General features: G+C 40.4%; 2 protein-coding genes across 2 annotated transcripts; both read left to right on the top strand.

The window, feature by feature from the left end:
• The first annotated feature begins 15,432 nt into the window (after positions 1-15,432).
• On the top strand, positions 15,433-59,194 carry ACTR2 (actin related protein 2). The gene is given in 9 exon segments (NM_001133479.1): positions 15,433-15,549; positions 27,759-27,869; positions 34,435-34,650; positions 38,934-39,006; positions 41,652-41,788; positions 43,466-43,615; positions 49,166-49,311; positions 52,982-53,114; positions 56,509-59,194. Coding segments are annotated over 9 exon segments (1,185 nt in total). The 5' UTR covers positions 15,433-15,501; the 3' UTR covers positions 56,680-59,194.
• On the top strand, positions 21,530-22,758 carry LOC100443580 (large ribosomal subunit protein uL13-like). The gene has a single exon (XM_054548132.2). It carries the CDS (start codon positions 22,115-22,117, stop codon positions 22,724-22,726), a length of 612 nt encoding a protein of 203 aa, XP_054404107.1. The 5' UTR covers positions 21,530-22,114; the 3' UTR covers positions 22,727-22,758.
• Positions 59,195-72,089: the final 12,895 nt, after the last annotated feature.

The following is a 72,089-nucleotide window of genomic DNA, read 5'->3' as shown; positions in this document are numbered from 1 at the left end:
GCTATGTGACCTTTGGCAAGTAAGCTAACTTCTCGGTTTTCTCACCAATCACAGTAATATTACAGTCAGTGCTCAGGAAATATTGACAGCTAGTATTTTTATTACTTCTAGGTCTAGGAAATACTACACTAGAAAAACTTGTATGTGCACAAGTCACATACAAGGATATTCATTGCAGCAAGCTTCATAACAGTAAAAAAAACCGAAATGTTCGTAAGTTGGGGAAGGGATAAATAAAATGTGACATATTAATATAATAGAATCCCATGCAGTATTAGAGGAACTAGTTCTCTATGTATTAGTTTGGATGGATCTCAAAATTGGAATGTTGAGTGATCAGGCAAGTTTGCAGAATGACACTTTCGGGATGATACTACCTATGGAAAAGACACATACAGCAATCAACAGTATGAATTTTATATAGGAACATATATGCATGTAGTAGATACTTTTCAATTTGGCTTTTCAACTTTTTAATAATTATAAATAAACAGAAATTGCAAAAAATAGTACAGGGAGGTCCCACATCCCCTTCATTCAGTTTCCCCCAGTGATAATATATTACATAAGCACAGTTCAATATCAAAACTATTAAATTGACATTGATATAATCGACAACCTCATTCAAATTTCACGTTTTATATGCACTCATTTGTGAGTGTACTTCTATGCAATTTTATCATATATGTAGATTTGTGTAACCACCACCACAGTCAAGATACAGAACTGCTTCATCATCACAAAGATCTCTCATACTACCTGTTTATAGTCACATCCATCCCACTCCCTGCCTCCCACATCCTAATGCCTGGCAACCACTAATTTGTTCTCCATCTCTATAATTTTGTCACTTCAAGAATGTTATAGAAATGGAAGTATACAGTATGTCAGTATGTAACTTTTTAAGAATGAGTTTTTAAAAACTTAGCATACTTACTTTGGGATCTATTCAAGTTGTGTGTATCAATAGTTTCTTTCTTTTTAATTGCTGTATAGTACTCCATGGGATGAGTGTATCACATTTTTTTAACCATTCATTCACTGAGGGACAAAAACTGGTTGTTTCCAGTTTTTGGTTATTGCAAATAGAACTGTTATGAACATTCATGCATACATTTCCATGTGAATAAATGTTTTCATTTCTCTGGGGTAAATGCCCAATTGTACAGTTGCTGGGTTGTATGGTAAGTGCACATCAGTTGTACAGTTGCTGAGTTGTATGGTAAGTGCATGTTTAGTTTTATAAGAAATGGTATTTTCCACCCTGAGTGTATCATTTCACAGGCTGACCAGAAATATATGAGAAATACAGTTTCTGTATTTGGTATTTCAATAGTATTTGGCATTATTTTTAAAAATTTTAGTTCTTCTAATATTTTAATAGGTATGTCATGGTATATCGTTGTGGTTTTGTTCATTTTTTTGTTTGTTTTGGAGACAGAGTCTTGCTCCATTGTCCAGGCTGGAGTGTAGCTTATAGCTCACTGCAGCCTCAATCTCCTGTGCTCAAGTGATCCTCCCACCTCAGCCTCCCGAGAAGCTGGGACTACAGGTGCATACTACCACGTCCAACTAATATTTAAATTTTTTGTAGAGATGAGGTCTCACTGTGTTGCCCAGGTTGGTTTCAAACTCCTGGGCTCAAATGATCCTCCCACCTCAGCCCCCCCAAGTAGCTGGGATCACAGGTGTGAGCCACCATTCCTGGCTAATTTTTTATTTTTTGTAGAGACGGGGGCCTCACTACATTGCCCAGGCTGGTCTCCAACTCCTGAGCTCAAATGGTTTTTCTGCCTTGGCCTCCTGAAGTGCTGGGATTAAAGGTGTGAGCCACCATGCCCGGCCTCATTGTGGTTTTAATTTGCATTTCAGTAATGGCTCATGGTGTTGAATATCTTTTCATGTGCATCTAATGAGTGTTTTTTTAAATGGTCTCTAAGATCTCATCACTACTTAAGGCAATACTACTTTTTGGGAAAGTGAGAGGAAACTGGGAGTGATACTGGGAAGAAAAGGGGACTCATGGTACATCTAAAATGCTCTATATGTTAAAAAGAGAACAAACTTGGCCAGGCGTGGTTGCTCACACCTGTAATCCCAGCACTTTGGGAGGCCGAGGCAGGCAGATCACCTGAGGTCAGGAGTTGGAGACCAGCTTGCACAACGTGGTGAAACCCTGTCTCTACTAAGAATACAAAAATTAGCCGGGCGTGGTGGTGGATGCCTGTAATCCCAGCTATTCAGGAGATTGAGGCAGGAGAATATCTTGAACCCGGGAGGCAGAAGTTGCAGTGAGCTGAGATGAAGCCATTGCACTCCAGCCTGGGCAACAAAAGCAAAACTCCATCTCCAAAAAAAAAAAAAACAGAACTGATAAATGTTTGAGGTGATGGATATCCCAATTACCCTGATGTCATCATTACGTATTGCATGTATGCATCAAAATATCACCTGTATCCATGACTATGTACAATTATTACGTATCAATTAAAGAAAAAGAAGTAATCCCCCAGGGAGGTTGACAACATAGACCTTAGGCTTCCAGGCCAATGAAAGAGGCAGGATCTAGGCTTAGTTTTACTAGGCTCTATTCTTATTTCCATAAATTCACATATTTTTTATTTTAGACTTGTTTGTTAAGCTTCAAGGCCTGAAACAGCTTGTGAAAAAAAGCTCATTCTGTTCCAGGCACACTGCCTTTGGGGGACTTGGCCATGGAATATATTCCTTTTTAATTTTTCATTAGAGATGTAAATTTATCACTGAACACACAAGTCTTCTGTTTGTTCTCTTTCTTTTTTTTTTTTTTTTTTGAGATAGAGTCTCACCGTGTCGCCCAGGATGGAGTGCAGTGGTGTGAGCTCGGCTCACTGCAACCTCCACCTCCCAGGCTCAAGCGATTCTCGCGCCTCAGCCACCTAAGTAGCTGACACCACAGGTGTGCACCATTATGCCTAGCTAATCTTTGTATTTTTAATAGAGACAGCATTTTGCCATGTTGGCCAGGGTGGTCTCAAGCTCCTGGGCTCAAGTGATCTGCCCACCTCGACCTCCTAAAGTACTGGGATTACAGGTGTGAGCCACCATGCCTGGTCTGTTCTCTTTTCATTTTTTTTTTTCTTAAACGGTGTCTTGATATATTGCCCAGGCAGGTCTTGAACTCCTGGGCTTAAGCTATCCTCCCACCTCTGCCTCCCTAAGAGCTGGGATTACAGGTATGAGCCACCGCACCCAGACTGTTCTCTTTTCAATTGCAAACTATTATATCAGATTTTAATCACAAAGTTGAGAGTATAGCATATCTTATTTAGGTTAAAGATTTATAAATTCTGAATTTAATCACATTTTATACATCTTATCTAGATAGTCCAAATGATTCTTAAGTTTAAACATTTGCAATTGCTGTGATCATTTACTTTTCTTTGGGTGATGACAGATCATGTGGAGGTCAGAAGTTCACATTTTGATGTTGAATACTGTTGTCAAGCTTTTTTTTTCCTTAAAATCACATGAAAAGAGAAACTCAAATTTATTTATTTTTAAAACTAGGGGCATTGGACATTTATTGAAAAGTCAGCTACTAGAAGTCAAATTCTGAGAGCAATAAAAATGATACATCATTGTGTAATAGATCCTATAGGCATAAGTTTTATCATCTATGTGTTTTATTGCATATATGTTTACATTTATAGGAGTGATAGACATTTAATTACAGTGTAGACCTATTATACAACTTACAATAAAACTTAAACAACAGGAGCATCATTGTTCACTTGTTGGACAGCACATTGGGTCAGCAGGTCTCAAGGACAAAAAAATTAAACTTGGAAACAAAAGCCTAAAAGAATCAACAGTAAGTGGCTGAGTTTTGGTAGCAACATGTATTAAAATGTTGCAAAGGTTTGTAAAAGTGCTGTTGATGAATTTACAGTAGAGTGTCTTCCATATTTTATCCAGAAGCCCAAGGGAGCTCTAGGCTTAACATTTAGCTAAACAGGATACACTATCATCTTGCAATTTATAGTGTGCAAGGTAATGGAGCCTTGACAAAAGGAGAAACAAAAAGCAAAAAATCTGCCATTGTTTATTTAATACTGAGTATTCCATCCACAACCTACCTACCTACCTACAAATACGTACGCATACGCGTGCGCGCGCTCACACACACACACGCGCGTTAGAAAGTTAAATGGTTTAACAAGCTTTAGAAAGATGAGCATCAGACCCCTGCCTTATTCTCTCTACTCCTAATTTCTTATTCTCTCTACTCCTAATTTCTGCTCCCATAAGGCAACAACTTTAACTCCTTTAGTTGTTTCTTCTGATATTTAATCCTCTATTTCTAAACATCCTTATTTGACTATTTCTTGATCTTTTTCAGTGTATACACCATCTATTAACCATCTACTGTGGAAGATCATTTAATTATCTTAGGACACCTCCCCAACACACATTTCCTTTCCCCTTATCATCCTAAAACCAATATATCATATTGGATTAGACCAGTATTCAATATTTACATTCATACTGAGTCATATAGTCCATAAGATGACATTTCCTTGGTATTACAATTTTATTTACTTATTTATTTATTTTTGACACAGAATCTCACTCTGTCACCCAGACTGGAATGCAGTGGTGGGATCTTGGCTCACTGCAACCTCTGCTTCCCGGGTTCAAGCGCTTCTCCTGCCTCAGCCTCCTGAGTAGCTGGGATTACAAGCACGTGCCACCATGCCCAGCTAATTTTTGTATTTTTAGTAGAGACAGGGTTTCACCATCTTGGCTTCTCTCGAACTCCTGACCTCCAGTGATCTGCCTGCCTCGGCCTCCCAATGTGCTGGGATTACAGGTGTGAGCCACACGCGCGGCCTACAGTTTTAAATTTTTTTCCTAGACTTAATCATTTCATAGACTTAATCATTTTTCCCTTAGTTTTTCTTTTCTTTCTTTTTTTTTTTTTTTTTTTTGAGATGGAGTTTCACTCTTGTTGCCTGAGCTTGAGTGCAGTGGCACGATCTCAGCTCACTGCAACCTCTGCCTCCCGGGTTCAAGAGATTCTCCTGTCTCAGCCTCCCGACTAGCTGGGATTATAGGTGTGCACTACCATGCTCAGCTAATATTTTGTATTTTCTTTTTTAGTAGAAACAAGGTTTCACCATGTTTGCCAGGCTGGTCTTGAACTCCTGACATCAGGTGATCTGCCTGCCTCGGCCTCCCAAAGTGCTGGGATTATAGGCGTGAGCCACTGTGCCCGGCCCTTAGTTTTTCTTTGTTCTTGCTATCACTAATTCATCACCAAACTGCAAGTATATATTTCTCAAAGTTTTAAAATACATCAGAAAATCTATTGTGTGTGTGTGTGAGAGTGAATGAGAGAGAGAAAGAGAGAGACAGAGAGAGGTTGATTTCCTTCCTTGGGATTTTTGTTCCATCAGCATTCATGGCATTCTTGTCTCCCTTCTGTATTGGATCCCTGGCCTCCTAGTTCTTCTGATTTCATATTTCTTGAGCAACTCCCCCACTTCCCTTCAGTAACTATCTGAGGAAGGGAGCATATCTAGAAAATTGTTTCTAGACTCTTGAAAATAATATTTTATTTTTCTCAAATAATTTTTTATCTCTGCTTTCTGCTCTTTCTTTCTAGAAATAATATTCTGGTATTGGTCTGATGAGTTTAGGCTGTCATGCCCGTAATCCCAGCACATTGGGAGACTGAGGTGGGAGGATTACTTGAGGCCAGGAGTTCAAAACTGCAGTGAGGTCTGATTGAGCCACTGCACTCCAGCCTGGCTGACAGATCAAGATTCTGTCTCTAAAGAAGGAAAGAAAGAAAAGAAAAGAAAGAAAGAAAAAGAAAGAAAGAAAAGAAAGAAAAAGAGAAAGAAAAAGGAGAAAGAAAGAAAAAGAAAGAAAGAGAAAGAAAGAATAAAAGAAAGAAAAAAAAGAAAATAAATAAAACACTAAAAAGAAAACAAAACCAAAAAAGCCCCACTGATTGGAAGCTGTGTGTTGAATGCTGAGTCTTGCTGACTAGTGGGTTTCACTGTCAGCAGGGGTTTGACTACTTTTGCTAGGGGACCACCAGCTGTCAGTATCTGCTGATGTTGTCTCTGAATAGGTTTTTTTTTTTCTTTTTTTTTTCACCAAAAGAGAAAGATGAATGAGGTAGGGTGGAAGTGGAAAATTGACTACCAACTTACTGGGAAGGAGATTAGGTTTTTCACCCTTTGGATATAGATTTCTCATTACCTCCCTGTTTTTAATAAGGCTCTCATCCTCAGATATGCTTGTCCCTGAGAACAGACTGCCTTTTTCTTCAACTAACCTGAGAGTAAAACTGCTCTATTCCATTACAGAGGAGTGGGTCATTGGCTGCAAGGGCTGAAGGAGGTTATTTAAGAGTCCAACTGATTTGGACATCTTTTCAACCAGGTCCTTTTTGGGATTCTGCTTCATGAACAGGCTTGCTTTTTTTTCCCTCCATTTTCACCTCAGGCATTAAGTTTTGAGCCTTCTAAAGTTTTCTTAGTTAATTATCATTCCTTCATCTGCTCTCCAGTTTATATTTGCTGATCATCTTCTTTTCTCTCTTTTCCATGTCTTTTTGTCTTCTTGTGGGTTTTGTTTTTTTAAAAAAACCCAAAACCTTAGCTGTCATTTTGTTGGAATCAAGGAAAGAGTGGAGAAAATGTGTCATGCTTGACCAGATGTCATTATTTCTCAAAGTCTAGTTTTAAAACAAAACCTGCCAAAGGTATGCCACTCTTAGTGGACTAGAAGCTAATCTTACTATGGTTTACAAAGCCCCTGCATCTACCACTCTTCCCTTTACTTAGTATATTCCAGACCCAAGGACCTTCTTCTATTCCTTGAATGAACACGCTAAACTAATTTTTTTTTTATTTCGCTCTTTCTTTTCTTCAAAGCAAAGATCACTAGTTGTCCCCCAATATCCATCCTTCCCTCTTTCTTGGAAATAAAACTTCTAATTATTATCTCGGCACATGGCTATCCAGAGCAAAGATTACATTTTCCAGCCTCTCTGACAGGTAAATAGGACTAGCAAAGCTCTAGCTAGTGAGATGGAACCAGAAACACTATAAAATATGGAGCTTGCAGAAACAGTCCTTAAAAGGAGGAAACTTGCACTTCATCATCTCCATGTCCCAAACCCCACCCTTTCCTCTTTCTTACTGGCTGAGATGTAAAAATGATAACGGTAGCACAAACAACCATTATATATTATGAAGCAGAAGCTGTATGATGAAGATGGCAAAGCCACAAGGACAAGAGGCCAGATCCCTGTTACTGTGGAGTGTCATTTGGCCCTAGAATGTTTAACCACCAGCTTCATTTAGGTGGCAGAGAAATAAACATTGATGTTCTAAGACACTGTTACCAAGGTCTTCTGTGGCTCACAGCTGAATCTAACAATGACGAAAGGTTCAGGTTGTGTGCTACCTCCTTAGAGCGGTGTTCCCCATTCTAAGTCACTTTTAATTATTTTTCCTTATAGCACTTCTCATTATCTGAATTTATCACATTTTTTAAGTTTGCTTGTTCAATATGTCTCTCCCAACAAGAATGTAAGCTTCATAAAGGCAAAAACCATGCCCAGGTCCTAGAATGGAGCCTGGCATACCATGAGTATTCTGTACATATTTGTTGACTAATAACACCTGGTTGGGTCAGAACCCTACTAGTGTTAGGAGGAGAGGGAGATTCTCTAAGCTCTCTCTGCATGGAATAGTTCCAGCCTCTCTGTTCAGATACCATACTTGCCTATCAATTTTCTGATTACGAATTCAACTCTTCAAGTGTTTTAAAACCAGAAAATGAGGCTTCTGAAGAGATGGCTCACATCTGTTGGTTAATAAAAGGTATGGGCCAGGTGTGGTGGCTCACATCTGTAATCCCAGCACTTTGGGAGGCCGAGGACGGAGGATTGCTTGAGCTTAGGAGTTCAAGACCAGCCTGGCCAACATGGAGAAACCCTGTATCTACCAAAAAAAAAAAAAAAAAAATGAAAATTAGCTGGGCCCTGGTGGTGCCTGCCTGTAGTCCCAGCTACTGGCTGAAGCGGAAGGATTGTCTCAGCCTAGGAGGCAGAGGTTGCAGTGAGCCGAGATTGCACCACTGTACTCCAGCCTGGGTGACAGAGCCAGACCCTGTCTGAAATAAATAAATAAATAAATAAATGGAATGTCTTCCACTCTAAATTGATAAACTGGGATGATTATGGTTTATAATTGATTAGGATGCATAGTTTTGGAGGTAAGTAGACAAAGCTATGAACAGCAGTTTTACTGTTTATGGAAGTGTGAACTTGACCAGTTACTTAAATTTGCTGAGCTTTAGTTTTCTCATTTGTTTAAAAAAATAAAATAAAAAAACACAAACAAACAAAAAAACCACAGGGGAATAGTAATATCTGCATTTCAGGACCAATGGGAGTATCAAATGAGACAATCCATGTAAGAGATTAAGCAATTTCCTCAAGGAGAGAGCTAAGAAGTAGGGGGTCCAGGTTTTAAATTCAAGTCTTCGACATGATGCTGGATTCTTAGCTCTTAGCCTCTATACTGTGCCACCACTAAAAAGGCCTCTGTGACTCTCCTTGTCAGAGTTGGATCATCACTTCAACTGGCTTAAAGAGAATATTTTTTTCTCTCTAAAAATCTCAGCTTTATTTGGTGAAGCAAGCCTCAGCATTTAGGATTTGGAGTTAGTTCAGTCACAGAATCAGAGTATTTGGTAGGAAAGATAACTTTTGGATGGGAAAAAGTACTGACAAAATCAATGAATCAAGTTCTAGTCCTAACAGCGGAGCAGCGTATCCCTGAATGAAGTGCTTTAACTTTCATCCCCAAATTTCTTTTCCTGAAATAATATTAATAGCTTTATTGAGATACAATTAACATATCATATAATTCACTCATTTGAAGTGTATAATTCAATGGTAAATTTGTGCAATCATCACCACAATCAATTTTAGAACATTTTCATTATCGCAAAATGAAATTTCATACCCGTTAGCAGTCACTCCCCATTTCTCTGCCACCTGCTCCTCCACCTCCCACTCAGTTCAAGCAACCACTAGTCTATTTTCTGTCTTTATAGATTTGCCTATTCTGGAAACTTAATATAAATGGAATCATACAATATGTGGCCTCTTGTGACCAGCTTCTTTCCCTCAGCAGATGTTGTTTTGGAGCTTCATCCATGCTGTGGCATGTATCGATACTTCATTCCCTTTTATGGCCGAAGATAGTCTATTATACGGATATATGAGCACCACATTTTGTCCCCTCACCACGTAATGGACATTTGGGTTGTTTCCACTTTTTGGGTATTATGATGAATGTTGCTATGAATCTTTGTGTACAAGTTTTCGTATGGACACATGTTTTCATCTACCTTGGGTATATACCTAGGAGTAAAATTATTGAGTCATATGGTAAATCTATGTTAAACCTTTTGGGGAACTGCCAGACTGCTTTCCAAAGTGGCTGCACCATTTTGCATTTCCACCAGCAATGCATGAGGGTTCCAGTTTCTCCACACCCTCATTAACATTTACTGTCCTTTGGCTGGGCGCGGTGGCTCACGCCTGTAATCCCAGCACTTTGGGAGGCCGAGGCGGGCGGATCACGAGGTCAGGAGATCGAGACCATACTGGCTAACATGGTGAAACTCCGTCTCTACCAAAAATACAAAAAAAGAAATTAGCCAGGCGTGGTGGCGGGCGCCTGTAGTCCCAGCTACTCGGGAGGCTGAGGCAGGAGGATGGAGGATGGCATGAACCAGGGAGGCAGAGTTTGCAGTGAGCTGAGATCACACCACTGCACTCCAGCCTGGGCGACAGAGCAAGACTCCGTCTCAAAAAAACAAAAAACAAAAAACAAAAAACATTTACTGTCCTTTTGATGACAGCCAACCTAGTGGGTATGAAATGTAATCTTGCTATTTTGATTTGCATTTACCTGATGGCTAATGATTCGTGTACTTACCGGCCATTTTTACATCTTCTTTGGCCAAATGTCTGCTCAAATTGTTCGGCCCATTTTAAAATTTTGGTTGTTTCTTTGTTTTTTTTATTTTTAGAGTTGGGATGTCGCTCTGTCACCCAGACTGGAGTACAGCAGTGGTGTGATAATGGCTCATTGCAGCCTCAAACTCCTGGGCTCAAGTGATGCTCCCAACTTAGCCTCCCGAGTAGCTAGGATTATAGATGCCAGCCACTGTGCCTGGCTATTTTGTTTTGTTTTTTGGCTGTTTTGTTCACTGAGTTGTAAAAGTTCTTTGTATATTCTACATACACGTCCCTTATAGGATATATGATTTGCTGATATTTTCTACCTTTCTGTGAGTTGTCTTTTCACTGTCTTGATGGAGTCATTTGTAGTGCATACATTTTAAATCTTGATGAAGTCCAATTTATCTATTTTTTCTTTTGTTGTTGTACCCTTGGTGTTATATCTAAAAATCTATTGCCTAATCTGAAGTCATAAACATTTATACCTATCCCTTCTACGTTTATGATTTTAGCTCTTATATTTAGGTCTTTGATCCATTTTGAGTTAGTTTCTGTAGATGATGTGAGGTGAGAGAGAGATAAAAGAATGAGGGGCTAGGCGCAGTGGCTCACACCTATAATCCTAGCACTTTGGGAAGCTGAGGCAGGAGTATCCCTTGAGACCAGGAGTTTGAGACCAGCCTGGCCAACATGGTGAAATCCCATCTCTACTAAAAATACAAAAATTAGCTGTATGTGGTGGCACACACCTGTAGTCCCAGCTACTTGGAAGGCTGAGGCAGGAAAACTGCTTGAGCCCAGGAGGTGGAGGTTGCAGTCAGCTGAGATCAGGCTGCTGCACTCCAGCCTGGCTGACAGAGCGAGACTCAATCTCATTAACAAACAAACAAACAAACAAGGCTGGGCGCAGTGGCTCATGCCTGTAATCCCAGCACTTTGGGAGGCCAAGGCGGGTGGATTACGAGGTCAGGAGATCGAGACCAGCCTGGCTAACACGGTGAAACCCATCTCTACTAAAAATACAAAAAATTAGCTGGGCATGGTAGCACATGCCTGTAATCCCAGCTACTCAGGAGGCTGAGCAGGAGAATCGCTTGAACCCAGGAGGTGGAGATTGCAGTGAGCTGAGATGATGCCACTGCACTCCAGCCTGGGTAACAGGGCAAGACTCCATCTCAAAAAAAAAAAAAAAAAAGAATAAGAAGAATAAGGAAAATCACAACTAAAATGTCTACTAAAATTATAGTTTATATTGTACACATGAAGTGCCTAAGAGTTTTATTTTAAAAAATTATTAGCTAAACTAGCTTCAAAACTATAATTCTTCTATTTGAAAGCAACTGGAATGGCTAATAAGGTCTTTTATTTTTGGAAATAAAAAGTTATGAGTTAGGCAAACTGCACTTAATCATGTTATCTGGTCCAATAAGGCAATAATTATTAATGGCTGCTAAAACTATTAAGTGACAGGTTCAGTGGGAACTCTGTGATAGACCATGTGATAACACCAGAACCCACTGAATAATTTTAACATCACTAAATGTGGGACACCCAGACATCACATTCCTCCAAATGTGATGCAATGAGAAGTACATGCTGCTGCCTATGAATAATCTTGCCAAAATAATTGAACCTAAACCTAATCAAGTTTCTAGATCTAACTACTAGTTTATAAAAAATATGGAGGCTAGAGGAACAAGAACAATACACTATGGATACAGTCAGCCAAATCCAGAACGTGAGAAATCCTACAGGGCAAATGACCCAGGCTTCAGCCAAAAAAAATGGCATACAAAAAGAGAGGGGCTAGGTGTGGTGGCTCATGCTTGTAATCCCAACATTTTGGGAGGCTGAGTGAGGAGATCACTTGAGGCCAGGAGTTAAGACCAGCCTGGGCAATACAGCAAGACCCCATCTCTCCAAAATAATTTTTTAAAATTAGCTGGGTATGGTGGTACATGCCGGTAGTCCTAGTAATCAGGAGGCTGAGGCGGGAGGATTGCTTGAGTCTAGTTCAAGGTTACAGTGAGTTATGATCATGCCACTGCACTCCCACCCAAGCAACAGAGAGAGATCCTGTCTCAGGAAGAGACAGAGAGAGAGAGAAGAAAGTGTTATAAACTAAAATAGAAATATCAAGCAAATGCAATTTGTGAACCTTGTTTAGAATATGATTAAAAAAAACTTTTTTCATTTATCTTGGGTGTATACCTAGGAGTAAAATTACTGAGTCATATGGTAGCTCTATATTAAACCTTTTGGGGAACTGCAAGACCTTTTCAAAGTGGCCGCACCATTTTGTAAACTAAAATAGACATATCAGTCGGGAGCAGTGGCTCATGCCTATAATCCCAGCACTTTGGGAGGCCAAGGCAGGTGGATCACCTGAGGTCAAGAGTTTGAGACCAGCCTGGCCAACGTGGTGAAAACCCATTTCTACTAAAAATATAGAAATTAGCTGAGTGTGGTGGCACGCGCCTGTACACTCAGCTATTGAGGAGGCTGACGCAGCAGAATCGCTTGAACCTGTGAGGTGGAGATTGTAGTGAGCCAAGATAGCGCCACTGCACTCTAGCCTGGGTGACAGAGCAAGACTCTATCTCAAAAATAAAATAAAATAAGATAAAATAAAATACACATATCAAACAAATGTAATTTTTGGACATTGTTTAGAATATTTTTGAGACAATTAGGAAAAACTGGATATGGGCTGAGTATTAGCCAATAAGAAATTACTGTAAATTTTGTTAGTTATAATAAAGGCATTGTAATTGTTTTATTATCTCTCTTTTTTTTTGGAGGCAGAGTCTCACTCTGTCACCCAGACTGGAGTGCAGTGGCACCATCTCAGCTCACTACAACGTCTGTCTCCTGGTTCAAGCAATTCTCCTGCCTCAGCCTCTGGAGTAGCTGGGATTACAGGCACGTGCCACCACACCCAGCTAATTTTTGTATTTTTAGCAGAGATGGAGTTTCACCATGTTGACCAGGCTGGTCTCGTACTCCTGACCTCAGGTGACCCACCTGCCTTGGCCTCCCAAAGTGCTGGGATTACAGGCATGAGCCATTGCGCCTGGAAGGTATTGAAATTGTTTTAAAAGTGTCTTTATCTGTAGAACTACCATATGATACAGCAATCCCCACTGCGAGGTATACATCCCTAGAAAGGAGTCAGTATATTGGAGAGATATCTGCACTCTATTCATGTTTACTGCAGCACTATTCACAATAGCCAAGATAGGGAATCAACTTAAGTGTCCATCAATGGACGAATGGATAAAGAAAATGCAGTACACATACACAATCGAGTACTATTCAGCCATAAAGAAGAATGAGATCCTGTCATGTGCAACAACATAGATGGAGCTGGAGGACATTATGCTAAGTGAAATGATCCAGGGACAGAAAGACAAATATTACATATTCTCACTTATATGTGGGAGGTAAAATAGTAGATCTCATGGAGATAGAGAATAGAATGGTCGTTATCAGAGGCTGGGAAGGGAAACTGGGGAGGGTGAAGACAAAGAGAAATTAGTTAATTGTCAAAAAAAATACAGCTAGATAGAAGTTCCAGTATTTGAAAATACCTGTAATCCTAGATCCAAGTGAGATGATCGAATCCCTCCCAAAAAGACCTTCCTGGCCAGGTGCAGTGGCTTACACCTGTAATCCTAACACGTTGGGATTGGGAGGAGGATCCCAATGAGATGGGAGGATCACTTGAAGCCAGGAGTTGGGGACCAGCCTGGTTAACAAAGAGGAAAAGTAAAAGAACACAGAAATGCTTGAGTTCAATTTGCTGAGACCAATAAAATGCACTTTCAAGAAAACTGCACAGCTCTAGCATTGGAGGCCACAAAAATAAGATACGGACTCTATACTCAAGGAATTTATGAACAGATAAATTTTTCTGCTGGCTGAGGTACTTCTCTGACTGTTAAAGCAGGTAAAAGGAAGAAATGTTCCTCCGAGACTTCCTACCTATTCTAACCTCTCAAACTTCCAATTGCAACAATGGCAGCTTTATTTTTATCTTAATATTTATGTGTTGAGGGTTCCATATAAGATTAAATTTGAATAAAGCACTGTATGCCTTTAAAAAGGTTTGAAAATCACTGGTCTAATAAAAGAACAGTGAAAACTGACAGGCAGCTATATTCTAAAAAGAATACTGGATTGAGGGTTCATGATGCCTGTTTTATCCTAGTTGTTGAACATGTACAGCCATGTCGAAGGAAAAGTTCTGGTTCTCACCTCTCATAAAGGATGGCATTTTAAAGGTGAATTTTAATGTCATTCATCTAATAAATATTTGTTGCATGTAATAAGCACAATGTTATTCATATATTCATAGTAAAGTAATAGGGAGAAAGGAAGTAAGGAACATCCTGAGGATATCAAATGTCATCAGAGATGTGACAAGCTAGGTCTCAGAGCACAAGTTTGCCAATTGATTAAAAAGGAAAGAAAAGAGGCATCGTAGATAGAATCATAGGTCCAGAAGAACAGAATTAGAAATAGCTACCACTGAATGAACATTTCCTCTATGCATAGACTTTTATCCTCACCATACCTATGGAGATAGAAGTTATTATCCCCATGCAGACAGGGGTATGCCAAAATCACAAAACTCGTGAGTGGCAGCGCCACGTTTGAAACTGGGGTTGTCTGATTTCAAAGCCAAGGCTCTGGGTTCACAGAAGTACATGTACTGAAGAGGTGTGAAGCAACATGGGACTACTGGAAGAAGGAGGCGGTGAGCCACGAGGCTGGAAATGCAGTCACCTGCTCTCGCTCACTTAACCATAGAGCAACTTGGGCAAAGAAGGGGTGGGCTGACATTGGAGTATGATTTCAAATAAGCATGTGTGTATCCATCCCAGTTCTGTCCGCTGAAAAGGCCTAGAAGCAATGACACACCAAGCCCTGTCGAATGGTGGGGTCCGCCAGGACCTCCAGGCTTGCTCCCCGCCCTACCCGCCAGCTTCTCCGCCACATTCCACTGCCGCAGCAGAACCGGTGTCTTTCACCTGCCTGCGTCTTCCGCAGTTCGTTAAGCGGCGCCCTTAGCTCCTGTGACACTTTAGGGAGAAAGCCGAAGCACCCGCGATGTTGGCCGCCATTAACGCCCGGCAAAGCGCCGCGAACTAGAAGCCCCGAAGAACCCGGGTAGGCAGCGACCGTGACGGCCGAGCCGGAAGCGGAGCTGCGGGAGGGGCCTCGACGCTCCTCCATCTTTTATTGGAGCTCACCGCTGCCAGTCGCGCTGCCCGCCCGTCTCACCCTTTTCGTGCAGGCATTCAGCTAAATGACGGGCGGAGCCCGGCGGCGGCTTCCGGTCGGGGGAAAAAAGTTGGGCCGAAGGAGGGGCCGGGAAGACGCAGGAGGAAGAAGAGAAAACGGCCGGGCGGCGGTGGCTGTAGGTTGTGCGGCTGCAGCGGCTCTTCCCTGGGCGGACGATGGACAGCCAGGGCAGGAAGGTGGTGGTGTGCGACAACGGCACCGGGGTAAGCGCCGGGCGAGGAGGCCTTGGCGGCCCCAGACGCGGGCGGGGACGAGCAGCGGGCGCACCGGCCCTCGGCCCCCTGGGCTGCACCTCCGGGCCCTCGGGGCGAAGGGGCGCGGGGCTGTGCCTCCCACCTCCGCGGGCGTGGGAGCGAGCCGGCCATTCCCTGGTCTCCCCTGAGCCTGCTACCCATTTAGCCTGCCACCCCCTCAACCTTCCGGGTCGGGGCTGCGGGCGAGACCGGCATTGGACACGGAGCCTACTGGCCGCCCGGCAGGGACCTGCCCCGCGCTTATGCGGGGGCAACTGGGCTAAAGCGGACGGAGGGGTAAAAGGCTCAGTTTGTGTGTTCCGAGAAGGGCTCTTTTCTCCAGGGCCGCCGGTTTGTAAAAAGGAGAAAGACCTAGAGGCCTTCTTCTTCCTGTACAGTTGAAGATACACCAAACGAGAAGCAGGAAGCGGGTTTACTTAAAAAAAAAAAAAAAAAAAAAAAAAAAGGGAAGTGCTGTCATGGAGTGTGGACCTCAGCCCTTTCGCTATGTTTGTTGGGCTTTTTATTAGTTTTTTCGAGGAAAGGGGTCCAGATCGGCAGCGCATCGTTCACTTTTTGTTCTACATACTGGTGATTTGGCCCAGGAGCAGGCCCGCAGAGACCAGCATGTTCCATTGAGTGGTTTTGGGTGACCTAGGACCCCGCAAGACTCAAGTGTTAATTCCACTGGCCTTAGGGGAAGTTAGTGTTGGTTATCCCACCCCCAGCCCCTTTTTTCCCCTTCGTTTCAGAATACAGGTAATGTTAGCCTTTAAGATTCAAAAATTGTAAAATCTGACTAAAGCACTGATTTAGAAACTATTTGAAAATTGTTTCTGTAATCCTAGCACTTTGGGAGGCACAGGCGGGCGAATCACCTGAACTTAGGAGTTCGAGACCAGCCTAGCCCACGTGGTGAAACCCCGGTCTCTACTAAAAATACAAAAATTAGCCGGCCGTGGTGGCGCATGCCTGTAATCCCAGCTACTTGGGAGGCTGAGGCAGGAGAATCGCTTGAAGCCAGGAAGCGGAGGTTGCAGTGAGCCGAGATAGCGCCACTGCACTCCAGCCTGGGCGACAAGAGTGAAACTCCGTCTCAATTAAAAAAAAAAAAGGTTGTTTCATTCAGACCTCCCTCTTGCCAGATTAAAAAAAAAAATGTATTTTGGGTAGCAAAGTCAGCAAATTAGAAGATGGAAATATTATTTATTTTGGATGACTTCTATAGTGATTTCTAACCATTTTGATGTTGCAACATTTTTGTGACTTTTCTCCCCTCCCTCCCATAAATATATGAATTAAAGTACCTTTTACTTGAACAAAACACTTTGGAATCTGAATTGTTGAGGGGGAAAAGAGTTGGTATTTACTGCCATAATACTGCCCTTGATTAGATTTGTTACAAAATTTTACAAGCAATAATTGTGGTAGCTTCATCTGAACTGTGTTAAAAATGGACTAGAGTAAAAAGAGTGTTAACATGCAATGAGGCCAGGCGCGGTGGCTCAGGCCTGTAATCCCAGCACTTTGGGAGGTCGAGGCGGGCGGATCACCTGAGGTCAGGAGTTCGAGACCAGGCTGGCCAACATGGTGAAACCCCGTCTCTCTACTAAAAATACAAAAATTAGCCGGGCATGGTGGTGGGCGTCTGTAATCCCAGCTACTCATGAGGCTGAGGCAGGAGAATCGCTTGAACCCGGTAGGCGGAGGTTGCAGTGAGCCAAGGTCGCTCCACTCCAGCCTGGGCAACAGAGCAAGACTCCGTTTCAAAAAAAAAAAAGAAAGAAAACCAAAACATATTAATGGGACGGTTTTTAAGAATGTAATACTTTTAAAAAGGCAGATCCACTGCTATGGAAACATGTCTAAGATTTTAAGTTGAAAAAGGTTTTAGAATGATTCAGTTTAAGTGTGTGTGCCTTATTAAAGATGTATGTCCACAAACTCGTATCTGCATATGAAAGTTTTGGAGGGATACATAAGAAATGTTCATAATGTTTACCTATGAGACAGAGGATAAAGGAGTGAGGGAAGGTGGAGAGGACTTCATGACCTTTCTGAATTATTGGAAAAATGTTCTTTATTTGAACAAAGCAAATATTATTAAACTATATTTAAACTAAATTAACCATAAACGCATGTTACAAGTGTGGTTAAAATTCAGTTAAATGTGCTTTTTAAAAAAGTATTAGCCTGATTTCCACTATAGTTTCAAATTGTCCTCTAAATAAATTCAAAACTTTAAAAATTGAATTTAAAATTTTTTGTTTTGTGATTGTGTCAGATACTCTTTTTAGAAAGTCAAGCCAGTTATATTTTAATGAATTCTTCTCTTTTAGGGGTTCAAGGTAATGAGCCCTGTATTTGTAGTATATATGAGTTTTTAAATATTAAATTAGAATGGGAATGTTAACCGTAAGCTGATTTTTTTTTTTTTTGGACACAGGATCTAGCTCTGTTGCCCAAGCTGGAGAGCAATGGCGTGATCTTGGCTCTCTGCAACCTCTGCCTCCTGGGCTCAAGCGGTTCTCCTGCTTCAGCCTCCCGAGTAACTGGGACTACAGGCTTGTGCCACCACACCCAGCTAATTTTTTTATTTTTGTAGAGACTGGGTCTCCCTGTTACCCAGGCTGGTCTTGAACTCCTGGGCTTAAGAGATCTGCCCACCTCGGCCTCCTAAAGTGCAAGGATTACAGGCTTGAGCCACTGCACCCTGCTGTCAGAAGCTAATGTTATGTTACTATTCCATTAGTTAGCTAATATTAGCTGATTTTAGGCCGGGCATTGTGGCTCATGCCTGTAATCCCAGCACTTTGGGAGGCCGACGTAGGAGGTTCACTTGAGGTCAGGAGTTTGAGATCAGCATGGCCATCATGGTGAAACCCCATGTCTACTAAAAATACAAAAATTAGCCGGGCATGGTGGCTGAAGCCTGTAATCCCAGCTACTTGGGAGGCTGAGGCAGGAGAACTGCTTGAGCCTGGGAGGCGGAGGTTGCAGTGAGCCGAGATCACGCCACTGCACTCCAGCCTGGGTGACAGAGTGAGACTGTGTCACAAAAAAAAAAAAAAAGCTGATTATAATATGTTATGGGTTAGTCTTGTGTCTAATCCATATTTTTAAGATTCTTTTCCTTAAGACAAATGATCAATTCCTGTCATAAATGAAAAAAGTGAGTGTAATTAATTCAAATAAAATTTATTTGTTCTTATGCTTCTAGTTATTTTAAAATTTTATGCAGATTTTCTATGGACATGATTGGTTTCAAATGAAGAAACAGTGCTGATAAAATACATGAATCATATAACAGGAATGCTGTAATAGTTCTGAGTATGTAGAGGACTAGGAACCGGCTTAGATTGTGTATTCTGTTTCTTACCATTTGTAGACATGAATAATCATCTTGATTTTATTTAGATACCTGAAGTTATAATGATTCCTTTATAATTAAAGAAGATATTCAGATGTAATTTTGAAAATTTATGGAAATAGTTGTTATCCTAAGGTGTTTTCATTTGCTCCTTACATGCCTTAGGTTTTAAAATTGTAGGCTGGCTGGGTGTGGTTGCTCATGCCTGTATTTCCAGCATTTTGGGAGGCCGAGGTGAGAGGATTTCTTGAGGCCAAGAGTTTGAGACCAGCCTGGGTTAGTATGACAAGACCCCATATCTAGTAAAAATAAAAATAAAAATAAAATTATAGGCTTTTTAAAAAGTTGATGATTCTTTTAACCTCTCTGGCAGACCCAAATTAAATATTCTAGGACAGGAGTGTCCAGTCTTTTGGCTTCCCTGGGCCACACTGGTAGAAGAATTGTCTTGGGCCACACATAAAATACACTAACAATAGCTGATGAACTAAAAAAATCGCCAAAAAAATTTCATAATGTTTTAAGAAAGTTTATGAATTTGTGTTGGGCCTCATGCAGCCCGTGGGCAGTGGGTTGGACAAGCTTGCCTGGAAACAAGTTTGTTCTTAACGATCACATGCCCAGTGTTGGTCCCGCTCGATTTTCTATCTCCCAGCTTGACAAGTGTCTCAGTAGGGTTGCCCAGAGGAGGAAAACTCATTTGATCCAATAATTTATGTGGATTTTAACCATTCAAACCTCCTTCTGAAATCAAGCCACTTAAAGTGGCCCAGATAGGTGAAAATCTGGAGGTCTGTGAAACTCTAGGTTTAGGTCCTCTTCACGAGCTAGGCCCAGGCCCCTGGTGTTATGTGTCTTGTTACCAGACTAGGGTGATTTCATCAGCATTGAGTTAGATTACCAACAAAATGAAGGTTTCCCCAGTGCTTGCTATGTTGCTGGCACAGTGCGTAATAAGGTCCAGTCGTACAGAGAAGCTTATAGTGCTAGAATAATTGCATTTGCATTTATGTAATTGACATTTGTAGTTGATTGTGGCCTGCTTTATCAGGCTTATGCTACTTTATATGTTGAATTTAGGAGTGTTTGAAACAGAAACAAACCAAAACCAAATTTGGTTTCATCTTGCAAAATGCTTTGGGATAAGTAGAATAAATATTTTGGTGGCCTAAGATCAGAACAGTCACTGTGCAGTTAACTTACTAAATAACATCAGTACCATGAGATAAAATTAGTAAGGGGAAAATAAATATTAAATAAGCCCAAATGGGGCTTTATAAATCTCAGGTTATTATTTTTTTGAAGAGAAAAAAATGTACTTTTAGAGCAGATGTAGATAGAATTTTTCATTTTTGCTTGAAAGAACATTATACTGTTCATATTCTTACCATTTGATGACTCAGTGGGAAGTAAGGGAACTAGTTTAAACCACACTGCTATGAAGAGGAAACTATATATGGTAAAATCTATTTCTTAAACACAGCCTTACTGCACACAATGAAAGAACGAAGTCACCACGTCTTAAAATGATTGACATGGGGGAGGAATTTCAAGGATTAAGATGATACCGATGATACCAAATGATAGTTTAGAAAAGAATGTTTTCTTTGTATTTTATCACATCATGGTTTAGATTTTTTTTTTTTTTTTTTAGACGGAGTCTTGCTCCGTTGCCTAGGCTGGAGTGCAGTGGCGTGATCTTGGCTTACTGCAGCCTCCATCTCCCGGGTTCAAGCAATTCTCCTGCCTCAGCCTCCCCAGTAGCTGGGATCACAGGTGCGCACCACCATGCCTGGCTAATTTTTGTATTTTTGGTAGAGATGGGGTTTCTCCATGTTGGTCAGGCTGGTCTCCAACTCCTGACATCAGGTGATCTGCCCCCCTCAGCCTCCCAAAGTGCTGGGATTATAGACGTGAGCACTGTGCCCGGCCTAGATTTTTTTTTAATACTGATTATTATTATTATCTGCAGAAGTAATCAGATTGTCAGTTTTATATTATTGAAAAATTGGGGCCAGGCACAGTGGCTGATGCCTATAATCCCAGCACTTTGGGAGGTAAAGGTGGGAGGATTGCTTGAGGCTGGGAGTTCAAGACCAGCCTGAGCAACAGCGAGACCCCTGTCTCTACAAAAAATAATATAGTTTTAAAATTATAATTTTTATTTTTACTGCTTCTTGCAGAGCAGGACTACCTCATAGGCAGTGTGCCCAGAGTAGCCAGTATAATTTTTTTTAAAAATTATTTTATTTTATTATTGTTTTTGAGACAGAGTCTCACTCTGTCACCCAGGCTGGAGTGTATTCAGCCGAGTGTAATCTCGGCTCACTGCTACCTCCGCCTCCCAGGTTCAAGTGATTCTTCTGCCCCAGCCTCCTGAGGAGCTGGGATTACAGGCGTGTACCACCATGCCCAGCCAATTTTGTAGTTGTAGTAGAGATTGGGTTTCACCATATTGGCCAGGCTGGTTTCGAACTCCTGACCTCAAATGATCCTCCTGCCTTGGCCTCCTAAAGTGCTGGGATTACAGGTGTGAGCCCCCACACTCAGCCTTTTTTTTTTTTTTTTTTTTTTTCTGACAGGGTCTCACTCTGTTGCCTAGGCTGGAGTGCAGTGGTACAATCGTGGCTCAAGGCTCAATGTAGCCTCGACCTCCCTGGGCTCAGGTGATCCTCCCACCTCAGCCTCCCGAGTTTCTGGGGCTACAGGTGTGTGTCACCATGCCTGGCTAATTTTTGTATTTTTTGTAGAAACGGGGTTTTGCTCTGTAGCTTCAGGCTGGTCTCGAACTTCTAGGCCCAAGCAGTCCACCCACTTTGGCTTGCTACAGTGCCGAGATTACAGGTGTGAGCCACCATTCCCAGCCAATTATTTTAGTTCTTGTTATTGTAACTGTTAATGTTTTCACATTTGAAGTAATGTGAAATAGTGCAATTTTTGCTATCTTGATGGATTAATATATACCCTGTATGAAGGCTGGTGCTGAATTCTAATAAGTGATTAACAATCTTTAATTTGAATAAAAAGCCTTTTTTTTTGTTAAACAATAATAGTAGGTTTACAGTTGTTTTTATAGTTTCAGGGATTTCAGTTTTTGTCTTCTAACTTGGGAAATGTTTGTTGCTTAAAATATACTCACAAGATTTTCCCAAGCGGCTGCCGAAGATGGCGGAGGTGCAGGTCCTGGTGCTTGATGGTCGAGGCCATCTCCTGGGCCGCCTGGCGGCCATCGTGGCTAAACAGGTACTGCTGGGCCGGAAGGTGGTGATCGTACGCTGCGAAGGCATCAACATTTCTGGCAATTTCTACAGAAACAAGCTGAAGTACCTGGCTTTCCTCCGCAAGCGGATGAACACCAACCCTTCCCGAGGTCCCTACCACTTCCGGACCCCCAGCCGCATCTTCTGGCGGACCGTGCGAGGTATGCTGCCCCACAAGACCAAGCGAGGCCAGGCCGCTCTGGACCGTCTCAGGGTGTTTGACGGCATCCCACCGCCCTACCACAAGAAAAAGCGGATGGTGGTTCCTGCTGCCCTCAAGGTTGTGCGTCTTAAGCCTACCAGAAAGTTTGCCTATCTGGGGCGCCTGGCTCATGAGGTTGGCTGGAAGTACCAGGCAGTGACAGCCACCCTGGAGGAGAAGAGGAAAGAGAAAGCCAAGATCCACTACCGGAAGAAGAAACAGCTCATGAGGCTACGGAAACAGGCCGAGAAGAACGTGGAGAAGAAAATTGACAAATACACAGAGGTCCTCAAGACCCACGGACTCCTGGTCTGAGCCCAATAAAGACTGTTAATTCCTCAAAAAAATATATATATATACTCACAGGAATGTTAAGATACAAACTACCCATCTGAACGATTATAATCGGAAGACTTTGAGTGATGTGATTATTTGCCACTTTGCCATGTTGTGTGTCCAGTGTGTAGCTCTGAAGGAGATGGGAGACGTGTCAACCTTAGCAGCCTCTTCCCTGCACTAGGATTAGACCTAGGCTCCATCCCAGGCTCCTCCTGCCACCTCCAGCTTCTCTTACGATTTCTCACTTAGTAAACTTATTTATTTACATTCAGCATGCCAAAAACGAACCTTACAAACTGGTAGATTCTCTTTTCGTTCATTCAATTATTTTTTTGAGATAATTTTTACCCATATAAGTGAGCATTTTCATCCTGATAAATGGATACTTTTGACTATATCTGTTTATTACTTGGAGGTAGGCATAATAATTTAATATCAAAATAGTATTTAATTCCCATATTTGAGATATTTGTGTAAATTATGACTGACATTAGGCTGGTGATCATGACAGATGTTATACAGAAATGTGGGAACAATTGGGATAATGATGAGAACAGATTCTCTTCCATATCATTTAAGTTTGTATCAAGTAAACTGGAGTTTGACTTAAAAGAGAGTTTGTGATTTGGGAGAGAAGAGTGTGTGAGAGGTGTGTGTGTGTGTGTGTGTGTGTGTGTGTGTGTGTGTGTGTGTGTGTATGTTTTAGTTTGAAAACACTAAAAAATACCAGATGTTATTATTTTCCTCTGAAGTAATTTTTCCTCCAAGTCTTAGGTCACATTATTTAAGAAGACATTGAGAAAAAATGAACTAGTACTCCTGAATTCTGTTCATTTTAAGGGTGGGAAGTGTATTCCAGTTCATCACTATCAACCACTGCCAAGGGGAAGTAGCTGTAAGCAAGTGGGTTATCTATTGCATATGCTATCATATCATGCTAACTTCTGCCTTAAAAAGTAATCCAGCCTGGGTGCCATGGCTCACGCCTGTAATCCCAGCACTTTGGGAGGCTGAGGCGAGCGGATCACGAGGTCAGGAGATTGAGACCATCCTGACCAACTTGGTGAAACCCCTTCTCTACTAAAAATACAAAAATTAGCCAGGTGCAGTGGCAAGCGCCTGTAATCCCAGCTACTCAGGAGGCTGAGGCAGGAGAATCGCTTGAACCCGGGAGGCAGAGGTTGCAATGAGCCGAGATCACGCCACTGCACTCCAGCCTGGACGACTGAGTGAAACTCAGTCTCAATAAAATAAAATAGAATAAAATAATCCAAAAGAATTGTATAATACTTTTAGAAATGGATAGCTGTACCTGAAAAATGCCCTTACCTTGGTGGCAAAAACTAAGACTAGGTTTTGTGGGCTTGTAAGAAGACATCTACATAGTATGTTTTATGTAGTTTCTATTAATAAAATGTAAACGAGGTGAAAGGATAGGAATTGAGGTGGCATTGGGAGTGTGAACTTTCCTCATTTCAGACAAATTTTTCATAAAAGCTTTAATCTGATTGTCATGACTCTAACATACTTGAAAAAACTCTGTTTTGAAAAGACTAAGTGGGGCCAGGTGCGGTGGCTCATGCCTGTAAGCCCCAGGCTGGTGGATTACATGAGGTCAGGAGTTAGAGACCAGCCTGGCCAACATGGTGAAACCCCCTCTCTACTAAAAATGCAAAAATTAGCTGGGCATGGTGGCAGGCGCCTGTAGTCCCAGCTACTTGGGAGGCTGAGGCAGAATTGCTGGAACCTAGGAGGCAGAGGTTGCAGTGAGCTGCGATGATGTCACTGCACTCCAGCCTGGGTGACAGAGCGAGACTCCATCTCAAAAAAAAAAAAGACAAGTGAAATTCTGGATGGCAGAATGTCCTAGGCTATTTATAATTAAATGTGGTTCATCAACGTCATCTCCAACAGGACTGCTGTAGAGATCTTTGAAAATATCAAATTTTTGTTTTGGAGAGCTACATAAGATCTTGCTAAGTTTTACCGCATTAAACAAAAGAGTTTCTTGTAGATAGTAGCTTTCTTTTGTTGTTGGTTTTTTGTTTGTTTGTTTGTTTGTTTTTTGAGACAGGGTCTCATTCTGTTGCCCAGGCTGGAGTGCAGTGGCGTGATCTCAGCTCACTGCAACCTCCGCCTCCCAGGTTCAAGTGATTCTCATACCTCAGCCTCCCAAGCAACTGGGATTACAGGCATGCACCACCATACCTGGCTAATTTTTGTTAGTTTTAGTAGAGATGGGTTTCCATCATGTTGGTCAGGCTGATCTCAAACTTCTGGCCTCAGGTGATTCAAGTGACGTACATAGTAGCTTTCTATCAAGAGGTACATTGCTATTTTTTGTCTACCTTTGTTTTATTACTGTCATGTATCACATTCAGGTACTATTTTTCATTCTTAATTCTAAGAATGTGTGGTGCCTGGAGCCATAGAAAAACAGACTTTTTCTGAATATTAAATATATTTAAAAATAATCATGGTGTCATACTGTTAAGTCAACAGCAAAACTTTTAATATTTATTGATCATTTACTGTGTACCTATTATGTGCCAGATGCTGTTCTAGGCAGTTGGAATTCATCAGTAAACACAGTGTAGCTAACATTAAATAAATGCTTGTTAAAGAGGGTGCAGACTATGATTACATTTCCTTTCTTATATAGCTTCCTCCTCCCACCCTGAAATTTTTGCCCTTTCCTTGCAATGTCTGCCCTTACTAAATAGACTATTATTTATTTTTTATATGTTTTTTGAGACAGGGTCTCACATGATCACGGCAGCCTTGACCTTCCAGGCTCATGTGATCCTCCCACCTCAGTCTCCGGAGTAGCTGGGACTATAGCACATGCCACAATGCTTGGCCAATTTTTAAGTTTTTTGTAGTTTTTTTTGGGGGGGAATCTTGCCATGTTGCCCATACTGGTCTCGAGCTTCTGGGCTCAAGTGATCTACCTGCCTAAGCCTCCCAAAGTGCTGGAATTACAGGTGTGAGCCACTGGGCCCAGCGTAAACAGACTATACAAGAATTTGTAACTGCCAGGCACAGTGGCTCACGCCTGTAATCCCAGCAACTCAGGAGGCTGAGACAGGAGGATCACTGGAGGCCAGGAGTTCCAGACCAGCCCGTGCAACATAGTGAGACCCCATCTCTACAAAAAATTTTAAAACTTACGCTGGGCATGGTGGCTCACTCCTGTAATCCCAGCACTTGGGAGGCCAAGGCAGGTGGACCACTTGAGATCAGGAGTTTGAGGACAACATGGTGAAACCCCGTCTCTACTAAAAATAAAAAGAATTACCTGGGCGTGGTGAGGTACACCTGTAGTCCCAGCTACTCAGAAGGCTGAGGCACGAGAATCACTTGAACCCGTGGAGGGGGCGGTGGGGGCCAAGGTTGCAATGATCTGAGATGGAGCCACTGCACTCCAGCCTGGGTGACAGAGTGAGACTCTGTCTCAAAAAATAATAATGAAAATAAAAACTTATTCAGGCCTGGTGGCACATACCTGTAGTCCCAGCTACTTGTGAGGCTGAGGTGGGAGCATCACTTGAGCCTAGCAGTTAGAGGCCACGGTGAGCTGCAGTAGTGCCACTGCATTCCAGCCTAGGCAACATATAAGACCCCAACTCTAAATTTTAAATATTTTTTAAATTAAAAAAGTATTAAAAGCTCTTGATTCTCTCAAGTTTTACTGTAGTTAAATCCTGTAGAATATCAGTTTCTTATGTATAAAATGGAAGTTTTATCACAATGATATGTTCTCCTTGAAGCAGTACACAGAGAATGAAATTATGTTACCTGGTATTACTAAATAAATTTATCTAAATATAAAAATGTAAATAGGGCCAGGCGCAGTGGCTCACGCCTGTAATCCCAGCACTTTGGGAGGCTGAGGCAGGCCGATCACCTGAGGTCAGGAGTTCGAGACCAGCATGGCCAACATGGTGAAACCCTGTCTCTACTAAAAATGCGAAAATTAGCTGGGCGTGGTGGCAGGTGCCTGTAATCCCAGCTACTTGGGAGGCTAAGGCAGGAGAATTGCTTGGACCCGGGAGGCAGAGGTTGCAGTGAGCTGAGATCACGCCACTGCACTCCAGCCTAGGCGACAAGAGTGAAACTCCGTCTCAAACAAATAAAAGCCAAAAATGCCTAATAAATGTTTCTTTTCATAATATGGTGATACTAGTTTAAATGACACTTGGTTTTCCCATTTTGGAAAATGACATTGTCTAAGCAATTTGCCCAAAATAAATGAAAGTCTGCTTTAGAATTGAAGCTTTAGTTCTGTTCATTTTCTCACATTTCTCTTTCTAAAAATACTTAGCATTTGGCCAGGCACGGTGGCTCACGCCTGTAATCCCAGCACTTTGGGACGCTGAGGCAGGCGGATCACCTGAGGTCAGGAGTTTGAGACCAGCCTGACCAACATGGAGAAATCCCATCTCTACTAAAAATACAAAATTAGCTGGGCTTAGTGGCGCATGCCTGTAATCCCAGCTACTCAGGAGGCTGAGGCAGGAGAATCACTTGAACCCAGGAGGCGGAGGTTGCAGTGAGCTGAGATCGTGCCATTGCACTTCTGCCTGGGCAAAAAGAGTGAAACTCCGTCTCAAAACAAAAACAAAAAAAACCTTAGCATTTGTTCAGAGAATTTGTCCATGCCACAGATACTTCTGGAGTGAGCACTGTGTGCCAGGAGCTCTGTTAGGTATCGGATTCCAGCACGAACTGCTCAGCTTAGCTCCCTGCTCTTGTGAGGCTTTTGCTCTAGTGAGGGAGCGTAGGCACTAATTTAGCAGTAAATAAACATGAACCGTGGAAGTAGACAATGCCATGAAAGAAGTAAAAAGGAGGTGTTGCGGTAGCTTGAGTGGCTACTTCAGGTGGACTGAAAGCACCAAAAGTTTAAAATGTTATATAAATGCAAAGTGGTATTTTTCAGATGCTGTCTTAAAATATAGTAAATATCCTGATGCTAACCCACTTTTATTTTACTGTTTCATTCCAGTTTGTGAAGTGTGGATATGCAGGCTCTAACTTTCCAGAACACATCTTCCCAGCTTTGGTTGGAAGACCTATTATCAGATCAACCACCAAAGTGGGAAACATTGAAATCAAGGTAATATTTTATTTATTGATAAATGATAATCAAGACATGTGAGGTGTTCTTATAAAAGTAGTTTAACAGTTCTTTTAAGTAGTTTTAAAATATGTTGCCATGAAAAGCAAAGGGGAGGACAGAAGTTCTCATATTTTTAATTTATATCAACACCTGAACAGGGGCACAAAAATTGAAGTTAATTTCATCTGATTTTGTTTATGTATGGCTTGATGCCATTACTCTTTGGAGTAAGATACTTAAGTTTATTACATTAATGTGAAACGCTGTGTTAGTGACTTAAGTCCTATTACATAATATAATTTTTAAAAGAAATCGGCCTGGTATTTTTATGTCTTTCAATTCCATATATTTGTCATTGTATGTGAGTGTCTCTTTGGCACCTTAGACTTTTTCTTTTCATGTTTTTATGGCCTGATCCCTCTACTTTTTTATATAGCCATTTAGGAAAACACAGGGTGTAAATCTCATTGATTCCTCTTTTCATTAATATAACTTATTTCCATAATGTGCAGAAGGAAGCCATTCAAGCCTTTATTTGGCCTTGCATTATGTATCTTACCATAAAGAGGAAGGAAAGTTTTCATTGCCTACTCACTGTATTTAAGATAAAAGACTACATGAAAAGACGATAGATTTTTCTCCCATATTAAAGGGATCAGAAGTCAAGTAGGAGTTAACAATATTTGAGAAGAAAGAGAACAGTGAGAGGACAGTAGTCACCAGTTGGCTTTAAGTTCTTCAGGTGACTGAGGGATCAAGTTATACAGAATGCTGTAGAATTTAGGGTCTTTTTTAGTGAATTATTTGTGAACATGCTAGCATTGTTGGTCCTATCTGGATAGTCTTTAGCAAGCCTTCAGTGTAAGGTTATGAGTCATTTGAAATATGCATTAGGGCGTATCTCTTTGGGACATTTGTTTTATGTAGGAAGGTGGTAATAGGTGGTAGAGATTTGCTATGTAGCCTTCTGCTTTTGGGATAGAGAGTTGAGTTACACAACGAATAAAAATACAAGCAGAAACTTGGGTTCTGTGTTAGTTTTTTTTTTTAAGAGTTAAAGTAACGAGTTTTTCTGGCCTCTCCTGTTAACAAAAAAAATGGGACACTCAATGTAAGTCTTTCCTTTTTAAGGAGCTTTTGGAATATTTGTGGGATTCCTTACTTGCTTATTGTGAACTCCTTTCATTCTGAATGAATTCTATCTTAAATGAACTTTGACTGGAAATTAGCTAATAATAGTGATAAGGATAAACTGTTTAATGAAGTCGAAGGCTATACTTTTTATTCAGTGTCAGGTTTTTAAAGAATGGCTTTTTTATATACTGGACAGTAAAATTTTTGAGGTATGAAGAAATATCATGTATAGCCATAAATTTATTTTCCAACATAGGCACAAATAACTACACATCTCTTCATGCCCACTTTCTTCATTTTTAAGGCCAAGTGATAGAAATCAAATTTGTCAATATGCTAATAAAACATTTTTGCCAAGGAATTCCCTAGCAGCATTTGCTTGTATGGTTTGTCATTCTGTATTCTATTGGCTCAATTCTGTTCACTTTGTGCAATCTTGTAAGCTTATCAAGTTAAATTGTTCTTCGAGTAGAAAACAGCAAAAGATACCTGTGTCAAATAAATTTAACTTGAACACTAGAGCTTGGAAAAACAACCCTGAGCTATCTAACTCTCTGCCTACTCAGCTAGACCTTTGCTGTTATCATTTATTTTTCTTAATTAAAGTTCTTAAATTCAGTAATGAATTAAAGAAGCTTACTTTTTGGAATTCCTGTGCTTAGTATTTTGACTTATACTTTTTGTGTCTTGTTAGCTAAAATGTGATAGACTAAAAAATGGAAATTTAAATCGTTTAATGAGTTAATTTGCATTCAGGAATAACTGTCCATGTTAATTTGGCCCTAATTATTAACTCCATTAAATATAGTAGTACTGCATCTGACCTCAACCTAATTGTCTCTATTGCTTGTATGTTTAAACATTTCAGTGAGGATTTTATTTAGGCCTTTTCTGACTCTTACTTCTACCTTCTCTCTCTTCACCTTTCTTGACCCGTTGAAGTAGAATAACAAAAAGATGGTAAGTGAGGTTACACACATGCTCTGTTTGTTTTCCACTTTTGCTTGATGGGACAGTAGTTGTTGTTTTGTGTCCCTTTAGTATTGGGGAGGGGGGGTTATTCCATATTTTTATTTTAAGTACTTTGATTTTTAACCTTTTTCATTGCTTCAATTTGATAGCAACTAATTAAGTCCTATACTTTCCTGATTGCGTACAATGGACCAAACAAGAACTAATTACTAACATAGTTTTGAATTGTTTTCCTTGTTTTTCTTGTAGATGAATGTTATAATTAAAATGGAATGTGTTGTGCATAATATTAGAAACCAAATGGCTTTATATAGGATATGTGTGATCCAGAAAATTCAAGTGAAGTTGTTACATTTGAATAAATTCACTTTATTGACCAGTATTAAATTGAACATTGACTGTCATAGCCTGTATATATATTTGCATCTAGTATGGTATCATATGTGTACTTAATAAACTGAGTAAAATTTTAATATGTAAATAAACCATAGATAGAAAAAGAGAATTCTTTCCATATCATCCTTACTGATGGGCAGATTTCACAACGTTATCTGAGGATAAATAAGAAAAAGGTAAAGCTTTTCTATAAACAACAGATATCCCCCCCAAATAAATAACATTGTGCAGTGCGTTTTTCTTTACAACTATAAGCTTGCTGGGCTTATCTCAGACATTTAACTCTTTCATTGTATTTTTCTGTGATAGTCTAAGTGCTTCTGTAGTAGATACTTTTCAAGTTTGTTTTTAATATTGTTTGTAAGAATCTCTGACAAAAATCAGGCACTTCTAACATATATTTTAACTAGTAATAGTAACTTTGTGAAGTTTTCTTTTGAATAAACAAAAACATTTAAAAGACGAAATTTATCCTAAATAAAAGATCATACATTTGTGTTAATATTCTAATGAGATTAAGAAAAGGGTGTGCTTGCTGGGCACGGTGGCTTGTGCCTGTAATCTCAGCACTTTGGGAGGCCCAGGTGGGTGGATCACAAGGTCACGAGGTCACGAGTTCAAAACCAGCCTGATGAACATGGTGAAGCCCCATCTCTACTAAAAATACAAAAATTAGCCAGATGTGGTGGTGTGTGCCTGTAATTCCAGCTACTCAGGAGACTGAGGCAGGAGAATCGCTTGAACCCGGGAGGCAGAGGTTGCAGTGAGCCAAGAACATGCTACTGCGCTCCAGCCTGGGCAAAAGTGAGACTCCATCTCAAAAGAAAAGAAAAGGAAAGAGTGTGCTTGTAGAGAACAGTGTAGGCTCATTTTAACAGAAGTTTTTGACCGAGTGAGGTGGTTCATGCCTGTAATTCCAGCACTTTGGCAGGACGAGGTGGGAGGGTAGCTTGAGCCCAGGAGTTCAAGACCAGTCTGGGCAACATGGCAAGACCCTGTCTCTACAGAAAGTTTTTTAAAAAGTAACCAGGCATAGTGATATGTGCCTCCCAAGCTACTTGGGAGGTTAAGGCAGGAGTATTGCTTGAGCCCAGAAGCTTGAGGCTGCAGTGGGTGATGACAGGGCCACTGCACTCCAGCCTGGGTGACAGAGCAAAACCCTGCCTCTATTAGTTAATTGAACAAACAAACAAATGTTTTCAGTGGAATTTTCTTCTAGGAATTTAATTGTGCTTTTGAACTTGAGTTTACTCTGTATTCTAATTTGAGGTGACATTGTTCAAAATGATTCTTGGCAAATATAATCCCTACTACCCACTTTTCATGAATTATAAATACCTTTGAAACAGCATCTCAGTTACTGTGATTTTTTTCATTGTTTCAGATAGGTGATGTTCAGTGGTGGGGCAGGTGGTTAAAACCTAAGGTCTGATCTGATCACTTATAACTTGGTTCTGAGTGATGAAAGCAAGTTATATAACACTTAGTAGGATTTTTTGATTAAAATTTTAGATATGAAAATTTTTTAATTGGATAGCTTGAATAGTCAAACTTTGTGCTTCTTAAATAAGTGAATACTCCATTTTAAATGTCCTGTTTGTTCTGAGGAAGGTAAGGATCCTCAATTCCAAACATTTCTTTCAGTTAATCCTTTGTAGTATGTGTGGTCCTAGAAGTAGATACATGAGGCATTTATTTAGAGTTGGCATTGGGTCATGTAAATGTAAGCCCCTATTCGTACATTAAATAAAAAGTAAATTTCTGTTGAAATCAGATCAGACTTATTTCAAATTGGTTGAAATAATACTGATTATATTATCTAATTATCTAATCTGTTATCTTGTACAACACAAAAAAAGACGTAGAGGAAAGTTAGTAACAAAAATAGTATATATAATTACAGGTATAGATTTCCCCCCTAACATTTTATTAAGCAGTATTAAGAAAATGTAGCAATATTGAAATGATTTTACAATGAAACTTGTATATCCATCACCTAGATTCTGACATTAATATATATCATACTGATTTATTACATATCTGTTCATCTATTCATTCATCAGTGCATCTTGTTTTTTGATGGATTTCAAAGTAAGTTGCAGATACCAGTATACTTCTCCCTGAGTAGTTCAATGTGTGCATGTTATTAACTAGAATTCACAAATACAGATTTTTAGTTTTGCGTATTCCTCATAGAAGAATCTAAACGGTTGGGTGTGGTGACTCATGCCTATAATCCTAGCACTTTGGGAGGCTGAGGTGGGCAGATCCCTTGAGCCCAGGAGTTCAAGACCAGCCTGGGCAACATGATGAAACCCTGTCTCTACTAAAAATACAAGAATTAGCTGGGCATGTAGCCTGTAGTCCCAGCTACTCGGGAGGCTGAGGTGGGAGGATCACCTGAGCCTGGGGAGGTTGAGGTTGTGGTAAGCCATAATGGCACCACTGCACTCCAGCTTGGGTGACAGAGTGAGACCCCATCTCAAAAAAAAAGGAGTCTAAACATTTAATATTTCAGAAATTTGAGTAATAAGTTAGTTATGGTAAATGAGCTTCGTAAGAAATTGCAACAGAAATTTTTACTGAACATTTCTAGCATCTGTTTTTAACTTTGTTATACTTTTTGATGTTGCTTTTAGTGGATTTTCTAGAAAGCTGTTTGTTTTTTTGTTAGAGTCCTCATCTTGGTTTCATCTCTGATATTTTCTTTTTCTTTTTTAATTTAAAACTCATATATTTTTAAGCCTTCGTTTTAAAACATCTCATGTTGGCCAGGTGCGGTGGCTCCTGCTTGTAATCCCAACACTTTGGGAGGCCGAGATGGGTGAATCACTTGAGGTCAGGAGTTTGAGACCAGCTTGGCCAACATGGTGAAACCCCATCTCTGCTAAAAATACAAAAATTAGCCGGGCGTGGTGGCAGGTGCCTGTAATCCCGGCTACTCAGGAGGCTGAGGCAGGAGAATCGCTTGAACCTGGGAGGCGGAGGTTGTAGTGAGCTGAGATCACGCCACTGCACTCTCGCCTGGGCAGTAGAGCAAGACTCAGTCTCAAAAAAATAATTTCGTGTTAATTTTGTTGCTTCTGTTTTTTTTGTCTCTCCATAATTAAAACTTAACGTATTGTAGCAAATATCTACTTCTGATACTAGTTTTTTTAATTGAATTTATCAACATATGTAGAAATTAATATTATTTAACATCTTGACTAGCTGTTTTCTAAAAATAAGTCTAAATGCTAGGACATCCTTACTTATTATATATACAAAATGTGACTATCAAATGTGGGTCATCTTAAGTATGCTCTCATTGGAGACAAGACTTGTGAGTATTATGCTTCATGTGTGATGGTGTAGTTTTCCAATATACTTTAAGATTGAAAATGTTGCTCAGGAGACAGTGTTAAAGGATGGGTTATTTGCCTATATCTTAATTTTTTATAACTCTACAAATCCTCATTCACCTTGGTGAGGCGTATGTAGAAACAGTTTAAATTCTTATTCAGGCATATGTAGATAGAAGTTTGTGCTATTTATAAGTTAGTTGGTGTATGTATGCATTATTATAGAGTAATAAAGAATCATTTTATTTTTTGCTTCTTTCATTATGCTTTATAATACTTACATTTATCATTTTGATATTTAGTGCAAAGAAATGTGCTGCATGCATTGAGCATTTTTCTACAAGTTTTTTTCCCCCCTGATGTGCTATTTCACATATCACAGGCCTTATTTTTTGAACAATTGAGCAAAAGAAACAGATGAAACCTCATACAAAACCCTCCAAAATATGAAAATGTGGGGTTTATTTGTGCTAATGCTCTTCTTTTGGAAACATTTGTGTTAAAGGTAAGGTCAATTTATTGATTTAAACCACATTGTATGTAAAAATTTATTATCCATGATTAAACTTTCTAAGACATTGTTCTTGATAGAAAAGATTTTCTAACTTGTGGAATAAAAATTTATTTTGCAAGTGTCAGAAAGATTAAAATTAATTATTCCCAAGTTTTCTTAAATATTATGCAAGACTTTGATCTACAGCTTTGACATAATTTTCTAGGATCTTATGGTTGGTGATGAGGCAAGTGAATTACGATCAATGTTAGAAGTTAACTACCCTATGGAAAATGGCATAGTACGAAATTGGGATGACATGAAACACCTGTGGGACTACACATTTGGACCAGAGAAACTTAATATAGATACCAGAAATTGTAAAATCTTACTCACAGAACCTCCTATGAACCCAACCAAAAACAGAGAGAAGATTGTAGAGGTGAGTTTTTATGCAGGATATGCATATGTGTATTTCTGTGATATTATGTTAAATCAAAAATTTTCTTACTGTTGCTATGGATAAAGAGAATAAAAATAATTGTTTTCCTTCAGATCTTATTAAGTATCTACTATATGCTAGTCATTCTAAGTAGGGAAGTAGGATAGATCAGTAAACAAAAAATCCTACTGCCATGGAGTGTATATATTCTAACAGGGAAAAACAGACCAAAAAAATTAGGTTTTTAATTTAGTGAGTTAATTAAGTTAATTAAGTTTTTATGGAGGAGCCAGCAGAAGGAGATTGAAAAGGGTAATACAATAAGCAGTTACAGAGTTAATTAAATGGTTTGTTAGAAGGTGAGCAATCCAGTTGACCCAAGAGCAATGCAGGGGTTAGGGGCACCAACCCTCCCTACTCACGTGCAAACTTAACTGCCCCCCAAAATACTTAACTTCTAATAGCCTACTGTTGACCAGAAGAAGCCTTACCAATAACATAATATGTATTATATACTATATTCTTACAATAAAGTAAGCTAGAGGAAATGCTGTTAAGAAAATCATGGCCGGGCGCGATGGCTCATGCCTGTAATCTCAGCACTTTGGGAGGCGGAGGCGGGCGGATCACGAGGTCAGGAGATCGAGACCATCCTGGCTAACACAGTGAAACCCCGTCTCTACTAAAAATACAAAAAATTAGCCGGGCATGGTGGCGGGAGCCTGTAGTCCCAGCTACTCAGGAGGCTGAGGCAGGAGAATGGCGTGAACCTGTGAGGCGGAGCTTGCAGTGAGTGGAGATCGCGCCACTGCACTCCAGCCTGGGCAACAGAGCGAGACTCCATCTGAAAAAAAAAAAAAAAAATCATAAGAGAAAATACATTTACTATACCTTAAATGGATGTGGGTCATCGTAAAGATCTTCATCCTCATTGTCTTCACGCTGACGAAGAAGAGGAGGGGTTGGTCTTGCTGTCTCGGGTGGCACAGACAGAAGAGGTGGAAGGGGAGGCAGGAAAGATTTATTGACAAAAATCGTGTATAAGTGGACCTGTGTGGTTCAAACTTGTTATTCAAGGGTCAGCTGTAGATGCTAAAGGCAAAATAAATCAGGTTAATGGGGAGTGGGAGGTTGTAATTGTACATAGGTTGTGAGAAGGTGATGTTTAAACAGACAGGGTAAGTGAGTTAGCCAGGATATATAGGAGAATGGTATTCCAGATAAAGGGAGTAGCCAGTGTAAAGGTCTTCAGTTAGGAACAAGCCTGGTATATTAAAGAATAAGCAAGGAAGCCAGTGTGGTTGAGGAGAGAGCAGCAGAAGATGAGGTCGAATAAGTAATATTGGTGCCTTGTAGGCTCTAATTAGGAATTGGGCGACTGGATGTGGTGGCTCACGCCTGTAATCCCAGCACTTTGGGAGGCCGAGGCGGGCGGATCACGAGGTCAAGAGTTCGAGACCAGCCTGACCGACATAGTGAAACCCCATCTCTACTAAAAATACAAAAATTAGCTGGGCGTAGTGGCGCGTGCCTGTAATCCCAGCTACTTGGGAGGCTGGGGTAGGAGAATCGCTTGAACCCAGGAGGTGGAGGTTGCAGTGAGCCGAGATCACACCACTGCATTGCAGCCTGGGCAACAGGGTGAGACTCAGTCTCAAAAAAAAAAAAGGGAATTGGGCTTTTACTCTGGGTAAAATATGGGGCTGTTACAGGAAAGGGAGATGCTCAGATTTAGATTTCTCTGTTGTGAGTATCCCACAAGGAGGCAAAGATAGAGGAGTTGGAGACTTTTTCAGTCATTTAAGCAAAAGATAATGATGGTTAGGATTGAAGTAGTAGTAGTAGAGATAGTGAGAAATTACCAGATTATAGGTCTATTTTGAAGGTAGGGCTGTAAATGATATGGTTCAACAAAGAAGAGAGGGTGGACAGTGGTGAAAAGGTCAAGGACCAGAGAGATAGGAGGAGCCAGCAGGAGATTGAAAACGCTAATGAGGCTGGGCTAGGTGGCTCCCAGCACTTTGGGAGGCCAAGGCGGGTGGATCACTTGAGACTAGGAATTGGAGACCAGCCTGGCCAACATGGCAAAACTCCGTTTCTACTAAAAACACAAAATTAGCTGGGCATAGTGGTGCACGCCTGTACCCCTCAGCTACGCAGGAGGCTGAGGCAGGAGAATTGCTTGAACCCAGGAGGTGGAGGTTGCAGTGAGCTGAGATTACCCCACTGCACTCCAGCCTGAGCGACAGAGTGAGACTCTGTCTCGAAAAAAGAAAAAGAAAAAAAAAAGCTAATGAAATAATGAAATAAGCAGTTACAGAGGAAAGAGAGAGCAAGAGAGCTATGATCCTCATAGTTTAAATAAGTAATTTTTCAAGGTTCTTCTATTTTTGTATATATGAAGTAGAAATTTAATAACTTCTGTAGCTTTCCAGTTACTATTTAATGTACATATTTTGTTTATGAATATGTTTAAATATTTTGATAGAAATTTTTGAAAGGGTTTAGAAGAAAATGTTGTTAGACAGTATTTTTAAAGCCTGTATTAAAACTCAATTTTTGTATTAAGTGTTTTGAAAATCTAAGATCATCGTTTTAAAGAATCCATATGATTTCTTATGGCTTATATTTTAATATTCTTATTTGTTTATGACTACAAATATGTCTGTGACTGATAGTGTCCTACCTTAATCTCATTAACATGCTTTCACATTGCTATGTGCATATATATGATCATTTTTCCATTTTCATCCCTGTGGAGGTGGAATAAAGGATGATGGAATAAAATACTATTCAGACTATCTTAATTGCTTAATTGATGAGTATGTGTTTCAGAGTTGTAGAATTTAAATTCTGTGTAATTTTCATTGTGGTCAGTTGTAAAATTTCTAAATATTTAGATATTCAGAGTGATAGACAACCCTACCAGTCAAGGCGTACTCAGTCTAGATCACCAAAAAAAAATCATGCAGGATGTTCCCAGCTGACCTGGGCTACAGAGAATGAACATGTGTGTGACCAGTGAGGGCACAAAGGAAACAACTCCTCCTTCCAGGATAGTTCATTTGGAGGTTGTAATTACAGTCTTGATTCAAGTAGGGACTGGGCTCAGCAGCTAAGCCATTTTTGTATCTTCCAGCAATCAGGAATTAACCATTGATTTTTGTCTTTGCCATGCCATTTTACTGGGTTTTTTTTTTCTTTCTTTCTTTCTTTTAATTTTTAAGCTGCTCAGGGTAGACAGAGCTACACTCTTGGCCTAGATTGAGGGAGGGGGTACGAGGCTCTGTAAAGCAATTTCTATATTTTGTCTTTGAATTAAAAGATATTTCCCGGCCGGGTGTGGTGGCTCACGCCTGTAATCCCAGCACTTTGGGAGGCCGAGGCAAGCGGATCATGAGGTCAGGAGATCGAGACCATCCTGGCTAACATAATGAAACCCCGTCTCTACTAAAAATACAAAAATTTAGCCGGGTGTGGTGGTGTACGCCTGTAGTCCCAGCTACTCGGGAGGCTGAGGCAGGAGAATGGCGTGAACCAGGGAGGCGGAGGTTGCAGTGAGCCGAGATGGCACCACTGCACTCCAGCCTGGGAGACAGAGCAAGACTCCATCTCAAAAAAGAAAAAAAGATATTTCCCTGGCTGGATGCGGTGGCTGACACCTGTAATCCCAGCACTTTGGGAGGCCAAGGTGGGTGGATCACGAGGTCAGGAGTTTGAGACCAGCCTGGCCAACATAGTGAAACCCTGTCTGTACTAAAAATACAAAAATTAGCCACGCGTGGTGGTGCGTGCCTGTAGTTCCAGCTACTCAGGAGGCTGAGGCAGGAGAATCAGTTGAACCCTGGAGGTGGAGGTTGCAGTGAGCCAAGATTGCACCACTGCATTCCAGCTTGGGCAACAGAGTGAGACTTCATCTCAAAAAAAAAAAAAAAAAAAAAAAGAATTTCCCTTAAGGGACATCAATTAAGAAGGTCTTGTTCAATACAGAGAGCTTTCACACTAATTAGTCATTAACTAATACACTAAGAAATCTTTGCTTTGTCACGCTTACGAAATGCTTGGGGACTTAGTATGTATCCAGAAATCTGTCTTCAGACTTGGAGCTCTGTGGCAGCAGGACTTTAAAAGGAAATAAGAGGAGCTGATGAAAATGGAAGACTATTTCAGGTCCATTTGATTCTATTTTGGGCAATTAATTCACTCTGTGACCATGAAGAAAGCATTTGTTTATTATGTAATTTTCTGAATACCAGTTTTTTTCTTTCTGTCTGCATTTACAGGTAATGTTTGAAACTTACCAGTTTTCTGGTGTGTATGTAGCCATCCAGGCAGTTCTGACTTTGTACGCTCAAGGTAGGTGAAGCTTAACTGTTAGAAAAATCACTTCATCAGACATTTATTATGTACGTTTTATGTCAGAGAATTTGGTTTCTCAATGAGTTATAAGCCCCAGAAAACTACATTATTTATATACCACACTTTGAAATATTTTCACAGTTTTTAAAATTTGTGAAATAAGATTTTATATACATTTTTATTTGCTAAATATGTATTTAAGGTAAAAAAAAGTCTTAAAGACTTATTTTTTAAAAAATAGAATATTCTCTCTTTTAAGCTATTTTAATTTTTTTCTTTTTTTTTTTTTTTTTGAGACAGATTTTTGCTTTTGTTGCCCAGGCTGGAGTGCAATAGTGCAATCTTGGCTTACCACAACCTCCACCTCCTAGGTTCAAGTGATTTTCCTGCCTCAGCCTCCCGAGCAGTTGGGATTACAGACATGTGCCACCACACCCGGGTAATTTTGTATTTTTAGTAGATATGGGGTTTCTCCATATTGGTCAGGCTGTTCTCAAACTCCCGACCTCAGGTAATCCGCCCACCTCAGCCTCCTGAAGTGCTGGGATTACAGGCATGAGTCACCGTGCCTGGCATAGCTATTTTAATTTTTTATGCATGGAATTTGTCCCCAGAATTGGCTTGAGTTAAAAAAAGTACGCAGAGATTCAAAAAGGTAGCATAAAATCATGCCTGTCAAATATATAGTAGATTAAAAAGGAAAAGGTAAACATTTGGGAGTGCATTTCTAACTTTTGAGGTGGGTTTAATGGAGGGGACTACTTATATATTCTCTTGATATTGCCATTAGCAACTGCCTCCCTCTTTATTGGAAATAAAATATTGGCCATGTTGGGAGAGCTCTTTTTTTTTTTTTTTTTTTTAATGGTCTTATAAATTCAACAGGAACTTACTGAGAATGTCTGGGCCTGTCAGATATGTGCCAAGGAGTCTTTTAGGCACTTAAGGGGATAATCCAGTGGGAAAAGAGTGTGGCACTGGAAATGGGTCAGGTGTGTTTGGAGAAAGGCCAGTATGTGACCTGATGGAAGTGGTAGAAAATAAGGTGAGGTGAGTAGGGAGGGCTCTTTGGGAAATAAAATGTAAATTCTTGCATTAGTCAGTGTTACTGGGAGTATTTTTGAATTGATGATGGTGTGAATTCCTCTTTTTTTTTTCTTTTTGCAATGGAAAGCCTCTTCTTTTTAAAAGAGTACAACATTCAAGGGCTATATATGAGTTTTATGAGGCTTATTGCATCAAGGAAGGACAAATTATATCCACTTAAAAAGGAGGTAGTTTTAGGCCGGGTGTGGTGGCTCACACCTGTAATCCCAGCACTTTGGGAGGCCAAGGTGGGTGGATCGCGAGGTCAGGAGAGCGAGACCATCCTGACTAACACGGTGAAACCCCGTCTCTACTAAAAAAAAAATACAAAAAATTAGCTGACGTGGTGGTGTGTGCCTGTAATCCCAGCTACTTGGGAGGCTGAGGCAGGAGAATTGCTTGAACCCAGGAGGCAGAGGTTGCAGTGAGCCGAGATTGTGCCATTGCACTCCAGCCTGGGCGACAGAGTGAGACTCTGTCTCAAAAAATATATATAAATAAAAATAATAAAAAAAGTTTTTTTGACCAGGTATGGTGGCTCATGGCTGTAATCCCAGCACTTTGAGAAGCCAAGGCAGTCAAATTGCTGTATCTCCAGAGTTTGAGACCAGCCTAGGCAACATATGAGATCCCTATCTCTATAAAAAGTAAAATTAGCTGGGTATGGTTGCACACGCCTATAGTCCCAGCCACTTGAGAGGCTGAGGTAAGATGATCACTTGAGCCCAGGAGGTTGAGGAAACATGGGAAACAAAGCAGCTTCTTTGCTGTTCTTTTATTATGAGGTTTAACTGACATTGCCTTTTATTATAAGGTTTCCAGTGAATAATCAAAGTGATGCTTTGGCTAGCCACGTTTAATTTTTCTTAGATTTCTAGCTGTCTAGTATCAATAGGCATTTTTCCAGAACACACAGTATATGTTATTTGTAGTATATTCAAAACTATCTAAGTTGAAAAAAATAAAGAATTGTACAGAGCTTTAAGAACATGTTCTGCTGGGTGTGGTGGCTTACACCTGTAACCCCAAGAGTTTGAGAGGCCAAAGCGGACAGATCGCTTGAGGCCAGGAGTTCGAGACCAGCTTGGGCAACATGGCGAAACCCTGTCTCTACAAAAAAATTACAAAAATTAGCCAGGCATGGTGGCGCATGCCTGTAGTCCCAGCTACTCAGGAGGCTAAGGTGGGAGGTATGACTTGAACCCAGGAAATGAAGATTGCAGTGAGCCTAGATTGAGCCACTGTACTCCTCCAGCCTGGGTGACAGAGGCAGAACCTGTCTCAGAAAAAAAAAATCCTGTTTTTCAGTCCTCAGTCTCAGGGTCTGTTTCTTCTCATCTCCTTGGGCAGCACATAATAGTAGACTAAAAGTCTGAAAAGAGAACACTCGCTTTAATACTTATGCATTAGAAACAAACTGCAAAATAAGTAAATAATAAATTCTGGCTTCTAGTTGGTTACGTTTCTATTTTGGCTTCCCTACTGTATTTGGAACTCTGCTGGCTTTGGTTTTTCTGATTTGACTTTTTATTTAAATCCCCCTGGCTTTTATGCAGGTTTGTTGACTGGTGTAGTGGTAGACTCTGGAGATGGTGTCACTCACATTTGCCCAGTATATGAAGGCTTTTCTCTCCCTCATCTTACCAGGAGACTGGATATTGCTGGGAGAGATATAACTAGATATCTTATCAAGGTAAGTGAAAGGAAAATATCATGGAAATTAAATTTTGTAATTTGTTTACCACCTTAACACAGAATTGAATCTATCGTTTTAGGATTCCAGCAAATCTGTACCACTAGAGAAATTATCCAGTTACTTCCCTTATTTATATAAAAATTCATATAAGATTTATACACATGAAAAAAAGAAAAAGATACATTAAAAACAAGAAAAGAAGTGTACACACATGATCTCTGTATACTAATGAGAGTACATGATATCATTACATAATTATATTTGTTATTCCTGAGGAATGAGTAGACAAATATTTCAAGGATAGAAGAGACCCCTAACTTGAAACTTTCTTGGACAGCTCAGGCAGCCTTTTCTGCCATAAAACCTTTCTTTGAGCAGGTATGTTTTAAGCCATAATCTTGGTTGGGTTGTCTGCTCTTGTCCTTTCCTACAAAATACAGTGATAGCAAATTAATGATATTTGAGGAAAACAGCCCAAATACGCCAGACTTATATTTAGTAGTTTTCATGGAATAGATCCAGTTTTTAATATTTACTATTTTAGTTTACTTCTGAATATAACTAGTTATAATTTTCTTTAAAACATTACTGGAGAAAATACATAAGGCGTCTACTTGCTAACATATATCATTTTTAATATTAAAATAAAATTTAGAAAATTGTTTATACCGCAATTCTATAATCAGTCTATCCTCTCCAGGACAGTGGTTCTCACCAAGGGACAGTGCTGTCCTCTGGGGCATATTAGCAATTTCTGGACACATTTTTGGTTGTCTGAGCTGGGCAGGAATGCTACTGAACATTCTATAATGAATAGGGCTGGCTGCACAACAAACAATGTATAGTCTGTCAGTGGTACTGCTGTTAAGAAACCCTGTCTCTGCATTAAATTGGGTTGCACTGTCTTTACCTTGACATTGGGTTCCTTCAGTCTCATTTAAAGTAATCCTCCTCATGAGGGGAGATTAAATTAATGAGAATTATAATACTCTCATTTTAGGCCAAAATTCAAAGCGTAACCAACAGAATTTCTGGGGTTGTCTTTAGAACACAGACTCAAATATTAGAGGATTTTTTTTTTATTTGTAAAGTCTAGTAATGTTTTTTTCTCTCAGTGGGTTTTTAAAAAAATGATAGTATTTTCTAGCATTTAAGAAATGTAACAATGGAGATTATACCTTTGAGTATCCCAATAATTCCCTTATCATTTGTTAAACAAATGCTATTGTCCTAATATGTGCCAGACACCGTACTAGAAGCTAAAGATAAAACTTTTAAAGACTTGGGGGCATTTCATAAATATGGCATTAATCGTTTGAACAAACTGCAAGCTACAGGAGTCCAGTACTAAAATAATATTTATTCATTAATATACTTTTGATTATTTATCAAAACTATCAAAACATTAGTACTCATGCAGTGCTTTTCAAAAACTGACTTTTCTAGTCATTTTACTGACTTATTTATGAATTGTTAATTCTTTTACCCTCTCTGAAACTGAAATATAAATCCTTTTATGGCGGGTAAAATCCTACTTCTGAAATAGTAAGAGCTGAGGATCCACTGCCCATTCTGTTTGTTATTGATGTGACATATTTAATGAGCATTAATAGCTTTTGCAGAGTAGAACTCATTCAGATGTATTATGAACTTATTGCTATTGTTTTGTACCAGCTACTTCTGTTGCGAGGATACGCCTTCAACCACTCTGCTGATTTTGAAACAGTTCGCATGATTAAAGAAAAACTGTGTTACGTGGGATATAATATTGAGCAAGAGCAGAAACTGGCCTTAGAAACCACAGTATTAGTTGAATCTTATACAGTAAGTGTTTCCGGTATATAATATATATGTGTTTTAAAGTGGACAGCCATGATTATTGGTGTCAGCTTAAGGAGGTTTTCTTAGAATCAGTATTTTTGTCTTGGGTTGTTGTAATATGTATATGTGTGACTTTTAATGTCTCTACATTAAGTTTCTATTTAATTATTTTAGGGCACCATATAATGCAAATTAAGGCAAGAATCATAAATTACTCTCTATACTAGGATATAATTAGATGCAAGATGTTATTTTGAGATATAATTAGATGCGAGATGTTATTTGGCATAGCATTTCTCAACATATGTTTTGCAGAACTTTATTTCCCTGAGATGTTAATAAGCATTTCACAAAAATTAAAAAGGATTACATTGTCAGATAAGTTTGGGAAAGAGTTGATTTCACTTCACTGTAGAACTCAGTGCCTTTGGTATGCTAATATATGCACAATTAATATAGTATGCGTGTTTCTCAGACTTATGCTCTAGGACTTTTCAGAATTTCATGGGATTAGTGGTCTAAGAAACATACTTTGGAAATGGTCATTCTAGAGCATTGCTTTACTAATTCAGTAGGTGGCAGCCTTTCCTGACTTAATATTTTTTTATGAGGTGTTAAATGTTAACTTGGAATTGTAACTAATGAGATTTAGGACCTGGTTATAGTTTATAACACCAGAGGAGTTGATCCTACTTGAATTTTTAATGAATTACCATCTTAAGCCTATTAAATTCATCTGAGTATAAAGTACTTCCAGGTCTCATCTTTGATCTAGCTATTACTAAAATGAAACAGTAATAGGCAATAAAGGCAAGTATTTTAAAACCGTATGATGCATACTAGCTCTACATATTCACAAATATGTGCAAAATAGTCATTTTTAAAGTAATTATAAAAAATTTGTTGTTGGCCGGGCGCGGTGGCTCACGCCTGTAATCCCAGCACTTTGGGAGGCCGAGGCGGGCGGATCACCTGAGGTCAGGAGTTGGAGACCAGCCTGGCCAACATGGTGAAACCCATCTTTACTAAAAATACAAAAAATTAGCTGGGCAAGGTGGTGGGCACCTGTAGTCTCAGCTACTCAGGAGGCTGAGGCAGGAGAATTGCTTCAACCCAGGAGGCGGAGGTTGCAGTGGGCTGAGATCGTGCCACTGCACTTCAGCCTGGGTGACAGAGCAAGACTCCATGTTGGGAAAAAAAAAAAAAGTTGTTAAGATAGTGATCCAAATATTCAGTAAAGCCATTTAAAAATTTTTTAAATTTATTTTTTATTATACTTTAAGTTCTGGGATACGTGTGCAGAAAATGCAGGTTTGTTACATAGGTATACATGTGCCATGGTGGTTTGCTGCACCCATCAACCTGTCATCTGCATTAGATATTTCTCCTAATGCTATACCTCCCTCCCCTTGCCGCCCCCCACCCAACAGGCCGCATGTGTGATGTTCCCCTCCCTGGGCCCATATGTTCTCATTGTCAACTCCCACTTATGAGTGAGAACATTTGGTGTTTGGTTTTCTGTTCCTGTGTTAATTTGCTGAGAATGATGGTTTCCAGCTTCACCCATGCCCCTGTAAAGGACATGAACTCATTCATTTTTTTATGGCTGCATAGTATTCCATGGTGTATATGTGCCACATTTTTTTAATCCAGTCTAACATTGATGGGCATTTGGGTTGGTTCCAAGTCTTTGCTATTGTGAATAGTGCTGCAATAAACATACCGTGTGCATGTGTCTTTATAGTAGCGTGATTTATAGTCCTTTGGGTATATTCCCAGTAATGGGATCGCTGGGTCAAATGGTATTTCTAGTTCTAGATCCTTGAGGAATCACCACATTGTCTTCCACAATGGTTGAACTAATTTACACTCCCACCAACAGTGTAAAAGCATTCCTATTTCTCCATATCCTCTCCAGCATCTGTTGTTTCCTGACTTTTTAAGGATCGCCATTCTAACTGGCATGAGATTTTGTGGTTTTGATTTGTATTTCTCTAATGACCAGCGATGATGAGCTTTTTTTCATATGTTTATTGGCCACATAAATGTCTTCTTTTGAAAAGTGTCTGTTCATATCCTTTGCCCACTTTTTAATGGGGTTATTTGTCTTTTTCTTGTAAATTTGTTTAAGTTCCTTGTAGATTCTGGTTATTAAGCCTTTGTCAGATGGATTGCAAAAATTTTTTCCCATTCTGTAGGTTGCCTGTTCACTCTGATGATAGTTTCTTTTGCTGTGCAAGAAGCTCTTTAGTTTAATTAGATCCCATTTGTCAATTTTGGCTTTTGTTGCAATTGCTTTTGGTGTTTTAGTCATGAAGTCTTTGCCCATGCCTATGTCCTGAATGGTATCGGCTAGGTTTTCTTCTAGGAGTAAACCCATTTTGTAACTTAATCATCTCCAGATTTGCTCTGGAGATTCCTTCCTGAAGTCTTCTTGAGTTTCTCTAGTTGTCCAATTTTCCATCTACCTGACTATTTTGGAAGAAAGTGGCTGGCACAGGGCAAAAGATAAGCAAACTAGGAATGTAAAACATGTTTTATTTCTTCCATCTCTCTTTTCTCAAAGAATTTGAGGTAGGCTACAAACATATATACAAATAGGCTGGGTGTAGTGGCTCATACCTGTAATCCCAGCACTTTGGGAGGCTGAGATAGGAGGATCACTTGAGGCCAGGAGTTCATAGCCAGCCTGGGCAATATAATGAGACCCTGTCTCTGCAAAAAAATACAAAAATTTGCCAAGGCGTAGTGGCACATGCCTGTAGTCCTAGCTAGCTGAGAGGCTGAGGTGGGAAGATTGCTTGAGCCCAGGAGTTCAAGGCTCAAGTTTTGAGGCAGAGAGCTAGGATTGCACCACTGCACTCCAGCCTGGGTGAAGGAGCGAGACCGTGTCTCAAAAACAAAACAAAATCCGTATATATATATTTGATATATATATACACACACACACACACACATATACACAAGTATAAAGTAATAAGCTGATGAATAAGTGAAGAGGGACATGGGTGGACAAATACAGAACAGGATAATATTTGATGCAAAGAAATGGGATGCCTGCAGTTTAACAGTTCATTAAGATGGTTAGAAAACTTGACCCCATGCTGGCCAGCAGCCAGAGAATGGAGAGAAGCCACACTATCAGGCTTCAAGTGCTTAAGGAAGGAGGTTTTGCTAATAAGATCTGCTGTGTGAAGTTTTTCCAGATATTTTGAGTGATTTCATGTGAACGCACCTGAAGGTGGAGGTGGTTTTTTTAAGGGTATAAAGTTTTGGTAACCTTTTTTTTTTTCTCTTTCTCTTTTGAGACAGGGTTTCCTCACTCTGTTGCTCAGGCTGCATGATCTCGGCTCACTTCAGTCTCAATCTCCCAGGGATAGGTGATCCTCCCACCTCAGCCTCCTAGTTAGCTGGGACCAAAGCTGGAATCTAAACAATCATTGTAATTGACCAGGCGCGGTGGCTTTTCCCCGTAATCCCAGCACGTTGGGAGGCCAAGATGGGAGGATCATTTGAGCCTAGGAGTTCAAGACCAGCCTGAGTAACAAAGCAAGACCCCATCTCTACAAAAAAATAAAATTAGACAGACATAGTAGTGTGCATCTGTACTGCCAGCTACTTGGGAGGCTGAGGTGGGAGAATCACTTGAATCTGGGAGATTGAGGCTGCAGTGAGCCATGATCACACCACTGCCCTCTAGCCTGGACACAGCAAGACCCTGTCTCAAAAAATATATTTATGTACTGTAGGGCCAGGCATGGTGGCTCATGCCTGTAATCCTAGCACTTTTGGGAGGCCAAGCCGGGCAGATCACTTGAGGCCAGGAGCTCGAGACCAGCCCGGCTAACATGTAGAAACTCTGTCTCTACTAAAAATACAAAAATTAGCCAGGCGTGGTGGCACATGCCTGTAATCTCAGCTACTTGGGTGGCTGAGGTATGAGAATCATTTGAACCCAGTAAGCAGAGGTTGCACTGAGCCAAGATCAAGCCACTACACTCCAACCTGGGCAACAGAGCGAGACTCTGTCTCAAAAAAAAAAATTATATTATAAATGTACTGTTAGACTTGTTAATGTAAAATTAATTCTGATATCTCATATGGAAACATGTCAAATGCCAGCATACATGGGCGTGCTTATTACTTAGGACAATCCAGTGAATTGTGAGGTGTTATGAGAGGAAGTTTCTACTTAACACTTCTCATTTAATTAAATATGAACATGATGTGTGACTGACAAGATTTTTTTGTACAAAGTCATAATATGATACCTGATTTGTTTAAATCTTATTTGCTTAAATTGAAATTATGTTTATCAGTTATTTAAAATGTATTAGGACCTAGTATGATACAACAGAATTGCCTAATAAAAATAGTCTAGATCAGTGTTCTGTAAACTTCTTTGATCATAAAACGTTTTTTGGATTAAATGATTTGATAGAAGTGGCACACATGTTATAAAGTATTTTGATGGCAAAATAATAGTTTCACAGAGTAATTATTTGATGAAATAAAATTATTTAAAATGTTTAATGTGGCTAGGTGCAGTGGTTCATGCTTGTAATCCCAACACTTTGGGAGGTCCAGGTGGGCAGATCACCTGAGGCCAGGAGTTCAATACCAGCCTGGTCAACATGATGAAACCCTGTCTTTACTAAAAATACAAAAATATGCTGGCGTGGTGGCACGTGCCTGTAATCCCAGCTACTCAGGAGGATGAGGCAGGAGAATTGCTTGAACCTAGGAGACAGAGGTTGCAGTGAGCCGAGATCGCGCCATTGTACTCCAGCCTGGGTGACAAGAGCGAAACTCCGTCTCAGTCAATCAGTCAATCAATGTTTAACATGTCTATTCTACATAGCAGAAATATCCATAAAATCACAAATATGTTAAAATTATAAAACTGTAGTAACACATACCAGCAATAATCAAAATACAATGGTTGGTCAGTGATACTTGTTTCTGCTTTGCTGCAGACGTCATGCACTCATGCATCAGTGATTTCTCCAAGAAATTCCTGATATTTGGGGGCGTGGCATACCTTTTTTTTTTGAGACGGAGTCTCGCTCTGTTGCCCCTGCTGGAGTGCAGTGGTGCGATCTTGGCTCACTGCAAGCTTCACCTCCTGGGTTCACGTCATTCTCCTGCCTCAGCCTCCCAAATAGCTGGGACTATAGGCGCCTGCCACCACGCCGGGCTAATTTTTTGTATTTTTAGTAGAGACGGGGTTTCATTGTGTTAGCCAGGATGGTCTCGATCTCCTGACCTTGTGATCCGCCCAGCTCAACCTCCCAAAGTGCTGGGATTACAGGCGTGGGCCACCACACCCGACCTGGCATACCATTTTTAAAAGCAAAACAGAATGGGATGATAAGAGCAATTACCTAAATCTATTTAATTTACCTTTTTTTCCCCAAATATATTTTAGGAAAAATTGTTGTTGGTAATGATTTCGGTTACAGAACAGATGTATTTATAAGTACTAGTGTTCCAGAGAACACTGGGAAATTTTAATCTTTTGCTGATTAGTACCTGATTATTCTTGGTTTCTAGCTCCCAGATGGACGTATCATCAAAGTTGGGGGAGAGAGATTTGAAGCACCAGAAGCTTTATTTCAGCCTCACTTGATCAATGTTGAAGGAGTTGGTGTTGCTGAATTGCTTTTTAACACAATTCAGGCGGCTGACATTGATACCAGGTACATTAGAAATGGTGATTTCAAAGTTATTTATCAGAAAAATCATAAAAATAGTTTTAAAGTTATTTATCAGAAATAGATGGAATTAAATAGAATGACTAAGTTTATAAACTTATTGAAATAATTTCAGACTTACGGAAAAGTTGCAAGAAAAATGCAGAAAACTTATCTGTATCCTTTATCTGGATTTACCATTTTACTAATTCTAATGTTCTTCATGTTTGCTTTTTCATTCTGTTTTTTCTGAACCATTTGAGGGTAGATTAAGTGCATCAATTCTTTACTAGTTGGTGTTTCCTAAGGATAAAGATACTCTCTTACATAGTCATGCTGATTTCAGATCCTTTGGAGATACACCCAGTAGTGGAATTGCTGGATCATATGGTAGTTCTATTTTTAACTTTCTGAGGAACCTCCATACTGTTTTCCGTAATAGCTGTACTAATTCACACTCCCACCAGCAGTGTACGAGGGTTTCCTTTTCTCCACATCCTCGCCAGTATTTGTTACCTTTCCTCTTTTTGATAATAGCCATTCTAACAGATGTGAAGTGATATCTCATTGTGGTTTAATTTGCATTTATTTCCCTGATGATTAGGGATGCTTAGCATTTTTTCCATTTGTATGTCTTTTGAGAAATGTCTATTCAGGTCCTTTGCCCATTTATTAATTGGGTTATTTGCTTTCTTGCTATTGAGTCATTTGAGATTTGAGTTCCTTACATATTTTAGATATTAGCCACTTATCAGATGTCCGGTTTGCAAATGTATTCCCGAATTCTATAGGTTGTATCTTCACTTTGTTGATTAACTTCCTTTGCTGTGCAGAAACTTCTTTTGTTGTTGTTTGTTTATTTGTTTGTTGTTTTTTGAGACGGAATGTCACTCTCTCACCCAGGCTGAAGTGCAGTGGTGCAATCTTGGCTCAATGCAACCTCTGTCTCCCGTTTTCAAGCGATTCTCCTGCCTCAACCTTCCAAGTAGCTGGGATTACAGGCATGTACCACCATGCCCAGAATTTTTTTTTTTTTTTTTTTTTTTTTGTATTTTTTAGTAGAGATGGGGTTTTGCCGTATTGACCAGGCTGGTCTCGAACTCCTGGCCTCAAGTGATCCACCACACCTCAGCCTACCAAAGTGCTGAGAGAAACTTCTTAGTTTGATGTAAATGCATGTATTTTTGTTAGATATTGCCAAATTTCCCTCTCTGGCAATTGTATCATTTATCCTTTTCCACCAATCTGATGAGTGAGAAATTATTTCAGTGTAATTTTACTTTTTATTTCTGTCATTAAGAGTGAAGTCAAGCCCCAGGGGTGGTGGCTTCTGGCTGTAATCGCAGCACTTTGGAAGGCTGAGGCGGGAGGTTTGCTTAAGCCTAGGAGTTTAAGACCAGCCTGGGCAACATATGGAGATCCTGTCTTTACATAACTTTTTTTCAAAAAGATTAGCCAGGTATGGTGGTGGTGTACTCCCGTAGTCCTAGCTACTCAGAAGGCTGAAGTGGGAGGATTGCTTGAGCTTGAGAGGTAGAGGCTGCAGTCAGCCATGATTGTGCCACTGCACTCCAGCCTGGGTGACAGAGTGAGACCCTGTCTCTCCCCACCGCCACAAAAAAAAAGTTCCTAAAAAAAGAAAAAAAATATATATATATATATGTAAAACATATTTTTGTATGTTTAAGGGACTTGTCGGTTTGAGATAGAGTCTCGCTCTGTCGCCAGGCTGGAGTGCAGTGGTGCAATCTCAGCTCACTGCAACCTGGGTGGAGTGATTCTCCTGCTTCAGCCTCCCAAGTAGCTGGAATTGCAGATGTGAGCCACCACGCCTGGCCTTAAGGGACGTTTTTAATGTTTTTTTTGGCAAATTGTTCATGGCTTTTTGTAGATGTTGGAGTTTTGGGGTTTTTTTGGTTTTTTTTTCAGTTTTGAAAAGTTTTCTTTTAGCTTTCTGATATCTTTCACAGATACCCTCTCTGTTTGCCATTTGTCTATTGCTCTTAGTGTTTTGGCCATGCAAAAGTTTGTTTTTATTCAGTCATATAAAAAGATTTATAGTCTTATTACATCTAGAGCTTGAGTCATAGTTAGAAATCCCTTCTCTACACTCAGGTTATAGAGGAATTCACCCAGAAGCATTTTGTACAGCAAGCATTTATTTGTGTAACCCTGAGTTAAATAGCCACCTAATTAATTTTGATGGGATGGCTTTGGAGCCAGGATAGTAATAGAAATTAATAAAAATAGCAGTTGACTCATAACAAGCTATAAACCTGGTGGAAGATGATCAGAAATCGAATCTAGCCTTCATAATTATGGTAAATTCTCATGATGGGGATTAAGGAGATGATTTTGTTCTTTGATGTTCATTCACAGCAAAATTGTATTTAAAAGTACATGCCAGCTGGGCGCGGTGGCTCACGCCTGTAATCCCAGCACTTTGGGAGGCTGAGGCCGGCGAATCACGAGGTCAGGAGTTCGAGACCAGTCTGGCCAACATGGTGAAACCCTGTCTCTACTAAAAATACAAAAAATTAGCTGGGTGTGGTGGCGGATGCCTGTAATCCCAGCTACTCGGCAGGCTGAGGCAGGATAATGGCATGAACCCGGGAGGCGGAGGTTGCAGTGAACCGAGATCACACCACTGCTCTCCAGCCTGGGCAACAGAGTGAGACTCTGTATTGAAAAAAAAAAAAAAAAAAAAAAGTACATGCCTGTTGCTGATTAGAGCTTCAACGTACCTAAAGTGTGGAGTCAGATTCAGTACCTTCTCCACAGAGTTTGCATTGCAAAGTAGAACAACTCAAATTTTGTTTTGTGTGTTCTGCATGTTGAAAATGTACATGTAAATGCTTATGAGTACTTATCACATGAATCTGTATTTCAACTGCTTAGTTTATGTGGCATTCACTGGGCTTGCTTTGGCAATTAAATACAAAAGCAATGCTTTGTTAGAGTTGCAGTAGCTTTAGCCATTGAGAACCTGGAAGCCAAGTTGAAAAAGGCCAAAATGGGTGCAAATCAGCTCCCAAACTTTACTGTGAGAATTATTCCTCAGACCCTCACTCAGATTCTGTTACTTTTACTACATATGCAGTCTGTTTTAGATTGGATTATCTGATATCATAGATATCAGAATAGAGGGTACTGCTCTCAGTAGATAGCAGGGTACTGTATCAGAAAAGAGGGTACTGCTATAAGAAGCATACACATCAGTCTAGCCAAAAATAACAGCAGACAGCCTCTAAGCAAAGGAACAAAAAAGAGAAAACTACAAAAGATAAATGAAAAATTAAAAGGCAGGAATTCTGGATTAAAGTAGAATAGGGCTAATTATAGTAAACAACCACATCTTAGTGGCTTTAGGGAAGCATGTGATAAAATAGTTTGTAATGTAAATCTTGGTCATTATTAGAAGTCTCAGTTACATTCACAAAAAAGTGTATTATATACTTTTAGAAGTATTTTCATCAAAATTATAAAAAGATTTTATATGTAAAGAGGGGTCGTTACTTTACAGTAGTAATAACAGCAAATATTCCGCCCTGTGATTTACATGTGGAATTTTATTTAATTCTGCCAGCAACCCCGAGGCTGACATAAGTAACAGTAACCCTGAGATACCATTTTCCTAACCTAAAACTCCAAATGAATAACCATTGTGCCTTTCTAGATCTGAATTCTACAAACACATTGTGCTTTCTGGAGGGTCTACGATGTATCCTGGCCTGCCATCACGGTTGGAACGAGAACTTAAACAGCTTTACTTAGAACGAGTTTTGAAGGGTGATGTGGAAAAACTTTCTGTAAGTATTAGTAAATCAACTATTACTAACATTCTTTTAAAAGGCTATACAGTAGTTTGTGAATCTTGACAACCACCAGAGGGAGCAAGACATCTTCCAAAACAAATTCCTACTGCAGTCAAGTGCATCCTGGAAATGATAGGAAGAAGGAAATAGTTCAAGATAAGCTCTGGTCACCTCTATAGAGTCGATGGATGGAGGTAGTGAGGTCAGGGCCAAAAGTTCTGGTTCATCTGTAACAACCAGCACGGACTCTGAGGCACCTGTATATGCATGAGAAGAACCTGCTGTACTATAGGGAAATAAATGCCCCACTTGAGTTTTGTTCTTTTTTTAAACTTATTTTTTGGATATGCAATCAGCCTTCAGCACTTCTCTTGGGCTGTCTCATATTTCTGACTTTATTTGTTGCATATGTTGTCTTCTCAGTCAGATTGAAAAACATCATGTCTCAATTTTTTTTGCATTCCGGTGACTGTCATAGCTCTTGAAACAGACTTTAATTGGTAGTTGTTGGTATGTACAGTAGAAAGAAATTTTTAAACTAGTAATAGTTGATGTTTCTTTGGCATAGGTTTTTGTGTTTTTTCCACCAGACTCTGGACTATGTGAAGTATACAGTATGTGCTGTATACTTAACCAAGAGTTATCTAATCCTGAGTTAATCTCTGAGCTTTGTCTCACTGACTTTGATCAACTGTTTTAGATAATGAGATTATGTATTACAGAGTACTGTATGTTACATCTTTCATATATGACTCGTTGTTGAAATTAAATTGAGTGTGGGCTCACATACATTAAACAGATTAACAGACTGGAAAGGAGCCATACTGTCTAAGTACTTCACTTATTTTTCTGATTTTATTGAATTTTACATATAATTTATAATTAATCTCAGGTGATCATTTATTCAGCAAACATTTCTTGAACTCCTGGGTGCCAGACGTAGGTCTAGGTGCTGGGGACAAACAAAACAATGAAAACAGAATCCCTGCTTTTAGTATAAATAATGTATTAGTGGTAATAAGTGATATGAAGAAAAGTAAGGTGAAGGGCTGGAAAATGTTAGTGGTTGGGGAGGTCGTGTGCTCCTTCATAAACTGTGATCAGGAAAGGCCTTTTGGGTGAAGTGACTTCTGATCAGAGATCTAAGTTGAGCGTGAGAGGAGTGAGGCACGTGACTGTCTGGGGGAAGAATCTTCCAGGCAGGAACAATGCAAAAGCCCCAGGTTGGTGGGAATGTGCCAGTGTGGCTGGAGCAGAGTGAGCAAGGGAGGGGCAGGTGGGATATGAGGTCAGAAGGGTAGCAGGAGGGCAGGTCTTGTTCAGCCATGGTAAAGGGTTTGGCTTGACTCCTGGTGAAATGGAAAGTCTTGGGTGCAGGGGCGGTTTAAGCAGAGAAATGATAAGATCTGATGTATATTTTTAAAGGATCATTAAGTCTGGTGTGGTGAATAGACTCTTGGGGGAAGAGGGAACAAAGGTGGTCATAGAGAGACCAGTTAGGCGGAGAAACTGAGAGGAGAGGGATGGTAGAGTTTTAGAATAGAGGAGGAGGTTGAAATGGTTGTTTTGGAGAATGGAAGAGAGAATAGAGAAATGTAATAGGATTGCCATGCAGCAGGAAGGGCTCAATTGAGGTTAGTGATACATTAAAGCAAGATGTTTTGTTTCTTTCCTATCTTGTTCAGCTGCTTGAGAGCAGGTGCAGTTTGTCTGTAGGAATCTGTAGATGAGTTCAGCAAGGAGGGAGTGGTAGATGGAATGATCTGATAGAATGAGTTTCAGTGGGGCTGTGGAGTTTTAGGGATGAGCGAGATAGAAGCAGCGATGAAGAGCAAGAACTCATATTACCAAACCTCCAGGGTTAAGGTAATGTGTGAGAGAGAAACAATAAAGCAGTTGAGATATTTACAGAAGCAGTGTCTTCAGGGGCTAGCTAAGTTTCCCTTAGAGTAGAGGTGGGCATCTATAGCCCTTATGCCAATACTGGTTTGTTTGTTTTTTTTAAGTTTTATTGGAACACAGCCAAGCCCATTTGTTTACATAATGTTACCTGTTGTCACATATTGTCTGTGGGCACCTTCTAGCTACATGTGGGGTTGGGTACTTGTCACGCCTGCAAAGCCTCAAGTATCTGGCCCTTCACAAAAAAAGTTTGCTGACCCCTACCTAAGAGCAAGAAAGTTAAAGGAACAATTAAAACAGTCTCAGAATTGGTAAATAAACTGATGTTTTTCTTTATCTTGGATTGTCAGAACCCTTACAGTTCATTTATGTGACATAAATATACAAATGATTTAGAATGACATAGTTACGTTGGGTCTTTTTTGCAGGATTGTGACACTGTAAATGAAAAGCTTGCTATGTCATTTTAAGGTTTCTCTTTGTCATTTTAAGGTTTCTCTTTCAGGTGTTGACCAACCATAAAGATAAGGATGTGTCCTTCCTAGACACTTAATAGTAGCTACAGAGTATAAAACTTTTCCCAATTGCCTTTAATTTTGGTTACTGTGTTCATTTTCTCATAACATCCTGATGATTTGTTTTTGTTTTGACCATATTTGGTCTTGTTTATTTTAAGAACATTTCATTTGATTTTGAGACAACAGAAAGTAAGCTTTGCTTAAAAGAAAAGAACTTCAGTTTTACTCTGTTGCACTGGACTAGAATCATAACAGTGTGAGACCTTGAAAAAGTCATGCAAGTCCTTTTTTTTTTTTGAGACAGAGTCTCTGGGCTGACTGCAAGCTCCACCTCCGAGGTTTACGCCATTCTCCTGCCTCAGCCTCCCGAGTAGCTGGGACTACAGGCACCCGCTACCATGCCTGGCTAATTTTTTTGTATTTTTGGCAGAGACGGGGTTTCACCGTGTTAGCCAGGATGGTCTCGATCTCCTGACCTCGTGATCAGCCCTCCTTGGCCTCCCAAAGTGCTGGGATTACAGGCGTGAGCCACCGCACCCAGCCATGCAAGTCCTCTTATCCAGACTTTGTTTGACAGTAAAGTGACTTTCCCAAGTGGTCATCTGCCATTGGATGGGAAATTTGCTCTAATTATGTCTCTGATGTTTGGTCTCTCAGTAGGGTGTTAAGTCATGTACTGATCAAATTAGGACACTCAAGAATGAAAAGGGTGGTATTAATAATGATGGGACACCACGTGTAAATCAGGACTGTTCCACACGTGCTGGGATGGATGTTTGGTCTCCTAAACATGAGCTTTGGGCAAACTACTAAATGTTTCTGTACCTCAGGTACCAAATGCTACCATTCTACTTGTATCAGAGGACTGTTGCAAGGTTGAGTGAGAGCATATATTTTAAAAGCCATTTTCATAAAGCAGAAGGCACTATGCACATGTACCATTTCATTATCCTTTCTTTCTCCTTTAGAAATTTAAGATCCGCATTGAAGACCCACCCCGCAGAAAGCACATGGTATTCCTGGGTGGTGCAGTTCTAGCGGATATCATGAAAGACAAAGACAACTTTTGGATGACCCGACAAGAGTACCAAGAAAAGGGTGTCCGTGTGCTAGAGAAACTTGGTGTGACTGTTCGATAAACTCCAAAGCTTGTTCCCATCACACCCGTAATGCTTTCTTTTTTCCCTTATTGCCAATCTTTGAACTCATTCAACTCCAGGACATGGAAGAGGCCTCTCTCTGCCCTTTGACTGGAAAGTTCAAGTTTTATTCTGGTGTCTTGGGGAAGCTTTGTTAAATTTTTGTTAATGTGGGTAAATCTGAGTTTAATTCAACTGCTTCCCTACATAGACTAGAGGGCTAAGGATTCTGTCTGCTGCTTTGTTTCTTCTAAGTAGGCATTTAGATCATTCCTGTAGGCTTCCTATTTTCACTTTACTGCTCTAATGCTGCTAGTCGTAGTCTTTAGCACACTAGGTGGTATGCCTTTATTAGCATAAGAAAAAAACTTTAACAGGAGCTTTTACATATTACTGGGATGGGGGGTGGTTCGGGATGGGTGGGCAGCTGCTGGACCCTTTAGGGCATTTCCTCTGTAATGTGGCGCTTTCAACTGTACTGCTGCAGCTTTAAGTACCTTAAAGCTTCTCCTGTGAACTTCTTAGGGAAATGTTAGGTTCAGAACTAAAGTGTTTTGGGTGGGTTCTTTTGCGGGGGGAGGGTAATAGTGGGTGGTCTTCTGATTTTTATTTTTGAGGTTTTCTCACTGGAGTACATAGAGGAACTTTATTTACAGTACTTTGATTTGGCAGGTTTTCTTCTACTTGTGCTCTGCCTGGAGCTGTTTCCATATGATATAAAAAGCAAGTGTAGTATTCCATTACTTATGTGGCTTAGGGATTTATTTGTTTTTTAAAATCAACCATGTTAGCTGGGACTAGACTCCCTACATAATCCTTCAATGGAAAAGTAACATTTAAAAATCCTTTGGGTAATTCAAATTACAGATTTAAAAGTGCTTAAGATCTGGTGTTTTGTTAATGCTTCTGTTTATTCCAGAAGCATTAAGGTAACCCATTGCCAGGTATCATTCTTGCAAATTATTCTTTTATATAACTGACCAGTGCTTAATAAAACAGCAGGTACTTCCAAATAATTACTGGCAGTAGGTTATAATTGGTGGTTTAAAAATAACATTGGAATACAGGACTTGTTGCCAATTGGGTAATTTTCATTTGTTGTTTTGTTTGTTTGTTTTGATTTGAAACCTGGAAATACAGTAAAATTTGACTGTTTAAAATGTTGGCCAAAAAAATCAAGATTTAATTTTTTTATTAGTACTGAAAAACTAATCATAACTGTTAATTCTCAGCCATCTTTGAAGCTTGAAAGAAGAGTCTTTGGTATTTTGTAAACGTTAGCAGACTTTCCTGCCAGTGTCAGAAAATCCTATTTATGAATCCTGTCGGTATTCCTTGGTATCTGAAAAAAATATCAAATAGTACCATACATGAGTTAGAATCTAAGTTTGAAAAATAAAAAGAAATTGCATCACACTAATTACAAAATACAAGTTCTGGAAAAAATATTTTTCTTCATTTTAAAACTTCTTTTTAACTAATAATGGCTTTGAAAGAAGAGGCTAATTTGGGGGTAACTAAAATCAAAAGAAATGATTGACTTGAGGGTCTCTGTTTGGTAAGAATACATCATTAGCTTAAATAAGCAGCAGAAGGTTAGTTTTAATTATGTAGCTTCTGTTAATATTAAGTGTTTTTTGTCTGTTTTACCTCAATTTGAACAGATAAGTTTGCCTGCATGCTGGACATGCCTCAGAACACATGAATAGCCCGTACTAGATCTTGGGAACATGGATCTCAGAGTCACTTTGGAATAAGTTCTTATATAAATATCCCCAGCCTTTTGAGAACGGGGCTTGTTAAAGGACGCGTATGTAGGGCCAGTACCTACTGGCAGTTGGGTTCAAGGAAATGGGATTGACTTGGACTTCGGGCTCCTTTGGTCATAATTTTAAAATATGGGAGTAGAAAACAACAAAGAATGGAATGGACTCTTAAAACAATGAAAGAGCATTTATCATTTGTCCCTTGAATGTAGAATTTGTTTTTGATTTCATAATTCTGCTGGTAAACGTGACGGTTAAAATGGTGTATTATGTATATGTATTATAATTTAGAAATACCATTTTATAATTTTACTATTCCAAGGTGATACAATGCATTTAAATTTGGGATTTGGGTGGAGTATTATGTTTAACTGGAGTTGTCAAGTATGAATCCCTCAGGAAAAAAAAATTCTGTTTTAAAAAGCAATCTGATTCTTAGCTCTTGAAACTATTGTTACTTAAATTTCCAGTAATTAAAAATTTAAAATTTTTAAATTAGAATTGCCAATACTTCTACCTTTGAGAAGGGTTTTTTAGAAATACATTTAGTAATGTCCCCAAGACATTAGTCTTACATTTAAACTTTTTTCTTTGAAACATGGTTTTGGTGGTTAACTTTTACACAGTTCTGAGTACTGTTAATATCTGGAAAGTATCTTGAGATATCAGTGGAAAGCTAAACAGTCTAAATTTAACATGAAATACTTCATTTTGATTCAGAAAATAAAATCAGATTTTTTCAAAGTCAATTTGAGTTTTGTCATTTCTTTCTAATAGTTATTTCTTGTTTCATTTTCTTGTTAATGCAAGATGAATTGACAGCTTTATGCTAGTTGTTAGGTCAAGTTCATGTCAGTGTTCTATTATTGACAAAATAACTCATTATTTCTGGTATGATTTTATAAATACATAAGAAAATAGAAGAGCGATTTATAGCTACATCAGAGGCTGTTTTCTTCCAACAAACTGTTTTGTCTCCCAAAAGATTTAAGGTGACTTTCACAGAATTAGAAATGCTAAAGAGACCTGTGTGTAACATGCCCCCTTTCAAGGACATATTAGCTCATCTGCAGACTTTTAGGCATATTATTTTTAACAAATAAGGATGGAAATACATTTAACTGACCTTTTCTTGTTTTATACTAGCCTTGAGGATGAGGGCTGGAGAGTAGAGAGAGTATTTTTGCCTTTACTTCTTCATGGACTTGTATGTGCAAACCTCATTGCCCGCTTCAGGGCCGGAGTCCCAGACAACGAACGTAAGGGTTGTCTCTGGTGTTTCATCTAGTTTCTTCTGAGTTGGGGAAGAAGAATGTGATGACAGCTATCTCCATATGTAATGGAGGAAGAAAATACCAGGCACTGCATAGTGCCCTTGATGGAATGAATGTCTCTCCGTGCCCTTCATTTTTTTCCTCCACCCACAAACTGGCCATTATACAATTGAGTGAGTTTATTAACTGTATTAATTTTAGAACCATCAAAGAGGGTAGCCAACTAAAGTGAACCAGAAACTCGAGGATTAATCTAAACTTGATTTTTTTTTTCTCTTGAGACGGAATTTACTCTTGTTGCCCAGCTGGAGTGCAATGGCACGATCTTGGCTCACCACAGCCTCCACCTCCCGGGTTCAAGCGAATCTCCTGCCTCAGCCTCCCAAGTAACTGGGATTACAGGCATGCGCCACCACGCCCGGCTAATTTTGTATTTTTAGTAGAGAGGGTTTCTCCATATTGGTCAGGTGGTCTCGAACTCCTGACCTCAGATGATCCGCCCGCCTCGGCCTCCCAAAGTGCTAGGATTACAGGTGTGAGCCATCGCGCCCGGTAAGCTCAATATTTAACGTGCTGTCTAACCTTGGACTAATTGGCCAACTACACACAATACTGGGATACTTTTTTCCTCTGGCTCAAAAATCTCTGACCTCTTTGAAGATTGAAAAATGCTACATCAGAGGTAAGGGGAAGTACCTGGGAAAGCATGTTTGCATGTGTGAATAACTAAAAGGCTAAAATTAGTGACTTTAACCATTATATTGGAAGTAACTTTTAGTCATAGAATAGAAATAAACTTGATTTAGAGGAGGTGAAAATAAGGCAGCTATTACATGAATTTCAAGTGATGTTCACATTAATATAACATTTTAAAAACATTCTAAAGCATCTTTCTTTGTGTTGTTTAACATCTGAAATTAGGAAGAAAGAAGCTATTGAACCATAGTTACTTTTGTTTAAATTATCTAGACTGGCAGTGACAAAAAGTCTTGTTGCCTACTATAAGTGTCTGAGTTTGCGTTATCTGCAGATGTAAAATATCTGAGTAGGGGGAATTCAAATGATTTATCTCTTCCTTTTGGCAGAATGGAGTTCCTGTCTCTTTCATATCTACCCCCTCAACTCCTCCCACCCACCAGAGGAAAAAAGGAAAGACTGGAAAAGACTTGGCATATAATTTTCCATGAAACATTTGACGTAGGAATAGAATTAGAGAATGTTGAGTAGATTTTCATGGACCAGTTGAAAGGTTTGGGTTTCGCAAGTGCAGAAAGCAATCACAAAGGTATTACAGAGTGATTCTTATGCCCAGGGTAGCCTTTAAGAACTGTACCCTTTGCCATTCACAGCAAGTGGAGCTTTTGCCTGATGAATGCTTAAAAAAATCGGTAAAAAGAAAACTCCAGTGAGTAAAATATTTGTTCTTCCTTAAACATGGGTTTGAAAAAGGGCCTCAACTCTCAAGGATAAGGATTCTTAAAATTATACTTTTTGTGCATAAAAGTGTAATTACGACTGGGCACGGTGGCTCAGGCCTGTAATCTCACCACTTTGGGAGGCCGGGGGGGGCCGATAACCTGAGGTCGGAGTTCGAGACCAGCCTGACCAACATGGAGAAACCCCGTCTGTATTAAAAAATACAAAATTAGCCAGGTGTGGTGGCACAAGTCCGTAATCCCAGTTACTTGGGAAGCTGAGACAGGAGAATCGCTTGAACCCGGGAGGTAGAGGTTGTGGTGAGCTGAAATTGCACCATTGCACTCTAGCCTGGGCAACAAGAGCGAAACTCCGTCTCAGAAAACAAAAAATGTAATTATAAAAATGTGAATGCAAATGCATTAATATCAAAGGAGGTTTTAAGAAATTAGGGAAATTCTAAAAGTCTGCCTCAATATTAATTGGATCATCTTAAATGAGTACGTTTATGTGAGTGCCTTGATGTTCTATAGGGATTGAGATTTTTTTCGAGGTGTCTGTGCACAAGAAAATTAAGCGATCTATTTTACTTTAGAAAACCAAATCTTGCTGGGCATAGTGGCTCATGCCTATAATCCCAACAATTTGGGAGGCTGAGGCAGGATCACTTGAGGTCAGGAGTTTGAGACCAGCTTGGCCAACATAGCAAAACCTGTCTCCGCTAAAAATACAAAAAATTAGGCGTGGTGGCGCATACCTGTAATCCCAGCTACTCAGGAGGCTGAGGCAGGAGAATTGCTTAAACCCAGGAGGCAGAGGCTGCAGTGAGCCAACATCATGCCACTGCACTCCAGCCTGGGCAACAGAGTGAGACTCCATCTCAATAATAATAATAATATAATAATAAAATCTAAGGGTTTCCTGAGTTGTTAATTCTTATATTTTCATATTTTCTTATGTTTACATATATATTCTTATATTTTTATATTTTGTGACAACTTAGTGTTTGAAGAGTAAGAAATTTGGGCCTTAACTGAGGCTCAATTGTTAAATTGATAATACACATTTGACCCCTTTATTGGAAACCTACAATTTACCTCCAAATGTGGTCCCCCCCCGCCCCCCGCTAACTTAGATCTACATTTGAAAGCTTCTGGCATTAATTAAGTTTTATTTAAGAGCTATTAGGAAGGAGTGGAACCTAAACTATGGTGACAATTTAAAGGACCTTGATTCAAAGAATCAAGGAGGCTGTCCTCTTTGTTTTGCTTTTACTTAGTTTAGGTGGAATTCAAGCAGATAATATTCAACCTCTAAGTTCTCTGCTTACACAACTTGGAATTCTAAAGGAGTCTCTAAAATGAAGACATCCCACAGGAAGTGATGTAGCTAAAGTATGATTATCCGCATTTTTAAAACAAATTACTTGTCCTTCAAATGTCTTTTTCAGTATGGGGTTAGAATCACATGTTCCTTTTGTTAAAAATGCAGGCTCTTAGGCGGGGCGCGGTGGCTCACGCCTGTAATCCCAGCACTTTGGGAGGCCAAGGCGGGGGATCACCTGAGGTGAGGAGTTCGAGACCAGCCTGATCAACACGACAAAACCCCGTCTCTACTAAAAGTACAAACCGGGTATGGTGGTGGTCGCCTGTAATTCCAACTACTCCTACTCAGGAGGCTGAGGCAGGAGAATGGCTTGAACCCAGGAGTTGGAGGTTACAGTGAGCCGAGATCAGCCACTGCACTCCAGCCTGGGTGACAGAGCGAGACTCCATCTCAAAAAAAAATAAAATAAAATAAAATAAAGCAGGCTTACTTGAGCCCCACTGGACCACCGAATCGAGCCTGAGGGTTTGCTTGTTTTCCAACTCTTCCCCCACAACCCTCATACTCCTGTGTTAGGGGCTAAGAGGACTATCAGGCTTCAAAGTATGAACCACTCTTCTGGGCCCACACCTGCAATGCCCTTCTTTCCTCCTCTTCCTGGGGAAAACTAGAGCTTTTAGCAGATGGGTTCAGAAGTGACACAGGAAGCAGCCCTGGGAAGCCGGAACCACTTAGAGACCAACTGTTTTGCCAGTGTGCTGACCTCTGCTCCACCTCCCCCAAATGGATCTTCAGTTCAAATGGATGATAAACACCTTTCATTAAAAAGGCAAATTCTGGGATGGTTAAAGCACCATCAGTCATTTACACATCCATTTGTATTAAAAGGAAATCCAGAGACTCACACTGATGCCTAGGGGAGATTAGCAGCTCTTTGTGATGTAAGGGAAAGGAAGGTCTGTAACTTTGGCCTAAGGAGTGCATTGGAGAAAATTGGTAGGTTCCTGAGGAAATTCAGTTTTTAGAGCAAGCTCACCTTGGTAGATGAGAGTTGAGTGCTGGAAGTGGTAAAATAACCAAAGCAAACTGCTCATTTCAGCATTCCTTTCTCCTCACTTCCGACTTGCAGTGTTCCCAGCTTCCTGAACTCAAGCTAGTACAGCTAATGCTACAAGTTTAGCTGCTTGATACATGGAAGTGATTTATAATCAGGCCAAGAAACCAACCTACCAGATGTAGCTTTACTTTTAGAGAGCATGTATGTATTTCAAGTTCTATGCAACTGACAAATGAACTTTTGGATGCAACTTGTTCAAAAGTGGAAGTATTGAATTGTTTATGGTGACCAAGAGTCCACACATTAATGACTGCTATAATTGTTTCTTATGATATCAAAACTGACATGGTCCCCTAATACAGAATGCAGTTCATAATGTGGATTTGGGGAGTGCCAGTGTTCACCATTTGTGTTTTTGAAACACAAGGTATAGGTGGTGTGAGGAAAACTATCTTCTGACTTTAAGCTACTATTTTTTAAATGGTATGACAACTTTATGTTGATTTCTTTTGGTTAATCCGACCAGTCTCAGTGTTGCATGAAAATGATCTTCATCGTTTCCATTTCATAGCAACTCTTTTATGCCTTAAACATTTTTTTCTGTTCATACCATTCAAAAGAAGCTAAGACTTGTGGTGTGAGCCAACAAAAATCCTCCCTCAGGTGCTTTGATAACAGTAAGACAGGCTTCCTTGAATATCTTAAGTGAAAGCTTTGTTTTGTTGCACTTTTGAACAAATATGTGAAGAGAATGATTTATGTAATGAAATTCCATGTTTTAAGAGTCTAAAGAGGATTGGATTTATGGTTCTTCCACCCCCATCCCCACCATTGAAACCAGAAAACTTGTGACTTTGGCCCAGATCGCAAAAACCTTTGCTGCTCCCAAGTTCGTGAACTGTTAGGATAAAATAGAATACTAAAGAGTACCTTAAACTCAGAAGGCATGATTTGCTAACTGGCAACCTAAACCAAATGGCAGCTCACACCACTAGCTGATTTTATTCAGAAGATAGGGCTAAAGGAGAAACTTTTCCCACTAAATTTCAGTACGGTTACTACTTTGAAGAATACACCCTGTTTTCTTCAGGCTCTGAGCTTGTCTGCTAAAATAATTAGCTGTGAGGCAGACGGGGAAAGAATTGCATCTGCAAAAGGCAGGAAGACAAGGTCAGGAGAAGAGGAGGCAGCTTGACTCACAGCTGCCCACCCTGCAGAGGAGCAGAGCTTGCCAAGAATATCCACATTGATTTATGGAGAAAAAATCAGGAAACCATTCACCCCAGATAGCTTGGATTTGTGACAATATCAGTGTAAACGATTTCCATTTAGACTGTGAATTCCGAGTCTCTGTAGGTGCTCCATCTTTTCCCGCCTTCGCCCCTTCTCTGAGCATTTCTAGCAACACTCGGGCCAGTGATTCTCAAACTTTGGAGTGCCTGAGACTCTCTTGAGCTAGTGACAATGCAGATACCTGGCCCCACTTCCAGAAATTGAGGTGACACTCTTAGGAAGGGGTCTTTTGCACTTAGAAAAACATGAATCAGAAACCAGGGAAATTTTGTAAGAATTAAGCTACAGACTAAATGATATTAATAAAAATCTTGGTATGTTTGTACAGCAGGTTTCACTTAATTGGGAGTTTCCTAAGAGAATGAAGGCAAAGGCTCTTCCGCCTGGGGACTCTTGAGACTCTTCGGGCTTACTCTCCAGGATCCCACTGTGTACCTTGAGAAAACTGCTGGCTTTCTTCATTCTTGTGCCTAATCTTCCTCACAAAGGAACATGCTACCAGTCTCATCTGCTTCCAAAGGGCCTTGTTTCAAATCCCTTTTGAAAAAGGAGTGCATTTTTCTGCCTTGGTTTACTGCCTTTTGGAGAACAAGAATGCATCTCAAACGTGCTTATTGAACTTTAAAAGTTCCTTGACTTTCTGCGGGCAGAGCCAACCATGGTCTTCAGACCCTACGTTAATTAAGAGAGCTAAATAGGAAGCAATGACAACAACAGCGAAGACACAACAAAGCTGTAATGGTCACCATTTATGAGTGTCTGTGAAGTGCCAGGCACTGTACCTTAAGCATTTGCCAGCATTCTCACTTAATGCAAGTGGGAATTATCGCCACTTTATAGATGAGGAGACTGAGACTTAAGAGGTAAAGTAACAAGAAGAAAGACTCAGAGCTAAGAAGTTGTAGAGCCAGAGTGGAGCTCAAGCATCTTCCTGACTATACAACCCTTGCTTTTCCAACACCCATTGATGGCTCTGTGTGGTGGTCATTGAGCCCTGCCCTATTTCAAAGCCTTGATCAGTTTAGGAGGCTGTCTTGACCCTGCCCCTCATCACAGGCCTTGGGAAAAGCACTTGTCCTTTGTGTGCCTTAATTTAACTCAGTGAGTCAAGTGCCCCAAGCCTGGAGTGGTTGGCGTCCCAAGTGCCATTTGAAAAGTGCTTTGATATGAAGTGCCCACAAGGGCTTGCTCTTCTGTTGATAGCAAACCATTTCCATGAAGAAATTTAAGTGGAAGCTCTGGGAGTGAACGAGTGAAAGGAGTGTTGGCCACAGGCATTTGGATCCAGAGGAGCTTGTCGCACTTTTAGGAGTGATCAATTGAGCCTTTTTTCCCCTTGGTTTAATTTTTGACCAGCAGGTGTACACTCTGGTCCAAGGCCCTGGATTTGGCTCAGAGCTTCATAAATGAGTCAGTGGAGTTTATAAACTCTCCACTTGCAAGAGGAAGGCAAGAAATGGAAAGAATGACAGTTACTAAGGTTAGCAGTGGCCCCTGGAATCCAAGTGGCCCTTGAGAAGAACACTTGGGGAGGGGAAGCATTTGAATCACCTACATGTGCTAAGAACTTGTCCTGTGTTTTGGGAACGCTCTGAGAATGGCGACTACATGAGCTAGCTCTCAGACCAGCTGTCTTCAGAGGGGACCACCTAATGGGAGGCCAACCGTAGAGGCTAAAACATGCAAGTTACCGCCTGGGAGACGGTAACAACGCTTCCATGCAGAACAGCTGTGTGTTACTTTAAAAGCAGCTAATTTCACTCTCTGAATTCAAGGATGTTTCCCAGATCTCCATGCTGTGAATAGCAGTGTTGTTTGAGATGGCCATTATTGCTTACATCCTCCTCGAGCCAGGAGCAGAGGGAGGAGCCTGGATCTGGGTCTCCTGTCTCACTGCAGCAAGAGGACATGATTAGTGGTTAGCCTATCTCTAAATGCCCTGGGGAGCTGAGTGTAGGAAGGAAGGAAGGAAGTTGTGTAGGATAAACAAAACAAAGCAAAACCCCAAAAAGCCGCAAGAAAGTACTTCAGATGTGCAAGAATCTGTAATTCACATACTCATGGGATAGTTGAGGGTTAGGACCTGGATTAAATGTTTTCACATGGAATGGGAATACCAAGAACAAAGCAACTGAAGAGTGGGGTGACTGGCTTGGTTTTAAAGAGTCCTGGAAACAGAGTCCTCTTATTGTTTCTGGATGTTTAGACACATCAAGGCTGACATATAAATTGTTTTAAAATATATCTGTTCTTCTCAGTCTCACATGCAAAAAAAAAAAAGGAAAAATATATCTAGCAAGTTTTACCATATGATCATTGCTAATTTGCCTTTAGTTTCCCATGACAAGATTCAATAGTTTGATAATCTCGTGGAAATAATTCACTTTTTAAGAAAATATGGTTTAAAAGAAGTGAATATACTGATAACTATGAAATCCTCTCTTGAGTAAGGCAATATTTTAGAGTAACTGGACTGGTTGCTGCATGGCAACCTTTACAACTCAGTGAGTTTTTTGTTTGTTTGTTTTTTGAGACAAAGTCTCGCTCTGTAGCCCAGGCTGGAGTGCAGTGACATGATCTCGGCTCACTGCAACCTCCGCCTCCTGGGTTCAAGCGATTCTCCTGCCTCAGTCTCCCGAGTAGCTGGGATTACAGGCGCGCACCACTACACTTTGCTAACTTTTTTTTGTATTTTTAGTAGAGATGGGGTTTCACCATGTTGGCCAGGCTGGTCTTGAACTCCTGACCTCAGTAATCTGCCTGCCTCAGCCTCCCAAAGTGCTAAGATTACAGGCGTAAGCCACCGCGCCTGGCACAATTCAATGTTTTTAAAATAAAAAAGATTTGTCAGGGCTCACCAAACTACAAAGATGGGTTTTCTCAGTATCTTAATGGTCATTTAGATGGAACCAAACAAATACCTTTAAAAAGTAGGTGTGGCGGGCATTTTAGTAGGCTGCTAAATATCTCAATATCAAGTGCACCAAGGATTACTAAGCCAAATTGTATGCCGTAGTTGGAAGTGTTAGCCTTGTGCAGCTGTTCTTGTGAAGGGCTTGGGGGCCAGCTCCCGTGGGAGCCAAGGATTTTTTTTGCAGGTTTTGTCATGTATATATGTTAAATTAGTTTGGAGAAGATCTGTCAGGTTTAACTTGGCGATGAATTTTTAAAAAATCAGTTCATGACAGTGTTACAGTTTGCGCAAAATAAGCACATTTGAAATTTCGTATGTATTAAATTGACTTCATAGGAGACAAATCTTTTTTCCTCACTGAATAACATTATTTTATCTTGTGTTAGTTACAACCATTTGACCATAAAACTTACCTGTAAGGGGGCTCTATTGTTTAAAGATTTCAAGTTGCACTTCCTAAGTCAAACGGTGATGGGGTAAAGCAACTTCCCAAAGCGTTCTGTTCTCAAGTTAGAGAACTGGAAAGGCACTGGAGTACGGTTCCCTCCTTCCCTTTTTAAAGTAGCCCTTGACTGGGTGCAGTGGCTCACGCCTGTAATCCCAGCACTTTGGGAGGCCGAGGTGGGCAGATCACCTGAGGTCCGGAGTTTGAGACCAGCCTGACCAACATGCAGGAACCCCATCTCTACCAAAAATACAAAATTAGCCGGGCTTGGTGGCAGGCGTCTGTAATCCCAGCTATTCGGGAGGCTGAGGCAGGAGAATTGCTTGAACCCAGGAGGCGGAGGTTGCAGTGAGCCGAGATTTGCACCATTGCACTCCAGCCTGGGCAACAAGAGCGAAAGTCCGTCTCAAAATAAAATAAATAAAATAAAATAAATTTAAAAAATAGCCCTCAACTCATGCCCGCGGCTCATGCCTGTAATCCCAGCACTTTGGGATGCCACGTTGGGTGGATCGTTTGAGCTCAGGAGTTCGAGACCAGCCTGGGCAAGACAGTGAAACCCCATCTCTACAAAAAATACAAAAATTCACCAGGCATTGTAGTGTGCGCCTGTAATCTAAGCTACTTGGGACGCTGTGGTGGGAGGATGGCTTGAGTCCTGGGGGTGGAGGTTGCAGTGAGCTGAGATTGTGCCACTGCAGTCCAGCCCAGGCATCAGAGCCAGATTCTGTTTCAAAAAAGTAATAAAGTAGCCCTCAAAAGTCACATTTAAAATTACTTGTATTTGGCTGGCCAGGTGTGGTGTCTCACGCCTGTAATCCCAGCACTTTGGGAGGCCGAGGCGAGTGGATCACCTGAGGTCAGAAGTTCGAGACCAGTCTGGCCAACATGGTGAAACCCCGTCTCCACTAAAAATACAAAAAATTAGCCGGGTGTAGTGGTGCACGCCTGTAGTCCCAGCTACTTGGGAGGCTGAGGAAAGGGAATTGCCTGAACCAGGAGGTGGAGATTTTAGTGAGCTGAGGTTGCACCACTGCACTCCAGCCTGGGCAACAAGAGTGAAACTCTGTCTCAGAAAAAAAAAAAAAAAAAAAAAAAAAAGAAAAGAAAAGAAAATTACTTGTATTTGCATGAAAATCACTGAGTTTCAAATTTGAAGTGTTCTTCAGAGTTCTAACATGCATAAGAACACAGAGTACTATGATATTTCCCCAAGAGTATTCTGTGAGTCCCAGCTAGATGCCCTACATCCCAAGTGTGCTTTGGGGTTTAAAGAGTTAGAGAAATGCTGCAGAAACCTTCCCTGCAGCATATTAAAATCTCAGAGATGTCCTGCAGGGAGAAAACCCAGCCAAATTTATTCAGCAAGGGATCTCTTTCTGTTTCTCTCTCTCCCTTTTTCTGTCTCTGTGTGTGTGTCTTTCCTTTCTCTCTCCCCCTCCTTCACTCCGTCCATATCCCTCCCTCTGCCTCTCTGTCCCTCTTTCCCTTTTCCTTTCTCTTTCCGCCCCACTCTTTCTCCCTCCCTCTCCCTCTCCCTCTCCACTTTTTTACCTCCCCTCCCCCTCCCCCTCCTCTCTTCCCCTCTTCCTCACACCCTCCCTCTGCAGCCCACCGCCTATTAGCACTATGCAAAGCACATTCTGGGAAATCCGGGACAGCTGTAGTAGCTATGGTGAAATTTCACATTTCTGGGCCCTGCCTGTTTCCTCCTTTGTCAACAGCAGGTTTCCAGGTGCTAGGAATTGTCATCACTCACACTGCCTTCCTCAGGGGTTCGCTTTAGAACTAAGATTCAAGGATTGTCGATGTTTTTAATATAAGAATAAGCTGTAGAATGCCAAACAACAGCAGATAGGAGGAGAGAGAAACTATAACTGACAATTACATTAGACTAATGAATGCAAAGAAAGCCTAGAAACTGGGAGGTTATTAGTGGACATTGGTCATGACTTGTGGCCACCAACCATCGTTTGAATTCTCTTCCCATGATTAGGGATTTTTCTGCATTACAAATCTTGCTTCCCTGAGGCAGAAGTCCGCAACTCACCCTTCTAGCTTTTCTTGTAGCAAAGATCTGCCCGTTAGACACTCCCACTCCAGAAGCAGGTACCCAGAGGAATTGTTTCCTAGCCAGGGGTCACCACAGGCCTGGGGTTTTGAAGCAGAGCTGGGCAAGGCACTTGGTATTCAGTGCCCACTGTCAGGGGTGTGAGTGGCAAAGACGATGTCCAGGAGGGGAGGTGGCAGGAGTCACTGCTGAAGGCCCACAGCATGTTTGGGCCTTGGTCATGACTGGGTGTCCTCCAGCTGGACTCTGCGGCCCTCCTGGAGATTCTGTGAACTCCTACATATTCTTTACTAGTGTATTTCTGCTTAAATCATCCAGGGAAGGGTGAGGTTTGTTGCTTGCAGCTAAGACCCTGACTAATATAGGTAAATCCTGACAATATCTGGCTGGGATGCAATTCTGTCTTAAGGAAGCCAGTGCTTGGCAATGAAAGACACTGGATAATTCCAAAACATTTAGTTCAGCAGTATAGAGTGTGTTTCTTCTCTCACATGTCCAAGGTAAGAGCTCTATGTGCCACATGTAGCAGGGGCTTAATATTTATCAAATTAAAGTCAGCTTTCTCAAAAGAGAGGTGCCATCCATTTGTTCAGTCCCTTCATCCAGTGGAATGAGATTCTGACTTAAGATTTCCATAGGAGCAGAAGGTGAAAAGAGCAGACAGTGTGCTCAGCTATATCCTGCCGAGTTTGCTTTTGCACCCCATGAATATGGTAAGATTAATGAAATCCCAAATAAACTTCCAGGAAAGATGAAAGAATTTATAAATGGTAATGATGTAAAGTAAATTCACACTAGGGTTTTCCCCTTTCTTAGAGGAGCTGAGGGTGGGGTGAGGAGGGGGCTGGTAAAGGATCAGGATTTTATTTGTGTCTTCTCTGCAATAAAGCAGAAATGTTAGACACCAAGAAAGCCACTCTGAAAAGTATTTTCCTTGATCTCAGGAGACTGTGGAGTTATTTAATAAATCAACGAGTCTAAGATCAAGGTGCCAGAAAAATAAAAAAGTATACTGCAGGGAAAAGGCCAAAAAAATAAAAAAATAATTAAATAGGCGGGCGCCGTGGAGCAAACCTGTAATCCCAGCATTTTGGGAGGCCGAAGCAGGTGGATCACTTGAGTCCAGGAGTTCGAGACCAGCCTGGCCAACATGGTGAAACCCCATCTATGCTAAAAATACAAAAATTAGCTGGGTGTGGTGTGCATCTGTAATCCCAGCTACTAGGGAGGCTGAGGCATGAGAATCACTTGAACCTGGGAGGTGGAGGCTGCAGTGAGCTGAGATTACGACACTGCACTCCAGCCAGAGTGAAAGAGCGAGACTCAGTCAACAAGAATTAGTTAAAAATTAAATAACCAACAAATATTTTAAATCCATTACCTGATATGGGCTTAGCTATTTGAGGGTTGCTGTAAAAAATATTTTGAAGCAGCCAGGCGCAGTGGCTCACGCCTGTAATCCCAGCACTTTGGGAGGCTGAGGCAGGCTGATCACAAGGTCAGGAGATGGAGACCATCCTGGCTAACATGGTGAAATCCCATCTCTACTAAAAATACAAAAAATTAGCTGGGCGTGGTGGCGGGCGCCTGTAGTCCCAGCTACTCAAGAGGCTGAGGCAGGAGAATGGCATGAACCCGGGAGGCGGAGCTTGCAGTAAGCCGAGATCGCGCCACTGCACTCCAGCCTGGGCAACAGAGTGAGACTCCGTCTCAAAAAGAAAAATATTGAAGCAATATTTAGTTTTTCGGAACCATTTGAGAGTAGCTTGAGATATCATGCCCTGTTACCTCTTAATACCTCAGCGTATATTTCCTAAGAACAAGGATGTTCACTTACATAACCACAGT

The sequence above is a fragment of the Pongo abelii genome, chromosome 12, assembly GCF_028885655.2.
Source record: "Pongo abelii isolate AG06213 chromosome 12, NHGRI_mPonAbe1-v2.0_pri, whole genome shotgun sequence".
NCBI lineage: Eukaryota > Metazoa > Chordata > Mammalia > Primates > Hominidae > Pongo > Pongo abelii.
This window is presented reverse-complemented; position numbering and strand designations above follow the sequence as displayed.

Coding starts and splice junctions, on each gene's coding strand:
- LOC100443580 (XM_054548132.2), top strand. CDS start 22,115: ATGGCGGAGGTGCAGGTCCTGGTGCTTGATGGTCGAGGCCATCTCCTG.